The sequence below is a fragment of the Salvia hispanica genome, chromosome 1 (genome assembly GCF_029641045.1).
Source record: "Salvia hispanica isolate PSC_SH4W2 chromosome 1, Shi_PSC_v1, whole genome shotgun sequence".
NCBI lineage: Eukaryota > Viridiplantae > Streptophyta > Magnoliopsida > Lamiales > Lamiaceae > Salvia > Salvia hispanica.
In genome coordinates, this window is record NC_142692.1 from 5,490,174 (window position 1) to 5,562,262 (window position 72,089).

A 72,089-nucleotide genomic window follows, 5' to 3' on the forward strand; every position below is an offset into this window, starting at 1 on the left:
TTTTTGCCATTAAAAGGAACAATGCCAACTGGCTGGGACATTTTGAGAAAGATTTTAACACACACAAAAGTACCAGCAACCCAGAGAGCACAACAAGCAACTCTGCTTTCACAGAGAGTGGTCTTAAACACACAACAGTCAAAGAGACCACTTAAAACAGATATGCAGGGGTTTCTCATGCAAGAAACACAGAAGCACTTATACAACAAAGGCGCACACGCACAAGAGTCACCTCAAAGTGATCTCAGACTCAAGAATCAAGTCCAGAAGGAGTTCCTCCCTATCTGTCATGTGTACCCCGGCAAGAGGATTTCTCAGTTCACAATCACCCAATGTATGGGGGCACAGGGGGTCACTCAAGGCGGTTAAGGCACAGGGTGGATAGGCAATTCACTCAAGGACACAGAGTCAAGCTCTGGGATACACACTTTGAGATTAAAGAGACACTTAAAGAAAACAACAACGGAAGCAAGAAAGCTGTAAAGAGCAACTAGAACATGCAAGACAAACAGGAGAACAGAAAGCCTAAGCCATGGCCAGTGGCAACTGTTAGAGTTTGTATACTAGAAATCACGTTTCAAGTGATTGAATACTGTAAAACTCTTATTTTATTTTCCAATGAATAAAACAGACTATTTTTGTCATAATGTTGTTATGTTTTACATTTAATGGATGTTAATACATGTTTAAATGTATAAGTTAACTTAACAAAGTCTAAGTCTTTGTTTTAGTAGACCGGTTGTGGGCGTCGTCCACTTTAAGATAACACGGTCAGTTCTAAACAAAGAAAAAGATGAATTTCACAACCTAGTTGGAATTTGACTATCCATCGAGAAAGATTGCAATGTCAGTCCGCATATTTCTAAGCCTTACTGAAATAAGATGACATTAGTGTGGTATAGCACTGAACTGATCTAACAACAAGACTTGTCCTTAGGCTATCTACTGAAAGGCGAGGTCTTGATAAATATTTGTTTCTTAATCAATGTAGGTTAGCATTGAGCATACGGTATTGATTATGCACTACTTTGACTTATCAAATGGTGCGGGTTTTTCGTAACCCAATTATCCTGATATATTGGGTAGTGGTGATCAATATCTAGCGGTGCTAAGATTGCTATTATATTGAATCGTGCGCGAGCTGAGTCTCGTTGATAATGTCCTCAAGAGGAGCGCGAAACAAGGTTTTATTATTCGGAACCTAGCTAGTTGGAGTTTGATTACTCTATGAATAATAAATAAGCGTTTCATGCTAAGTCCACTCTTGGAATTAATAAGAAGTTAATTAATTAAGTCAATAGCAGACATTAATTAATTAATGGACATTTTAATCTTAAGCGCGGGAAATAAAAGTTAAACGGAAACCCGGATTTCTTGTAATTTCAGATTTGGATGGGGAGAGTTCAATATTACTTCTGTAGTGGCTGCTCGTAATATTCCAATTATAACTTATATTAAATTATGGGTTCAATTTAATTAGTAAAAAGTAAATTGGATGAGCCCATATCCAAAACCTTCCATAGATCCCTGTCTGGGCCCAAAAGGAACTTAATATAAATAGAAGAATAAAGGAGACAGAAATAACACATTTTCATTATTTGTAATTTTCGAAAATTTCAGCCTCCCCAGCTATAGGAATTTTCGAATTCCACTCCTATTCTCAAAAGGATTTCTCCTGTCTTCTTTAACTAAGTCCTAGTATTCTAGTAAGATCAGCTCACACTAATATTGGAGTACAGTTCGGGAACAAGAGAGAAGATTTTTGTTCTAGTACTCAAAGCATCACGTGGAAAAGAAGTTAGCCATCTTCAATTCTTTGGAGAATTAATTAGGTATTTTTCTGCTCCGTAGAAAAGCATGTTTTAGGTTTCAATATTCTTAAAGCATGATTAATTAAGTTATGAGCATGATACATGTGATAATTACGCGAATAGATTTTTTCTAAACAATCTGCTAAATAGATCTGATTATTATGTGATTTATTGGTGTGATTAATGATTGCTAAATTATGTTAATTCATGCAAATTAATTAGCGTCCACCAACGCTTCCGCTGCCGGTTCCTTCAGCAACTACCAGCAACAACTGCCCACACCTAAAACTAGAAAGCTGTAAAATTTTTAGGGTTTTAGCCAATTTACCAGAGCGGAAACCCTTTGTTAAGGAGAATCTGTCTTACCTCAGAGCCTGTACCGGAGGCTGAGCCTAACTCTGACGAGCCCACCTCCTTATATTTTTGCGACCCGGCGCGCACAAGTGATCCCCCCGTGGCTCTGATATATGTGAAGTATAATGGAGTCTAATATTGATTGGGCTTGATTAATTCGGCTGGGCTGATTTAATTCAGAGGCCCAAGTGTTTATTGGTGACCCATGTTGGTTTTGGCCCGATAACTTAGAGGGATACTCCGATGGCTGCCACGTGGCTATCTCACAAGGATCGTGGAGGTTGGCCGTTGATCCAGATTTTTGTTTGTTATGAGTCTTGAGACTCATCACAGTCTGATTCATTCGTTCTAGACTTCTCTCTCTCTTCTGTGAACTGCTCCTGCTTCTCTCTTCTCTCTCTCTAGATTCCGGCGCCGTTCGCCGGTTATCTTCTCCGATCTTCTATTTCCACTTTGGATTCTCGGTTCTAGAGAGACTCCTCCTCGGTTTGATTCTGTGTGAAGTGAGTGCTTGAGTTCCTTCTCAGATCTAGGGTTTGTCCAACTTCTCTGTTGGATTCGTGTGAGATTGGAGGTTCTTTGAGAGTTCTTGTGGTGTGTAACAGTGTTTGGAGGTTGCTGTGAGATTCTTGCAACAGAGATAGTCTCTGTGTTGTAGCAGTTGGAGTATCCCTAGGGTTAGGGTTTGGTTACTCCACGGTGCTCCCTTGAGACTTGTTGGTGAAGATTGAGGAGGTCCTTGGCCCTGTGAAGTCGTGTGTGTGGTACCTGAGCCATATCCTAAATCTTCTTAACCTTTGTTATTCTTTCAGATTAGATCCGAAAGGATCACTTTCTTGTATTACTGACTTGTGTATTCTAGTGTGCAGGGGTCCTCAATCAGTTGAAGCTTGGATTCCAGATCCGGTGAAGGATCTGAGTACAGCTAGGGTTTCTGATTAGGGTTCATACACTGTAATGGATACTTAGTATGTCTACTTGTAATCTTGTTGTGGATTGCGTTGTAATTGGCTTGTAACTTCTGAGATTAGCCATCTCAGAGATTAATAAATAAAAAGAGATCCTGGTAATTAGCGAATCCCGAGTGATCTGATCCCTACACCTATTTTATGCATGATGCCATCATCCTCTGGTCCGGAAACGCTTCTTCAAGAGCTTCGGGCTGCAGGGACAAAAAAGCGTCACTTAGTGGCTAAAGTGAGAGGATTATGAGATCTGTTATGTATTAGGCATGGAATAGATTGAGGAACAATTTATACCTAGAGAGCCGCTCCATTAATTCTGTATGCCTATTTGAAACTGTTAAGAAAAAAACAGGTTTATTTACACGTAATTCAGGTAACAAGAAGAGCTTGTGATAGTGTGCACGTTGTCTTATTTGTGAGGCTTCAAGATATCTGTCTAGCTCCGGATGTGTCCTGAATTCACATGGAGCAGCTGTAGAGAGTGTGCAGCCTTGGGAGATTTTTAATGCATATATATAATTACCAGTAGATAAGTGAATAGGGCTGCCTCGGCAAGGCTGCAATGTAGTTGCTCCATCTTGAATAGTTCATGAGACATGCCTCGCTGATCAAGTAGGTTGCAAGCAGTGTAACATCCTAAAAGTGGGCCTAAACGAAATTTGCTATTCCATTTAGAAAATCTGTGAATTTAAAGTTTTTGATAAATATCAAAAATGATAATAACTAAAAGTCTATATTTTAAATTATAATTTAGTAGGAAGTAAGTGATTAAATGGAAAGATGAATTAAGATGATGAAAATTTAGATATTTCAAAAATTAATGAAAATTTAATATTAAAAATATAATAGGAATGTAATATACATACGTATATGCGTGTGTTTGTTCACGTAGATGTCATATATATGAAATAACTAATTAATGAGTATGATATATTGATATGCATGAAAGTATATATTAATAAATAGATTTGGTATATGGAAAACACAAATATATGTGCATGATGTGTAGAATAAGGAATAAATAAATGGATTAAACTATATGTGCTGGCATGTGTTTACTTTGATCTAAAAGAAAATAAAAAAACAATCTTTTAGAAGTTTGAGAGCTAAACTTGAGATGATTTCTTTCAATTGGAATATCTAGAAGTATGGAGATAAATAAAAAATAAATAAATATAGGGAATGCATTAAATAAAAGAAAATTCTAGACAAATGGACATCACAATAAATAGTTTCGGTTCCTTATCTTAAACTGGAGAATAGTTTCTTTGATTCAAAGCTAACTGCGGCACTCTTTCCTAAAAAAGTGTGGTGTGCAAAGAAAATCATCTACATGCTCCACCATTTATTCTATGAGTTCGACCACGGTTGACAGTATTAAAATATCTCCACCGATTTAATTAGTGGTTTTTAGACCAATCAATATTAATAGGATGGGATAGAATTAAACAGATATTATTAATATTATAACTTATAGAATTGGTAACTAGAATTCTCTAGTCTAGTAATGTCGATTTTTAACTATAAATATTATAACCTATAGAATTAGGAACTAAATATCTTGTTCCCTTTAAATCCATTCCCTCTCTCTACTAGATTTTGAGAAAATCATTTTGGTAGAGAGACCTAATTGCTTGTATGGATATTTAATTTTTTTTTAACTCTGAGATTATTCTCTCTTGCTCCGCATGTGATCGGTCGCGGTCGCGGTGGGGAACCACATGGAGCAATGTCCCGCCCTCCTTTGCTCTGCAGCGCGACGAGTTCCGACCTGTCCCTTCCCTTAGAAGAAAAAATTCACTAGTCAAGACACCCAATATATCATTATGACATGGCATGTCTCCAATAATTATTTGACAAATGAAATAGATTTACACCTAAACTAATCTCACCCAATTGGACATTAACTTTATTTTGGAAAATACTTACATATGGCAGTATTTGTGGACTTCCTATATACTCCTGCAAATCTCAAATATGCATTTATATGCACACATATATATTTTTGAAAGACTTTTATCATGAGACGTAATCAATTGCTAACTAATTACCAATCTCAAATTGAGACCAATTTTTAATCATTAGATTAGAAGATCTTGTGGTTAATATAATGCCAAATGTAATACTCCCTCCGTCCCCGAATAAGAGTTACTAATTTCTATTTTGGTCCGTCCCCAATTAAGAGTAGCACTTCACTTTTACCATAAATGGTAAGTAGGTCCCACATTCCACTAACTCATTCCACTCACATTTTATTATAAAACCAATATAAAAAAGTGGGTCTCACATTCTACTAAATTTTTCAACCAACTTTTCTTTACATTTCTTAAAACTCGTGTCCGGTCAATGTGCTACTTCTAATGGGGACGGAGGGAGTATATTTTAAATTTAAATAATTATTAATTAAATTAAAAGGGTATTAATGTTAAATCCTATATCCAGTAATTATAACTAACTACTTTCTCTCTCCTCAAAATCATCTCAAATCTTTAAATTTACGTAACTCTCTCAATTTAGATTATTTTTTCGCAAAAAATATATCAAATTAAAGATAATTTAATAAGGATTCCAACGAGATCTCAATTGCATATGTTCCGATGATGTTCGGGTGATGAAATTTGATAAATTATATTTCAATTTTCATACATGTTGATAAGCAGCTTTTATCAACAAATGCAACCAAAAATCTCAATATATTGTAGGCAAAATCTCAATATTATGCGTGTCCAATCTCAATAAAAATGTGTTGATATTTTCTTGTCCTTGTATTGATATTCTAATGTCATATTGTTGATATTTGTAATACACAATGTTGATATAAAAAAACACCCACGAAAATTATCATATGATAACATAATGACGATATTACCCTTTTGTTGATATTTTGTCTACTATTTATTGAGATTTGTGAGCTTTAATCTCATCCAGTCATTTTAAAATACAAGAGTGGAGATTTAGTCTTAATTTTGGATTAGAGTGCTATAAACATTAGAATAAGACCCCTTTTATCGTAATTTAAAATTTGAGCTAGTAATATTTATTCATTTATGATGTACACATATATTTAATACTATATTAACTATTTATCTATTAATTGGGGCTCTTATTCCACTAATTTTTTTCCATCCACTTTTATTATCATATGAAAATTTACAATATATACAATTGGGATTTTCTTAAAATCCGTGCCGCCCATAAATGGGACTCCTAATGAAAGCGTATATCATATGAAAATTTAAAAATTAAGTTAATAACAGTAATATCATATGAAAATTAAGTTTTAACTAAAATATTTTACATCATGATTAATATTTAATATCATAAAGATTAACAAAAATTAAGTTAATTAAAATAATTTCAATGAATTTGTTCAGAAGACTAATCACGAAATTATGTGAATATACATGGATCCATATTTTGCATATATATAGGAAGTTCAAAAGGTGTTACCATATTTTGGCCATTTTCTAAAGTAGTGAATGACATATTTTATGTATGATTAGTTTGAGTATTAATCCCTTTTCATTTTGTCAAGTAATTATTGGGTAGACATATAATGCATAATAACAACCTGGTGTGTCTTGACTAGTGCATTTTTTCTCGTCCCGTAGACCATGATAGATCAAATAATACCAAAAATAAAAACAAAAAATTCCAAGTACTTTATTGTTGAATATTTGTGATTTAATTTCAAGAATTAGGATCCTCTACTATAATACACAGCAAAGACCGCAGACTCTCACAAAGAAATAAAATAATTAAATAAATTAAATAAATAAATTAAATTAATATAATATTATTTTAATGGTATGTGAGGAGCAGCAGTGCTCTCCCATAAGATTATTTATTTGGAATGGAGGGAGTACTATTTATTTGATTGAAGGAGTATATTAGTTTGACTGTGGTGTCAAGAAAGCCGGTTAACTGAGTTTGTATTCAAACTCCACCAACTCACACACTACACACAGTAAGCCACCCACCCCCCTCTCTATATATAGGCGACAACGACCTTTGCTGGAATTCCATTATCGCTTACACTCTTTTTTGGCTGCTCCATTCTTCAGGTAAATACTCATTTGTTTCCGTAAATGTGTAGTATGATTTTAGTGTTTTTTCTTATCTGGGAATTGTCACGACCGCACTCTGATAAGGATAGCAAACGCGGTTTATCGCGACTAGGTGAGGATTAAAGAAGCGGGGAAGAAAAGGAGAAACCTTGGCACAACTAAAATGAATGAAATCAAATTTGAATGACTGGAAAAATATATCGGAGTGCATGATACAAAAGAACATAAGCTCAACTTTAACATTGCAGCGGAAGAGTCAAGAGCAATGACGGACCCAGAAAATATAGCTCATGGGGTCGGACCGAAAATTTAATACAAATATATAATATTTAAATAATAATTATATAATATATACTCCCTCCGTCCCAGATTAAGAGTCACTTTTTGCCATAAAAGTTCGTCTCAGTTTAAGAGTCACTTTTAGAATTTTCCATATTTGGTCATACAATATTACCCCATTCTTCATAAAAATTACATAAAAATGTCATTATCTACATTAAAATAAATCAAAACAAAAATCAAAAGTCAAAAGGGACTCACCTTCAACCAACTCCACCATCTCATTCATTTATTACACACTCTATCATCTCACTTCATTTATTATACACTCCATCATCCCACTTCATTTATTACTTCACTTCAACTCTTTCTTAAAACTGGAGCCACAACAATAAGTGACTTCAAATGTGGGACGGAGGGAATATTAAATAATTATTTTTATCATTTTTGTTGTCCTTATTATGATTTTGTTACAATTGAATGCAAAATATATAAAACTTGAATTAAATCAATTAACTATGCTAGTTAAATTTTTTTAATATTTAACATAGGATCAACTAAAGCTAAATTAGTTACACAAAATAAATAAGTACGTAGTATTAAATATATTAATTACTACTGGTTTACAACATAAAACTAAAATATAATGAAATAAAAATCATAAATAAAAAAATATTCCTAGATACTAAATCGCCGCCCGGCCCCCTCTCTTCTTTCAAGCAACGTTTTTACAGTTTTCTTCAAATTCAAAATTCATCAATGGAACTTCATCTTCACTAAATTTTTGCAGTATCTTTAAATTCACTATTCTTCTCTAAATATCCTTCCTATTATGATCGACAACAATGGTTTGTCTATATTTCTCTACTCTCCTCTCATTTATTCTCAAATTTTCGGTAGAGGCGGAGTTGTCGTACGTGGGGTCGGAAGGCGGAGTTGCCGTGGGTCGGAGGGTGGATTATAGAGCTTCCCAAGCAGTACTCACGGACCAACGTGGGGTCGGCCGACCCCGCCCGACCCCACTTGGGTCCGTCGTTGGTCAAGAGAGAATGACACCGTGTATGGAGACACATTCATCCGAGTATTATAATACTGTAACACATTCGCCATCTTTGCTCAACATCACCCTTCGTCATCACCGCTTAACCTGCACATTTTAAAAACATATGCAGGGCTAAGTACTTGATGTACTCAGTGAACACAATGTCGGAATATTTTTCATAAAAACTGATTTTGTCAAGCCACACTAAGTGAACCCGGGGTTTTATTGAAAATGCCCGAGAACACTAAAATCATTTTCTCTTTAAAACTGTGATCGGCCGATCCATTTTCATGGAGCAATATACCATATCTGAACTTCATTCTGGTGCCGAGAATGTGGCCACATTCCACGGTCACAATGACCAGCCAACTCGAAAGAAGGCTCACGGTCCCTGGTGTACACTGGCCCGAGCAGAGAATCTTTCCCAAACTCAGACCCGAATTCGATTCACAACATAACCGGTCTAGTAGGGACGCTCCCCTTTCTAGACGAACAAATAGGTAATGCTCAAAAACAAAAACATGGTAAGACAAAACATATTTTGAATTTAAATAAATTTTCCCACATAATAATGTAGGGTAGAAAGCCCATAAAAATACTTTAGTTCGAAAGCCCACCTCGTTCGTTTTATTTTCCTTAACTTGAATTTCTTGCTCTGCCCTTAACTTGCGGAGATAACCTTTTTGAAAACATCACAACATAATAATATAACACACTAATTAGACTTCAAGAAAATCTTAAACTTTAATAGGAATTCATGCCTCATAATAAATTCTCTTTTCTTATTTCACTTATTTTTAAGAAATCTCTAAAACTCGCTTGCATACTATCTAATGCTCCTCTTTCACTATTCTCGACTTTGATTGAATTGAACTTTATACTTAACTTCAAAATTTACTCTTATGCAAAACTCTAAAATAAATTAAAAGAACAATTATTCTATCTTAGTTACGCCATTAGAAGAAAACATATAAAAATATTAATCGAACCTTAGTTTAAAACATAGGCTAAAATATAATTAAATTTTGGAAATGGGCCTTCCTACATTTATTTACTACAGCACCAAATTATTAAAAGATTGGGCCCATATTTTATTATTCTATTTGTTTAGCCCAAATAACTAAAGTGTTAGCCCAACAACAATTAAATAAACAACCCACATACTATCTTCTTCACCATTTACCCCAACTAGTGTCAACGCCCGTGCTATGCACGGGACATAAAATTTTAAAAATATGTGTAAATAAAGATAAAATTGTGTGATGTCCGATGAAAAAGAGGTTAGAAGTAAAAAGTAAATATATAAAACAGATAAGAATATAAACCATATGTAAACAAAGGCAAAAAAAGTTAATAACAGACTAAATAGAAAAAGACAAACAACTCAACAAAATATTATATACAAAACATTAATCGTTCATAAATTTTGGAAACCTTTTTGTAAACAACATTAACAGTCGAATCACCCCTTCTATCATCATCCTCGTCTTTACAGACCATAATCTTTAGACCTGCACGACTCGTGACTCGAGATATAGCAACATACAACTGTCCATGACTGAATACTGGTTTTCGTAGGAATAACCCAACATGAGCCAAAGATTGATCTTAACTTTTGTTAATGGTCATTGCATAAGGCACAACTACAGGGAATTGTCGTCGTTGTAATTTGAACGGCAACCTTGGATCAGAAGGAATTAAAGACATTCGAGGGATCAAAACTTTATGCCCAACATTATGACCAGCCAACACTTGAGCCTCCAGAATATAATCACCTAATCATGTAATCAGCAATCTTGTGCCATTACATAATCCGTTCGAGTGATCTATATTCCTTAAGAGCATAACAGGAGTACCAACTTTCAGCAACAATTCATGATTAGGTGTACCTGAACACTTCAAGTTGTTCAAAAACTCAACTGAATGTAGCGCAGCTAAACCACTCGATGTCAAATCTGAGTTAGCAATACTATCAAAGCTCAAATAAAGACGACCTTTAGACTGATCCAACGACATCATGAATCGATTAACCCGTTAACAATCTCCAACGTAGGAGCAAGTATAGCACGATCACGCAAACAACCGCTCAACTCTTCATGATTCATATAAGATGGATATATCTCGGAAACAATTGTTTTCAAATGATCACCAGAATCAGACAAAACAATGTCAGATGGAAGACCAATAGTCACTTCACCGTCATTTGATCCCCTATTGAAGCAACCCAAGAAGAAAATTCCTTCAAAAGTTCCGCTTCATCACATGATGCAGCACTCAACAGTCTCATATTTTTCGTAAGCCTCAATGTCTTGCAATAATTCCAAAGGTAAGAAGAGTTGATAACAGCATTCACAACATCTTGCCTACTACCCTTTGGAACAACAGGAAAGATTTGCCTAAAGTCACCACCAAAAACAATAGCTTTTCCACCAAATGGTTTCTGCATACTACCTTCATCACATACACGCATGATATATCTAAAAGTCCTATCGACAACTTCAATCGCATGTTTATGAACCATCGGAGTTTCATCCCATATGATAAGCTTAGCTCTAACAATGAGTTCAGCAAGCGCACTCCCAGGTTTTATGTTGCACATGGAATCTTCATCAACAATGATGGGAATCTTAAAGCGAGAATGAGTTGTTCTACCTCCAGACAACAACAAAGAATTATGCCACTGGATGCCACATTTAAAACAATTTCACCCCTCGAACGAATCCCGGCTGACAAAGACCTCCATATGAAAGTTTTACCAGTATCTCCATAACCATAGACAAAAAACATTCCTCCAGCATTTGAGTCAACGGATGACATAATAGTATCATGAACATGAAGTTGTTCATCAGTAAACTTAGAAAGAAAGTCCAAATGTTCTCTTCCCAAAGCTTCACAATCATAACACAACTCATCGCAAATTAATCTATTTTCAAACGTTTCAAAAAACTCAGATTTCGGATAAGGCATACCCTGGAAATCACGCAAACTTTTTCCAACATTTAACAACAACTTCTCAATCTCCGCCATAGCAAAATTTTGGACATCCTCGTCGCTCGGCAACAACCCTACAATAAATAGTAATTTATTATTTATTATTATACTAAACAAAATTATTTAAAATAGAATAAATTACAAAAAGTGAAATAACTTATATAAAAATTACCTGGAAGACTTCTCAATTTTCTTTGATTATACAAAACATCTTCAGATAAATATTTCCAACAACTTCGCCAAACAAAATCTGGTCTAGAACTAGATTCTGAAGTCAACAAACTAACAAATAGCAATCTTATGGAATGGGCAGAATGAAGGGACTGGCAGCGGAAGCGCGTGTCAATAAATCAATTACAAAATAATCAGATCTATTTAGCGGATTATTTAGACAAATTCTATTCGCGCAATTATCACACGTATCATGCTCATAACTCAAATAAATCATGCTTTGATTAATTGAAACCTAAAACATGCTTTTCTAAGGTTTAGCCATTATACCTTGATGATTCTCCAAACAATCGAAGATGGCTCGCGACTTCTCCACGTGAAGACTTTTAGTACAAAACCACAAATCTTATGTCTGGTTCCCGGACTGTAAACTGATATCAGGGTGGGCTGATCTCACCAGATTACTAGGACTTAAATAAAGAAGACATGAGAAATCCTTTTGCGAATTGGTGAAGAATTTGAAAAACTCCTCAGCTGGTGAGGGGAGGAATTTTCGAAAATTTGAGGGAAAAATAAGTGTTGTTTCTGTCTCCTTTATTCTCCTATTTATAATAAGTCACATATTGGGCCCAGACAGAGATCTATGGAAGGCTTTGGATATGGGCTCCTCCAATTAGCTTTTTGCTAATTAAATTAAACCCAATTTAATATAAGCTTAAAATTGGAATATTACGAGCAACCACTACAGAAGTAATACTGCACTCCCCATCCAAATCCGAAATTACAAGTACTTCGGGTTTCCAAAAATTAATATTTATTTCCCGCACTTAAGATAGAAACATCCATTAATTAATTATTGTCTGCTATGGACTTAATTAATTAATATCTTATTTATTCCAAGAGAGGACTCGGCAAGAAAATCTTATTTATTATTCACAGAGTAATTAAACTCCAACTAGCTAGGTTCCGAATAATAAAACCTTATTTCAAGCTTCTCTTGAGGATGTCATCAAACGAGACTCACCTCGCGCACGATTCAATATAATAGCAATCCTAGCACCGCTAGATATTAATCACCACTACCCAATATACGAGGCTTATTGGGTTGCGAAAAACCCGCACCATTTGGTAAGTCAAAGTAGTGCATAATCAATACCGTATGCTCAATGCTAACGTACATTGATTAAGAAATAATATACGAGACCTCGTCTTTCAGTAGATAGCATAAAGACTGTCTCGCTGTTAGATCCTTTCAGTGCTATACCACACCAACGTCATCTTATTTCAGTAAGGCTTAGAAATAATCGGACTGACATTGCAACCTTTCACGATAGGTAGTCTAAGCCTATCTAGGTTGTGAAATTATACTTTTTCTTTGTTTAGAACTGACCGTGTTACCTTAAAGTGAACGACGCCCACAACCGGTCTACTAAAACAAAGACTTAGACTTTGTTAAGTTACTTATACATTTAAACATGTTAATAAACATCCATTAAATGTAAAACATAACAACATTATAACAAAAATAATCTGTTTATTCCTTTGGAAAATAAAATAAGAGTTTCAACAGTATTCAATCACTCGAAAGGTGATTTCTAGTATACAAACTCTAACAATCTCCCACTTATACTCAAAACAGCTTTCGAGTATACAAAAAAATGTGCACTACGTCTAGTCTCCCACTTATACTGAAAGCGAGTTGAGGTCTCGAGCGAGTCGAACTCCCATCCTTTCTACATGGCGCTCGAACGGTTTTACCGCCAATGCCTTAGTAAAAGGATCTGCCAGGTTGTTCTCTGACGCAATCTTGACCACTTGTATGTCTCCTCTCTGCACTATATCTCTGATGATATGATATTTCCTTTCAATGTGTTTGCTCGCTTTGTGAGCTCTTGGTTCCTTCGAATTAGCCACAGCACCAGAATTGTCACAATAAATGGTAATGCTCTTGGGCAGATTCGTAACCACACCTAAGTCCATAAGGAAGTTCTTGAGCCATACAGCCTCTTTTGCAGCCTCCGAAGCGGCCACATATTCGGCTTCCATGGTAGAGTCCACAATGCATTTCTGCTTTACACTCTTCCAAATCACAGCTCCACCTCCTAAGGTGAACACATAACCTGAAGTAGATTTTCTCGAGTCTTGATCAGCTTGAAAGTCTGAATCAGTATACCCTATAGGACATAGCTCGCCTGCTTTGTAAACTAGAACATAGTCCTTAGTCCGTTTAAGGTACTTGAGTATGTTCTTTACTGCAGTCCAATGCCCTTGGCCAAGGTTTGATTGATATCTTGCTACCATGCCAACAGCAAAGCAAATATCAGGTCTTGTACAAAGCATAGCATACATGAGGCTACCAACTGCCGAAGCATATGGTATCCTTCTCATCTCAGCTATCTCAGTTGTCGTCTTAGGCGACATCTCTTGAGATAAATGAATGCCATGTCTAAAAGGCAAGAAACCTTTCTTGGCATCTTGCATGCTAAATCGGCTAAGTACAGTGTCGATGTAGGGTTCTTGGGATAAGCACAACATCCTTTTCTCACGATCCCTAAGGACCTTGATACCTAGGATGTGTCCCGCATCTCCCATATCCTTCATCTCGAACTGGTTTGATAACCAAGTTCGTACTGATGACAACATCTTTTTATTGTTTCCAATTAGAAGAATGTCATCTACATATAAAACTAAGAACACCACATTCCCTTTTTCTACCTTCTTGTACACGCAGCTCTCGTTAGGGCATTTATCGAATCCAAACTTATGAACAGTTTGATCGGAGCACTGATTCCATGATCTAGATGCTTGCTTGAGGCCATAAATGGCCCTCTTAAGCTTCCAAACCATGTGCTCTTTGCCCTTAACGGCATAACCCTCGGGTTGTTCCATGTAGATGGTCTCCTCAAGACTACCGTTCAAGAACGCAGTCTTAACGTCCATCTGCCACACATCCCAATCCATGTAAGCTGCTATAGACAAAAGAATCCGGATCGATTTGAGCATGGCCACTGGGGAGAAGGACTCATCGTAATCGACACCTTCCTTTTGGGTGTACTCCTTAGCCACTAGTCTTGCTTTAAAGACTTTAACTCGTCCATCGGGTCCACGTTTACGCTTATATATCCACTTGCTCCCAATGGCAGTACAACCTTCGGGTAGGATGGACAAATCGTAGACGTCTTTGTCTATCATAGATTGTAGTTCCGAGTCCATTGCTTTTACCCATTCGCAATGATCGGCATCCGCCTGCGCCTCTGCAAAGTTCCAGGGGTCTAGTACATTGCTATCCGAGGAGTGATCCATAGATTCTCCCAAACCAATGTACCTTTTGGGCTCATGAGAGACCCTCCCACTGCGGCGCGACACTACAACATTAGGTGTATGAGTTGAAGGTTCGGGAATAGGTTGTACGTTTGGTACTTGTTCTTGGTTAATGGAACTTGTGACTGAAGTGAGCTCTTCAAGAGCTACCTCACTGCTGGGTTTATGATTCATAACAAAGTCTTCCTCTAAGAATGTCGCGTGAGTACTCACAATGACTTTCTTGTCTCGGAGACTATAGAATTCGTAAGCTTTCGAACCTTTGGGGTACCCTATAAACAAACATACCTCTGTCCTTGAGCCCAGCTTAGTTGGATCCTTTTCCAAAACATGAGTTGGACACCCCCATATCTTGAGATGTTCTAGATTGGGCTTTCGCCCAGTCCACAACTCATATGGAGTGGCAGGAACAGATTTTGTTGGTAAATTGTCTAAAATATGACTTGCAGAAAGCAAGGCATGTCCCCAAAACGAAATGGGCAGTCGTGCATAACTCATCATCGATCGGACCATGTTTAACAAGGTCCTATTCCTTCTTTCAGCTACGCCATTCTGCTGGGGTGTGCCCGGCGCAGTCGTTTGGGATTCAATTCCCTCTACTGATAAGTAGTCCAAAAACTCGGCACTGAGGTATTCGCCTCCGCGATCAGATCGCAGGCTCTTGATACGTTTTCCATGATGCGTCTCCGCATAAGCCTTAAACTCCTTGAACTTGTCAAAAGCTTCAGACTTAAAGCGCATCAAATAAACATATCCGACTTTCGAGTAATCATCAATAAAAGTGATGAAATAGCGAAAGCCGCCTCTTGCCTCGGTTGACATTAGTCCACACACATCAGTATGAACGAGTTCTAGTGCTTCCTTGGCCCTATTACCTTTCACCCTAAAAGGTCTCTTAGTCATCTTGCCTTCCAAGCAGGATTCACACGTAGAAAAAGTCTCTGTGTCTAGACCTCTTAAGAGGTCTTGGTCCACAAGAGTTTGAATCCTTCTTTGGTTGGCATGACCAAGTCTTAGGTGCCATAAGTACGTTTCGTTCATTGAACTTGAAGGTTGTTTTCTTTTCTTTGAAACTTTCGATGCATTATTGAGTTCTAATTTGCGATTATTAAATTGTGTAGATATGATTGTGTACAGATTGTTTTCCATGATACCACGACAAATATAAGAACCATCTTTCTTAATAACACAACTGTCATTGAAAGAAATCGAATATCCATCAAAAACCAATTTAGAAACTGAAATTAAATTTCTTCTAAAAGAAGGTATCAACAAAACATTCTTCAAAACCAAAAATCTATCACTACTAAAACGCAAATCAACGTCTCCCACTGCAACGGCCGCCACTTTAGTAGCGTCGCCCAGCTGGACTTCAATCTCACCATCATATAGCCGTCTTGTCACCTGCATTAAGTCAGGATCAAAACAAATATGATCAGTTGCTCCAGTGTCAATAACCCAAGTATGAGATGAAGTCGAAGCTAAACAAGATTCAACAACAAAAGCTTGGTGCATACCTGTAGCCTTGCCCTTTTTAGGGCAGTCTGGCTTCCAATGCCCCTTCTCTCCACGCTTGAAACACTTTCCGGTTTGCTTCTTTCCCGACCTCCTCTTTTTCTTTCCCTTAGCCTCCTTAGGTGCGATCTGGTTTGTCACTTTCTTCTTTCCTGCGCCAGGCCTAGGGCCAGAGGAACGATGTGACGTACTAACCATCGCAGCCTTAGCTTGGTTCATGAGATCCTCTGCTGACTGAAGTTCAGTCAACAGCTCAGCCAAGGTGTAATTCCTTTTGTTCATCTCAAAGTTGAGCTTGAACTGCTGGAAGCTAGGGGGCAGACTCTGAAGGATGATAGTAACTTGGGACTCGGCATCAATGACGCCTCCCAAAACCTCAATTTGATTGAGGTGGCTCATCATCTCAAGGACATGGTCCCTTACAGACGAGCCTTCCTTCATAGTCTTGCACATGATACTCCGAAAGGCCTGAGACTTAGCCGTTTGATTCTGAGTACCAAAGAGATTTGTGAGATTTTCCATGATCTCGGTGGCAGTTGCCATGGCGGCATGCTGATGTCTAAGCACGGTTGACATGGAGGCCAACATATAACACTTAGCCATCTCATTCGCCTTATGCCACCGTCTATGGGAATCCCGCACTGCCTGCGCGGCGTTAGCCGCCGGCACACGTGGTCGAGGTGTTGTGAGCACAAACTTGTACTCATCAGCAGTGAGAACGATGTCCAAATTTTGTTTCCATTCTATGTAATTTTGGCCCTCGAGTTTGTTTTCCTTAAGTATTGCAGAAAGAGGATTGAGTGACATGTTGACGATTTAGTTTGCACTGCAAAACAGAATATTTACTATTTGTTATAAACTTATGTGATCAAATTGAGTAGATTAACCATAAAACTTTTCAAATTCTCACAACTGTAAAATTAAAATTTTGTACCCTCAAGCAGAGGTCAATACGCATTAAAATTTTAAAATTTTTACTGGTCACAACACCGACGAATAGTCCAGAGACCGCAGCACGGCATGGCCGCCAAATGTTGCCTAAGCACGACCATCAGATTTAGCATTACAGAATCTCGTTTCTACAACACACTCCCATAACAATGCTCATGCGTTGATAACAAGACCAAGCTATCTCCTAAATTCTGTTTGAACTTCTGAAACTTGTAATTTCTTAGGATTATTGTCCCCACAGCATGGGTGGCGATAATATTGGAAATCACTTTCTAGTTCACACTATTTATATTTGAGAAGTCCACCTATATGAACTCGCTATTTCTTAGGATTATTGTCCCCACAGCATGGGTGGCGATAAGATTCAGAAATTAGCTTCATAAGTTGCAGACCAATCGATTGAGACCATATACAAACTTAGTTCGTAATTATCGATTAGATATTTTAGTTATGGTTTTTCATTAATTATCCTTAGCTTTAGTGCAGATTAAAGGCCTAATTAAATTCTGTTGGTATTAAATTGACTGGATAATTAAATCTTTTATCAATCTCTTTATATCTTATTAAAGGATAATATATTAATTACTAAAGTTTAGATAAACTTAAATTAATTCCTTATCAAGATTAGGAAGAGAATAATATATTATTATTTAATGATATCCTACATATCTATCCTTATTAGGATTCTAGATATATATAATATAATTTAGGAAACTATTTAATTATTCTCATCTATATCATCTAGGATATAAAATATTCATAGATATAGAAAATAATCAAAATATTCCTAAAATCTAGAGAAATCTTCCCAAAATATTTTATTTCAATTAAATAATAATATTTTAATGATATCTTTTAATTTAGGAATTAAATAATCATTAAAATTATATTTCATCGTTATCCCGTCGCACGAGGTTTGCACGTACGACGAACGTCGAAATATTCCGAAGACAATCCGCCGGGACGGCGATTTCGCCGCCCAGCCTGCTCCGGCAGCCCGCGCGACGCGCGGCTGCTTCCAGTTCTCCCACTACGGCGCTTAACGCGCCGCCTATCTCCCTCTGTCGCCGTCGCCGATCGCGCGGCATGCACCGCGCTCCCCCGGCGTCGATTCTCCTCCGACGGCGCTGCATCCCAAGCCAGCGTCGATCGCGCAAGGCGGCGAAGCTCTCGGCTTAGCGTCGCTCATCCCGGATTCCGATTAGGGTTAGGCTAGGGTTAGGGTTTTAACGCGGCGGAGAGACAGCCGCTGCTCTCGGACGAGCAGCGAGCTCCGCCCCTCACCGCCGCCGTCGATCGCCGTTCGAACTTGGAGAGACCTGCGCGGTCTCGCCGGCGGCGCGGACGAGCCCTCGCTCGTTTTCGCGTCGCCGGGTGATCACGCCCTAGCTCCCACTCGATTGGTGCCCGTGCTCGGAGACTGCCGGAGCTGGTGGTCATGCCGGCGGCACACACGAGGCCTCTCTCGTTCGTGTGTCTCCGGTCGATCACCCTCCAATCTCCCACTCGCTCGACAACCCTGTTTTGGATCGCATGTCGCGCGAGCGCCGACGAATCGCACGTCTCGTGCGTTCCAATAATTTGAGTTCTTTGTTTCGATAGTTCTTGAGTTCATCATGCATAAAATATAACAACTAAAAACAAGAACATGCTTCGAACACAAATACGCATGCATACATGAATTTCTACGGTTTAGCCATTATACCTTGATGATTCTCCAAAGAATCGAAGATGGTTCGCGACTTCTCCACGTGAAGACTTTTAGTACAAAACCACAAATCTTCTGTCTGGTTCCCGGACTGTAAACTGATATCAGGGTGGGCTGATCTCACCAGATTACTAGGACTTAAATAAAGAAGACAGGAGAAATCCTTTTGCGAATTGGTGAAGAATTCGAAAAACTCCTCAGCTGGTGAGGGGGGGAATTTTCGAAAATTTGAGGGAAAAATAAGTGTTGTTTTTGTCTCCTTTATTCTGCTATTTATAATAAGTCACATATTGGGCCCAGACAGGTATCTATGGAAGGCTTTGGATATGGGCTCCTCCAATTAGCTTTTTACTAATTAAATTAAACCTAATTTAATATAAGCTTAAAATTGGAATATTACGAGCAGCCACTACAGAAGTAATACTGCACTCCCCATCCAAATCCGAAATTACAAGTACTTCGGGTTTCCAAAAATTAATATTTATTTCCCGCACTTAAGATAGAAACATCCATTAATTAATTATTGTCTGTTATGGACTTAATTAATTAATATCTTATTTATTCCAAGAGAGGACTCAGCAAGAAAATCTTATTTATTATTCATAGAGTAATTAAACTCCAACTAGCTAGGTTCCGAATAATAAAACCTTATTTCAAGCTTCTCTTGAGTATGTCATCAAACGAGACTCACCTCGCGCACGATTCAATATAATAGCAATCCTAGCACCGCTAGATATTAATCACCACTACCCAATATACCAGGCTTATTGGGTTGCGAAAAACCCGCACCATTTGGTAAGTCAAAGTAGTGCATAATCAATACCATATGCTCAATTCTAACGTACATTGATTAATAAATAATATACGAGACCTTTTCTTTCAGTAGATAGCATAAAGACTGTCTCGCTGTTAGATCCTTCCAGTGCTATACCACACCAACGTCATCTTATTTCAGTAAGGCTTAGAAATAATCGGACTGACATTGCAACCTTTCACGATAGGTAGTCTAAGCCTATCTAGGTTGTGAAATTATACTTTTTCTTTGTTTAGAACTGACCGTGTTACCTTAAAGTGAACGACGCCCACAACCGGTCTACTAAAACAAAGACTTAGACTTTGTTAAGTTACTTATACATTTAAACATGTTAATAAACATCCATTAAATGTAAAACATAACAACATTATAACAAAAATAATTTGTTTATTCCTTTGGAAAATAAAATAAGAGTTTCAACAGTATTCAATCACTCGAAAGGTGATTTCTAGTATACAAACTCTAACACAGAAAACCAAAATGATGCCTCAATAATGCCATCAACATATTCCTTATCATCGTCCAACAATCCTAAAGCAAAACAGGCATCTCGGAATGTATCATACTGAACAACATTCACCCAAATCCTAATGACTTCATACGATGTAGCTCCTCTAACAATGTTCAATAAACATCTCAAATAATAGATATCACTAGAACCAGGAGGAACATAAAACAACCTCCCAATGGAGAAACGTTGCTTTCTAGGTTGCCAATGATATGTTTTCCAAACAAATTTGGTAGGAAATTCACCATAAGTGAGATCACGACCCTCGGAATAAATCTTATTTGCATCCATCCAACCCAAAAACTTACTCTAATGAATTGTATTCTGGTTCAAAACATTATCCAATCGGTCTCTCTCATCAAATAAAATGCTCTGCTCATTAGGAAGGTGAAAACTTAGTCTTTCAACAGACGGATCCTTATACTGAACCTCAAATCCCAAAATTCTCTAAGCAGATTCACATGACGAAATATATCTGCAATCATAGTACAAACTAATTTCATCCTGTACTTTATTAGAAACCATTTGGGCCAGACTGGAAAAAAGATGTAGTCACGCGATCATGACCTTTATTTATGTACTTAAACAAATACTTGATGGATCGCGATTGATTGCACCACTCGACATTTACGTGGCCACCATATTTCATAAGTAGTGCACGATTGTGTGGAACAATGTATCTATTATCCAAGGGAACCCCATCTTTCATAATAACATGACCACTGTCTCTACGTCCGTAAACAGGATAACCTTCATCATCAAACGTTGTAGCAACTACAAATTTTTTCGGAAAGTATTTTGAACATCTTCCATTCCGCATGCAAGGAGAAGATTTTCGAACAACACCACATGGACCATGCACCATATAATTTTGCACATTCTTAAAATAGCCCGGATCAGATACTGGATCATGAATCTTAGCAGAAATAATCTTATCAATACGTTGGGCCCGAGGTTGTTTATCCTCATTGCTTAAAAAAAGCAAAATGTGTGAATGAGGCAAACCACGCTTCTGAAACTCAATTGTATACACCACTGCAAAAAATTTACACAAAACATTTATCAAAATACTAAACTATAAACTTAAAATATAGACCTAAAAAATATTCAATAAATGTTATCAAACATGCTTTCATATCTCTGAAATTTTTTTGGTTTTAAGATCTCTAACAAAACTATCCAACTTTACTTTAAAAATCTTACACACAATATCAGGACGATCATCTGATTTTAAGCCCCTGGCTGAAAGAAATCTAACAATCTCTGGCCACTTTGGATTACTCGTAAAGGTGATAAACAAAGATGGGTAACCAACCCATCTACATATGGCCATGACATCTTGGTAATTCTGGATCATATATCTTGCACCACCTACAAAACTGGATGGCAAAATGATTCGTTTGCCATGCATAGAACCATCTGTATCACCTCGAAGTACAGCCTCTGCCAAACCACTATACATTTCAGCACGCAATTTTTTCTGCTGTGTTCTGACAAACAATAAGCGTCCAGTCTCAACCATGGTATAAGCATCAACAACAAATTGTTGGAATAATCGCCGACCGTACAAAATAACAGAACACTCATCCAGCCTATCATGCAATCGGTATGAAAAAAAACTCTTTTGGGCTAACTCTCTTTCTATTGCCCGAAGAAGTGCCAGATCCTGATAAACCAATCTTTTCACTATATTGATCCTCGCCGTAAGCAAAAAGCAAAGGATAATGTAGTGCAAGATAAGAAGGATGCAATTCATCAATACGCTGCAATCGACCAGATCTATTTTCAACAATAATATCCCTATCACCCAAGGCTTCATCAAAATCACCAACCACAAGAACAGCAATCTCAGAAACAGTAGGTAGGTTATAAGTCATACCATCCCTACCTCTCTTGCCAAGCAACCTTAAACTCACATTCAGGAGATTTTCTTGATTAAGTTTTTCCTTTACCATTCGGAATGTTTTGACTAAAACATTTTCTTCATCCAACATTTTTTGCAGATCAAACACTATTTCCGTATGAAGATTATTGACCACACTATTCCCCCTGAAAAATTATATTCAAATCAAAACAAATTTTAAAAAATTTAAACAATATAATCTATACAAATTAGGTCCCAAAAAAATTAACAATGCATCACCGACTTTATTCTATTGTTTATCTCATTTTCCGTATCATAAATGTACAGCTGAGCAAACTTCGGGTCGCAGCCAACTTCTGGCAGTAAACTACCCATTAAATGGTAATTTTGCCCATGCAAACGAAATACAGGTGGAGAATTACCAGTATTCACGCTATTATCAACCTTACCACCCAATGACGTAAATCCAAACATCGAATTATATGACCGAATATTTTTCAAATAGTGAGAACTCTTTGAGTTATTAGAGAACATCAAAAGAGACAACACTTGAGGCGGAGGTAACATATTAGGAATCTTGATGTTCCCATTCATACAACAACCTGAATATCTTGGATTATGCACATTACTTGGTTTGCCAATACGTTCCTCAAACCCAAAAAAAGCACCACAAACACCATCATCAATGTCTCAATATTCTACAAAATAAAAAATCTTCTTTTAATAAAATAGAAATATATTAAAAATTAGAACTAAAGAGAATTTAAAAATAATTTTCAAAAATAAACCATCAGCGATAAATATTAAATATTTTTTTTCAGGAGTTACAAATTTAATACCTCCGTCATGATTTACAACAGACAAACAAATGATACTTTCAGATCCCGTGAGCAAAGAAGCTTGATCAACCTCAATACCACTCATAGCTATAGAACTTTGAATAGATTCACCAACATTGGCTACAAATAATGAGAGCAAAAAAAATGATTAGCTACGTTATAACAACGTAGTGTAAATAATTAAATTTATGATGGACTAAACTAACATAATATTTTAAAAAATAAAGAAAAAGACTAATTTCCACAAATATAATAAGACAACTAAAATATAGAACCCTGTAGATAACAAATAATACCATTCAATAATGGCAAAAAATTCGTAAATAAATGTTAAAATATTGAAAAAATAATTTTACAATTTTAATCCTGATAATGATACGAATAACACTAAGGACCCGTTTGATAAGCTAGTAATGTCTAGATATAGATATTTATATGGACATTCCAAGTGTTTGATATCATATTTAAGTTACCATCTCGGCCCTTGTTTTATCTCCATGGCCCATCCGAGCCCGCAGATTTGCCCTCAAAATATAGTGATATGTATCTCACAAATTTGGTTGGATAGCATATCTCCCTCATTTTGTTTACCTAGAAAAGAAAAAATTTCTCTTTCGTACCCTTGCGTCAATATTCAACCTATACTCCAAGAAATTTTACGTCAATTCTTCCTCCAAGTAAAATCTGTATCAACTCTTCCTCCAAGTAATTCTGTGTCAAAATAATGAACAAGCAAATCCAAAATCAATTGCCAAAATTTCCATTCGGTGCTCATTCATCACCAAATCTTTCTCTCTTTTTTTTATAATAGTGAAATTCTCTGTAACTTATTCAATTTGTTGCCTTCTTGTGATGATATTATTTTTATAATAGTGAAATTATCTGTGAGTTATTTTGGAACAATTTTTTTCTCATGGGTTTTTGAAGAGTTCTGTTTGTGGTTTATAAACCCAATTGTGTTGTGTTTAAGAGTTTCTCACAAGTGAAGTGAACTCATTATCTTCCTCCCACAGTTGTGTTGTGCACTACTCTATTTCTTTGTGCAAATATTAAGCATTACTTATTCAATAATTTTGTTATCTCGTTTGTTTTTGTATTCACCAACAATCTATTGTGCGTAATTCAGGAATATGATGATTGCCATTTAAAAACTTATCATAGTAAATTTTTGTAATTTTGTATAGATCTACCTTATATGTTTGAGAAGTTAAATCATTTAAAAGAGAATTTCTGTCCAATATATAGGCGGATTATGGAAATAAGATTTAATTAGGTCAATGCTCACATGCGAGGACAATTTAGAAAATAATTGAATTTAACTAGGAAAAATTTGTCCTTGCATATTTATTTCTGATTTCATAACTTTCCTATCAAACAAAGTGGGCTTATTAGAAAAAAATTAAATAGGATATCAAACGTGTGTTATTAAAATCATATCTTTCCCTAACTTGGTCCTAAATCTTGGTCACTAACTAATCTAGGCATATCTATAGTTGGACAAAATTGATGTCCAAATAATTCAAAAAAAAAAAAAACTTAGGCAACCGATTGCAACACAACACATTTCAAAAATCTTTATCCCAATCTAAATTAAATAACAACCCAATTATTAATAGAGAAAAGCCCAAAACAAATAAAAAGGCCCAAAAATTTTACCTCTAAATTTAATACAAATACTTTATCGATATCAATTCATGTTAATATTTATATTAATAATCTTAATAGATAATTGAAATTTAATTAAACATAACATTTTACTTAATAAAATAATGAGTAAAGGCCAAATGTGATCCCTAACATATGGCCGTTTTATCAATTTGGTCCTTAACATTATCTTTTTGATTATTTGGTCCCTCACAAATAAACTCGGATCCGAATCGGTCCTCACTTAACAGAACCGTCAAAAAATAGACGGTGATTGCAATTTGACTATATTAAATTACTAATGGTGATTAATTATACCTAATTATAATTCTTAATTCCTATTAAATTACAAATTATTCATTTCATTTTGCAACTGATTCTATCTTTTTTCCAATTTTGCTAATAGGAAAATAGGAAAAGAATTATAATTAGGTATAATTAATTACCATTAGTAATTTAATATAGTCAAATTGCGGTCATCGTCTATTTTTTGACGGTTCTGTTAAGTGTGGACCGATTCGGGTCCAAGTTTATTTGTGAGGGACCAAATAATCAAAAAGATAATGTTAAGGACCAAATTGATAAAACGGCCATATGTTAGGGACCACATTTGGCCTTTACTCTAAAATAAATCTTTTCATTTATGTTCGCTCTCTCTCTCCCTCTCGACGGAAACCCTACATCGCCGCCTCCATCTTCGTCCGCCAATGCGACCCCGACCACCTCCGCCACAGCAAAATTCCGACAAACAGAAACCCAAATCCCTACAACATAATCCCCAACCATATAAATTCTAGATAGCACAGATATTTACCCCAATCGCAGAGAATGAACATACCAAATCTGAAAATTATGAAGAACGAAGATCGGCGGAAATGAAGCTAATATGATATCGATCGAGGATAGAGAAGCAAGAACTTAGGCACAATCGACGGAATCTACAATGAAATCGCTGAAAGACCGATGGATATCAACGATTCAAGGTAATTCAAAATTAAGCAAAAACCCTTAGATAGTAGATTTCTCTACACGTTCTCACAAGTTAGACAAAATTTATGCAGCAATTACGCAGATTAGATTCCAATTTTGAACGGTATTGAGGTTTCTGAGGAAGAAAAGAAGAAGGGTGATGTGGTTTTAGCTCAATCTTAGCTGAAACTCACAATATCACCGATCGGCACCGATCAAACAATGCGCAATAGATCAACTTCACACGAAATAGAACTCACAATAACGAATGATAGGAATAGAAGAGGATTTTGATTGAATATAAGAAGTAACAATACAATGGGAAAGAGAATTGAACGAGAGAACTGCTTCGGATCTACGATCCTTGGCCTATGACAATCACACAAATAACATGCCTAGAAAGGTGATGACCCGATCCTTTTATAGTTGCCAACGTGTTTCTCGCCACCTCACGCGTCCATGCTATTCACGTGCACTTAGCCACCTCATCATAACCGCCTTGCCAGCTCATTCCAACCGTCTGCCACCTCACACCACCAACCGCCTTGCCAGCTCATCACCACCAACGGCCTTATTCCATCCTTGCCTCGTTTATTAAGTACTCAACTTCTTACTCTTACGTTGCATGCCGTGTTAGCTTTGGTATACTGAAAAGCATGTTTCGAGCAAGTTTCGCTCGAATAGAATCTTGCTTGTATACGTAAAACTCTACAATTCACTTTTAACCCGATTCAGTATTATTCGAGCAGTTTCGCACGAATAGAATCAGTATCTTTGCAAGTGTAAATGTGGATCTCAAATGGCTAGACAATGACAATGGGTTATGCCCAAAGAGAATTATCTTCTCGCTATCGTTGTGCCAGGATTTATTCGATCATATTGTCTATTAGAACTTACATAAATTAGAATGTATGTATTATGATTGTCAAGACAGCCTTCTATAAATAGAAGTCTTGAGGAAATCATCTACTAGAACATTCTAATGGATATGTAATTAAGGGCAAGAAACGCATGATTGGAAGCTAATATAGACCTTCGTGGTCTTAGGCTAGCATCTAAATTGGTTTAAGAGAAACTAAATACATTCTTAGCATCTAAGTCCTTTTAAGATTGCTAGAAAGAATGTTGAGATTCTCTTAGGAATCCTATATCTACACATTGCTTGGAACATTTTAGCATTAGAAATTCCATGAAAAGGTTTATACCTTTCAAGATGGAATTGTCTTGTCTCTAGTCAAGTGTCGTTTGACGCTTGGTGAGATCAAGGATAATGAGACTAGTTTCGGAGATAGTTGTCTCATGTATGCTATAATGTGTACTAAGTTTGATATTAGTTGTGCTTATGCATGAAAAGTATATATCATATTAACCATGGCAAAGGACTTTGATTGAGGTAAAGCGTATACCATAGTGCTTGAGAAAGACTAATTGTTATATTCTAGTTTACCAGTCATTCATGTAATGTCCTTGGGGTTACACTGACTTAGTTTTATGACTAATCAGTGATCGAGTAAGTCATCCTCTGAAAATGTGTTTACCTTAGGAGTATCTTCCTAATAGCTTTAATCGTAAGTTTGAGTATGCCTATGAGTATTACGTTTGGTTGTGATTACTCTAGTGAAGGCTAACTCAAGGGACACACGAGCTAATAAAGCTAAGCAATCAAATAGAGAGATGAAATTAATTAAAAGATCAAGTACTCAGCAAAGACATTATGGTGGAAAAGATATGATCAGAGAACAACCAAGCAGATTATTCACATAAAATGCCTTTGTGGCAGCATGTTCAAACATGATGTGAAATGAATGGTGGTTCGATGTATCTAGTACCAATACCTGCTTTGTGTATAAGTGGGAGAGTTTTTGGCAGTGGGTATACTTGAAAGCATGTTTTGAGTATAAGTGGGAGATTGGTAGGTTTGGTATACTGAAAAGCATGTTTCGAGCAAGTTTCGCTCGAATAGAATCTTGCTTGTATACGTAAAACTCTACAATTCACTTTTAACCCGATTCCGTATTATTCGAGCAGTTTCGCACGAATAGAATCAGTATATTATTACATTGTGTTTGCTTGTGCATTTATAAGATGTTTTATAAACATTTAAATGTATAAGAAGCAAACAAAGTCTAAGTCTTTTGCTTAGTAGACTGGTTGTGGGCGTCGTCCATTTTAAGGTAACACAGTCGGTTCTATGCAATGCTTTGCAAAAGAAAAAGAAGAATTTCACAACCCAGATAGGCTTAGATTACCTATCGTGAAAGGTTGCAATGTCAGTCCGATTATTTCTAAGCCTTATTGAAATAAGATGACGTTGGTGTGGTATAGCACTGAATGGATCTAACAGCAAGACGTGTCTTTATGCTATCTACTGAAATACTAAGTTTTGATAAATACTATTTCTTAATCTACATACGTTAGAATTGAGCATACGGTATTGATTATGCACTACTTTGACTTACCAAATGGTGCGGGTTTTTTGCAACCCAATAATCCTGATATATTGGGTAGTGGTGATTCATATCTAGCGGTGCTAGGATTGCTATTATGTTGAATCGTGCGCGAGGTGAGTCTCGTTTGATAATGTCCCCAAGAGGAGCTTGAACAAGGTTTTATTATTCGGAAAACTGGCCAGTTGGAGTTTTATTACTCTATGAATAATAAATAAGTGTTTTTGCTAAGTCCACTCTTGGAATTAATAAGATTTTAATTAATTAAGTCCATACCAGACATTAATTAATTAATGAATATTTATATCTTAAGCGCGGAAAATAAATAATATAAATAATGGAAACCCGGATTACTTGTAATTTTGGATTTGGATGGGGAGTGCAATATTACTTCAGTAGTGGCTGCTCGTAATATTCCAATATAAGCTTTTATTAAATTGTGGGTTCAATTTAATTAGTAAAAAGCTAATTGGGCGAGCCCATATCCAAAACCTTCCATAGATCCCTGTCTGGGCCCAAAAGGAACTTGCACCACACCGCATGCAAAGAAAGCTGCAGGTTATAGCTTCCTCAGATTCCTCATCTAGCTGTTCCTCCATACCTTCCTCTATACCCTCTGTTTCACCACCCTTCATGTGCATCACATACGATCTACGTTTGCTACAATGGTGATTTGGAGTAAACTTTTCCTTACACCAGAAACACTCCCCCTTAGCCCTCTTTTCATCCATCTCTTCAGGAGTAAGGTTGTGATGATTCCTAGCTCCCCCAAACCTAGTGTTCCCTCGATTTCCTCTAGAATTTCCACCACCACTCGGTTTATAGTTAGTGGAGGTTACCACCAACGTTTTGGAATTAGAGTAATAGCTGCTAGAATTCTGATTATTACTATAAACCCTAAACCCTAAACCCTAAACCCTAGAATTCTGATTATTACTATAATTCCCCTTAGATTTGCCTCCTAGAGCCTTAACTGTTATCTCTTGCAACTTAGCTAGAGAAAAAGCTTCAGCTAAGCATTTCGGTTTAAACATGCGTACAGGCATTTGAAGCTCATCAAGTAATCCAGATAGAAAGAAGCTAAGTGCTTGATCCTCACGAATTCCAGTTCTAGGATAAATTTCATCAAATTGATCCATATAAGATTGGAGAGTACCTGTTTGTTTCAGATTTCGAAGATCAGCCAGAGGATCTTTGTATGCATGCGCTCCAAACCTTGCTCCTAGCGCAGCAACATAGCACTTCCAATCCGCATACGCCGCATCACCTTGTAGGCTAGCAAAACCACGATGCCACTGTAATGCTTTTCCTTCGAAGTGAATAGCGGCTACTCTCACCCGATCCTTGATCGGTACCTTCGCCACTTCAAAGAAGAACTCGGATCTCATCACCCAGCCTTCAAAGCCTTCTCCATCGAATTTAGGGAATTCGTACCGTGTTGATCTCCATAAATCCTCCTTCGTTTCACCTAGATCCACCACAACTTCCTTCGATTTTCCACTACCTTCTCCTTCTTCCTTTTTCAGCGTATTTGCTGATTTTGTATGTTGATCGCAGCAATAGCTTCCATAATTCCTTCCAATTGTTAGAAAATAAAAAATATATTAGCTTGGAGATCAAGAAATGTATTAGCTTGGAGGAGAAGAAACATATTAGCTTAGAGGCTAAGAAATACATTAGCTTGGTGCCCAAGAATACTTGGAGCACAAGTTTTGTAATACCCTATATAAGGGTGCCATATTATTGAAGAAATCAATCAAGCCATACACAAATATTCTAGTCTATGCCATTTAACATAGCATCAGAGCCAACGATTCTGAGAGCTCAGAAACCAAATCATCATCGTTCATAAACCTTTCCCGAACCTTTCAGCCAAAACTTTAAAAAAAAAAAAAAACCATCTCAGATCCGGAAAAAGAAATCACCGGCGGCCATAACACATCCGAAGCAGATGAGTTTGCACGCCTCTTTTCAAATTTTATGCGCAACAGCTTTGCGAATAACCAACCCCAACCAAACCAATTGATTGAAGCCAACAAACCAGAAAACACCACACCATACAGAGTTGATTCTCATCCTCTGATAGTAGGGATGAAACTCAACGGAGAAAATTATCCGGTATGGTCGGTCCTTATGAGAAACTCCATCAGTGGACGCGGGATGATATCCCACATCACCGGAGTTCCACCCCCACCGGCGAGGACAGATCCGATGTTTGCACAGTGGCAGCAAGCCGATCACTGTGTATTCACTTGGTTAGTCCAAAACCTCGAGACAAAGCTGATCAGCCGAGTCACGCAACAGCCGACGGCGAAGCACATATGGGATAGCTTAGCCGTGACATACGCAAGTGGCGGAGATGCAATCCAAATCTACGATTTGTATCGTAGAGCGAGCACCCTGAAACAAGGAAACGACACATTAGAGGATGTGTGGAATTCTCTAAATGAGATATGGACTGCAGTTGATCTCAAAAAGCCGAATAGGATGGAGTATCCGCCAGACATTGATCGACACAATGAAGACACCCAAAACATGAGGTTATACCAATTCCTCACTACCATAAGTGAGAAATATGAACATACAAAGATGGAGATTTTGAAGACAAAACCACTTCCCTCGCCCAATCAGGCATACAACATGGTGAAACGGGAAGACATTCGAACCAGCGTCCTTCGCGCCTCGGAGGATAAAACACAGGGAGATGGAATTGGAGTAGGGTTGTTCACGGCGAGAGACCGAGGGAGGCCAAACTCCAACTCCTCACGCGGCGGCGGCGGATGGAACCAGAGGCGATACAACGAACGACAAACAGAGGAGGATAAATCAAAACTCGTCTGTTCGAATTGTGGAAAGAAAAAGCACACCTGGTAGGATACTCGGAGTGGTGGGAGTCCAAACAAAAACCGTCGAATCGCCCTCCATGGAGTAAAGGAGGACACGCCGCAGCGGCCGTCGGAGGAGAAGGGCCTGCAGTGGTCGCCACTGTCGAGGGCAACCGCGAAATCCCGGCTACTTACGCCCGAGGCAACGAGCCACCGGCTGTCGGAGGAACTAAGGTGGCCGGAGCCGCCCAATTTGCAGCCGGCGCCGTCAAGATGGGAGAAGAAGGGGAGAATACGAAGGCGGCGGGAGGTAACAGTGGGCTTGGGTTAGGGTTTCATCCCTTTATACCCAGCCCCACAACTTCCCTAAATGCCATTTTTTACCCCATTTTAATAATATTCCACAATCTACCCCTAAATTGTCTAGAAACTATAGGGAAACCCGGAAAATCTTAGAAAATTCAACAAATGCCCCAATTGAGTGCAAAAATCATTTTCAAGTCTTGGAAAATTTCAGGACTACATGTGTTGCATCTGCAGAGTTCGAAAAAAATGATAGGTGGATTTTTGATTGCGGGGCAACTGATACCATGACGTACGATGAATCGGATATAATTGAACCACATAAACCACACCTGTCGCATATCGAAACTGCTAGTGGGGAATTTACTCTGGTTAAGGGGGCAGGGACTGTAAAAATTTCTCCCACGTTAGAATTATCGAACTGTTTGCATGTTCCCTCACTATCTCACAAGCTTCTGTCAATTAGTCATGTGACCCGAGAATTGAATTGCACGTTACTAATGCAACCCAATTTTTGCCTATTATAGGATATCAGGACCGGAGAGATTATTGGGTGTGGCACTGAAAACAACGAGCTATACTACGTGGATGAGATAGCTCAAAAGGGGATGCCATGCTGACTCACGGGACTGCTGATAGGGAAGCTTGGCTTTGGCACCGACGCTTAGGACATCCATCCACGGGTTATTTACAAATGTTATTTCCTAATATTGTTTTAAAATCTAGCATGTACTGTGAGACTTGTGTTTTTCCTAAGAACCATCGGAACACTTATCATTTGAGTAATTCTCGTACTGAAACTTTATTTGCCTTAGTACATTCTGATGTATGGGGGCCCGCACCAGTAACTGGGGGGCAAGGTTTTAAATATTTTCTCCTATTCGTTGATGACTGTACTCCTATGACGTGGGTGTACTTTATGAAACAAAAATCTGAAGTCTTCGAACACTTTATCCATTTTTATAATCTTGTCCAAACCCAAATTCAGAAACCCATTCAAATCCTTCGTTCAGATAATGGGGGGGGGGGGGGGGAATTTGTCAACTCAAAAATGAAGCAGTTTGCCTTAGAAAAAGGAATGATACACCAAACAACTTGTGCTCATACCCCCGAACAGAACGGAGTAGCTGAAAGGAAAAACTTCATCCTACTAGAAATGACCCGAGCCATCCTCATCGAGTCACAAGTACCAAAAAAATTCTAGCCAGAAGCCCTTGCCACTTCCGCTTACCTTTTGAATAGATTACCCACTCACATACTAAAATTCCAAACACCCTTCGATGCCCTAGCCCTGCATACCAATGTTCCACAACACCTATCCTTAGAACCTCGCGTCTTTGGTTGTTCAGTCTTTGTTCATATACCAAAACATGAGCGAACAAAATTATCCCCGTGTGCCATTAAATGTGTCTTTGTAGGCTATGGAGTGAACCAAAAGGGGTACCGTTGTTTTGATCCAAAGTCTAATCGCATGTATACCACGATGAATTGTGACTTCCTTGAGTCTGAGTATTTCTATACCCAACTTAGCGGTCAGGGGAGAGTGAAAATGATATTAGGAGTAATATTAGTGACCCACTAAGCTGGGTGTCAATGCCAAGTGTATCAAAAGCGGACCTACCAGAAGAAGCAGTACGCAGTTCCGCTGAACAAGTCTCTGATGTAGTGCAGTCCGAAGCTACAAGTGACACATCTCCTAATATCCCTCCGCTTCTGATATCTGATGTAAGTGCTCCTTCCCCTGTGGATATAGTTATGGTACCTAACTCAAATGATGAAAGTCAGGAAACCAGTCCTAAAGAAGAAGGATGTGAAACGGCAGTTGAGATAGAAGGAATCGATCCCGATACTGGGGGATATATATTGCCTTCAAGGATGAATCGAGGGGTCCCACCCAAAAGATACACTCCGGAGAGAATCAACCGAAAAGCCCGATATTCTGTCGTAAACTTAGTGAAAGGCCATCTAACAAAAATGGCTCAGGCTTTTGAGGAAGCACTATAATGAAGAAGAGATTCCACACACAGCAGATGAGGCCATGAAACACAAGCATTGGAAGGAAGCTATGAAAAAGGAGATTGATGCGCTGGTTCGAAACCAAACATGGGAAAAGTGTGTGCTACCCGAAGGGAAGAAGCTAGTTGGGTGTAGATGGTCTTCACTCTCAAACGAAGACCAGATGGATCAATTGAGCGGTACAAGGCTCGACTCGTGGAAAAAGGATATACTCAAACATATGGAGTTGACTACTCAGAGACATTCTCCCTAGTAGCCAAGATGGATACTTTTGGGGTACTTCTATCGATTGCAGCCAACCGAGACTGGCCATTATATCAGTTTGACGTTACAAATGCATTCCTTCATGGTGAACTGAAGAAGGAAATATACATGGAGGCACCGCCTGGTTTCTCAGGTGACTTCAAGACGGGAGAAGGATGTAGATTGAAGAAAACTGTGTACGGACTAAAGCAATCTCCGAGAGTCTGGTTCGGAATTTTTCCGATGCAATGAAAAGTTATGGGTATAGGCAGAGTAATTCAAATCACACCTTGTTTTTGAAGAAAATTGAAGAGAAACCTACTTGCCTAATAGTGTACGTCGATGACATGATTATTACAGGAGATGATGAGGAGGAAATCAAGCAGTTGAAGGAGAATCTCTTCAAAGAATTTGAGATGAAAGACTTGGGTGACTTGAAATATTTTTGGGAATAGAGGTTCTTCGATCTCCACGAGGGATATTTCTGAGGCAAAAGAAGTGTATTTTGGACATCCTAGCATAGACAGGACTACTCGAGTGTAAGCCAGCTGATACACCAATCATGTTGAATCATGGGTTGCAAATACGAGATGGAGTTGAGCCGGGAGACCGTGGGCGATACCAACGCCTAGTTGGGAAACTTATCTACCTTTCTCATACTAGACCTGATATTGCCTACGCCGTAGGAGTCGTAAGTCAATTATGCATCAACCTCAGGCAGAACATTTGGAAGCTGCGCTGCGAATAGTCCGATATTTGAAGGGAACAGTTGGACATGGAGTAGTGTTCAAGAAGAATGGAAATCTAGAAGTCCATGGATACACTGATGCTGACTGGGCAGGCAATCCAGTGGACAGAAGATCGACCTCGGGATATTTCACATTCGTTGGGGGAAACCTGGTGACATGGAAAAGCAAGAAAAGAGTGGTTGCGCTGTCAAGTGCAGAAGCAGAATTTAGAGGGATTAAAAGTGGGTTGACTGAGATTTTGTGGTTGAAAAAATTATTGACAGAGATTGATTTCCCTCCCGGAAAATGCCAACTATATTGTGATAACAAGGCGGCAATAAGTATCTCAGAAAATCCAGTACAACACGACAGAACAAAAGCATGTGGAGGTAGATAGACACTTCATCAAGGAGAAGATTGAGACTGGCATTGTCGAGTTGCCATTTGTATGGTCTGAAGATCAGTTGGCCGATATATTGACAAAAGCTGTTAACTCAAGAAGCTTTTAAGATGTTCTCGGCAAATTGAGTATCGGCGACCCCACTACTCAATTTGAGGGGGAGTGTTAGAAAATAGATAATATATTAGCTTGGAGATCAAGAAATGTATTAGCTTGGAGGAGAAGAAACATATTAGCTTAGAGGCTAAGAAATACATTAGCTTGGTGCCCAAGAATACTTGGAGCACAAGTTTTGTAATACCCTATATAAGGGTGTCATATTATTGAAGAAATCAATCAAGCCATATACAAATATTCTAGTCTATGCCATTTAACACCAATTTCCCTTCTAACTTCCCATCCTGCCTCCTCGCGAACTGATCCATCATTTCATGCATCCGTTTCTCCATCGCCTCCATCATCGACTTCCTCTCCGACTCTGCACCTCGCGTCGCCAAATTCATGTCCGGAGATCGAAAGCTTTGAATACCACTTGATGTGGTTTTAGCTCAATCTTAGCTGAAACTCACAATCTCATCGATCGGCACCGATCAAACAATGCGCAATAGATCAAATTCACACAAAATAGAACTCACAATAACGAATGATAGGAATAGAAGAGGATTTTGATTGAATATAAGAAGTAACAATACAATGGGAAAGAGAATTGAACGAGAGAACTGCTTTGGATCTACGATCCTTGGCCTATGACAATCACACAAATAACATGCCTAGAAAGGTGATGACCCGATCCTTTTATAGTTTCCAACGTGTGTCTCGCCACCTCACGCGTCCATGCTATTCACGTGCACTTAGCCACCTCATCATAACCGCCTTGCCAGCTCATTCCAACCGTCTGCCACCTCACACCACCAACCGCCTTGCCAGCTCATCACCACCAACGGCCTTATTCCATCCTTGCCTCGTTTATTAAGTACTCAACTTCCTACTCTTACGTTGCATGCCGCACCGAACCCTCCACGGCCGTCATAGTCGTGAATTTCTTATGGATCTTTTTTCCAGCTATCATGCTGATTTTGGTCTTAAATTTGTCTGGCTTAACAATTTCTGCCCTCATCTGCATGACTAAACACTTGCTACTGTCATATTTGTCCACTGGGTCATGACATTCTCATGGCTACAATGCTTAATGGAGCAGCAATTATGGATGGAGCATTACTGTTGATAGCTGCCAATGAAAGTTGTCCTCAACCTCGACATCAGAACATTTAGCTGCTGTGGAAATCATGCGTCTCCAACATATTTCCCACCTTTGGTCATTTTTTTCTCTATTCTAGTTGCATGTACATCTTTCTGTAACAGCGCATATGCACTGATTTACCCTAGTTGCATAACATTGTTTTCTCCTGTATCTTAAGTGAACAGTTTCTATATGCAACCTAGTCATCTATGGTGCTAATGTAATGGAGCCATTGCATTGTACTTGCAGGGTGTGTTGAAAGTAAATCAGTTTATTGAGGTCCGTCCTGGTATTGTTGTCAAAGATGAGAACGATAACATCAGGTGTACACCTATATACTCCAGGATAGTATCCTAGTATGCTGAGCAGAATGAATTGCAATTTGCTGTTCCTGGAGGCCTTATTGGAGTTTGAACAACAATGGACCCCTCACTTACTCGTGCTGATAGGTTGGTCGGCCAGGTTCTTGGAGAAGTTGGTTTACCTGAAGTGTATGTGGAGCTAGAGGTAAGGGCATCTCCTGGTAGAAGTTGTCCTTGGGTTCATATTTAGTGCTAGTGATTTTTTCTGTTATGGGATGATTTGGTAAAGGTTCTAAAACTAATCTGTTCAAACCCCAAGTTAATTTCTTTCTGCTGAGGCGGCTGCTGGGTGTCAGGACAAAGGACACAGAGAGGCAGGGTAAGGTGACAAAGCTGACAAAGGGAGAGATGCTAATGTTGAACATAGGATCTATGTAGACTGGAGCTCGTGTTGTTGCTGTCAAGAATGTGTTTGCAAAGCTGCAGCTCACTTCACCTGTGTGCACCAGTAAAGGAGAAAAAATTGCTTTGAGCAGAAGAATTGATAGGCATTGGCGTCTGGTTGGCTGGGGTCAAATTCAAGCTGGTATCACTCTTGATGTTCCGCCCTGCCCCATCTAAAATGTCACCAGTAAGCAAGGTATTGGGATGTGGGAGGGCTGACAATTGCTGGGAACAATTTTTGTTCATCGTAGGAGAAAAGATTGCCTATTGTCTTGGATACTTTTGTTGTGATGATTTTCATTACTTTTTGGAGTTCATATTGTTATCTCAGCTGTTTTCTATGCATTATAGGTGCTCAGTTACTAACTACTAAATCAATGCGTTTTTAAGCAAATCCTCTTCAATGGGGCGAGTTAATTCATCTTATTATGATACGTTGGCTCACATTTTGCTTCAAGACTTTGATTATTCATTTTGTTCCATCTTAATTGTTTATAGATGTATCGCACTATTTCTGAGAACACAAGATTAATTTGTTCTTGAACTCGAGCAATCTTCTATACGTGAAATAACATAGTCGATACATACTAGAAAATCATGATTACATTTACAATCCAGCCAATGTCGAGTAATCTCTCCTCTTGCCGACTTCCACTGCGTCTTTTATCACCATCTACCAAATCTCTGGACTCTCCGCTGTCGTAGTTCCTCAAGCGAAATGGATTCACTTGTGGGTGTGGGTGCAAATCCATCGCCATTACTTTCTGTCCCACACATCTCGCAGACACTTGACAAGCTTGGGTATGTACATGCTCCACAACTCCATACACCCGGTGTCTCGCCTCCTTGGAGAGTTCCCCTTCTAAACACACGGCCAGATGAAGGCCGCAAGCACATACTGTTGAGAAATCTTAACGGCCAACCTAACAGATGGGTGACACCCCTCATTATCTTCACACACGGGTTAACACCGGATCGTGCCCCCTTGAGGTATACATAGGTGATTCCAGCAAGAATTCCTCCAAGATGACCCAGAAATGAGACTCCAGGTACTAACATTTGAATGAGAACAAGTTCTGCCCATGCAGCATAACGTGCAGGGACAATGAGTCCGTGCACATATGTATAGCTGTCCGACTGAGAGTAGAGAACAACTTTCATGGCAAAAAGCACACCAGAGAATCCCACGGCATATTCATTGTAGTAGGGTCTGTCATAGTGAAGGAGCAAAAGAAATTTGGCTAGCAGTAACGTAGACATACCAAGTAGAGCTGGGGTCAAATTCATTGATGCAAATTCCACACTACCCATTGCACTCTCCAACTGTATTCCCTTCCACAGTAGGGATAACATATTGTATATACAACATGCGGTTCACCTGTGTGGTACAATGCAGATAAAATAAGGCGCTTCAAATCCTTGTTCTGCTCAAACCAATTCAATAACCAAATTAGAAATCTACGTGCCCTATACTTTGAATTCTAAGCAAAACATACATCTGAAGTAAGTATTCTCTTTAAGATGAAATTTGAGTGGGACAGTAAGGCATAAATAATTGTTAAAATAGTCAAAACAGATAAATCATTTATAAGCTGGAATGCTGGATACGCCAGTGTCCATTCCCGAATCATCTCTGTTCATGATCGTAACCACCTTCAAAAAAAGGGTATTTCTCTCTGTTTCCATTTTCTCATTTCTGAAGCACATTTCACTCTTAATCTGAATCAAGCTTGGTTTTCAGCGTTAACATGAACGCAACGACGATGGTCAAATTTCTGGGCCAGTTAATTTTGTCAGCAAAATTGCAAATGATCATCGTCTCCAGCCACGAAACCCTAATCATGGCTTCAAGAGACCGAGGCCGAGAACTCCCCTCACAGTAAACAGGTCAAAGCTCTCGATTCCTTACAAATCAGAAATGTGCAATCTGTTACAAATGGGCAAGTATTACTACGGCGAAAACTGCCATTTTGCTCACAATCTGCGTCAAATCAGAGGGTTGGAGCCATTTAGTAAGAGAAGTCGTTTATTTTCTGGTGAAAGGGGTTGCAACTATCATCCTCATCAGAGTGTTGGGAGAGATGAGGGTGGCTTGAACAGAGTGAGTGCTAGAGGCGGAGGAGAATCGATTGAGTGCAGACGTTTGAGTCGGAGAGAAGGATACAAGACGAAGCTTTGTGCCAGGTGGGAGGAGAGGTTTGGCAGCTGCCCTTATGGGGACAAATGTAACTTTGCTCATGGGAAAGAAGGTGGGTTGTTTAATCAGTTCTTGTCTCCAGCCTCCTTATGTAACCATTTCCTTACTTGAATCTATATGTTTTTCTTAGTTGGAGAAGTTGAATGGCTGCATATGCTAACACATTCATTACTTTGATGGACATAACTTCAACTGCCTGGTTACTATGCAGAGCTGAAAAGGAGGCCTGATTCCAGGTCGATGCTTGATTCACCACCCACCTTTGCAGGATCGTGTAAGATGGGAATCGAGACTGCTAAGGAGGAAGACGGATTCCATATCATGAAGTGGAACATTGAAAAGATCATTGAAAAGACGGATTCCAGGTCGATGCTTGATTCACCACCCACCTTTGCAGGATCGTGTAAGAAAGACGGATTCCATATCATGAAGTGGAACATTAAAAAGATCAGTGAAGTCTATGCCGATTGGGTGGTCCCATTGAGTGCAGTTGGGAGATAGCTGCATGCCTGCACACATCCCTTGTTAATGTGCCATGTTAAAAATAGAAAAAGCCTCATTTTGTTAGCCCAGATACTTGAAGCAAAATGTTTGTCGCAGCCTTGTCTAATAGATGCCTTTTACTTTCAGTTTTTGTAGTAGCTCTTGTAATTCTGATAGCATTTTGCAATGGGAGAAATGCATTGCATTTTGCAGAGTTTAAACATATGTTGGAGATTTACAAATAGATAATAATCAGTTCGCAAACAAAATTATAAGCACGAGCAAGCAACCTGGTCCCAGCCTCTAAGTGAGATAGTATCAGCATCAGCAGCAAACCAGCCTTCCATTCTGCAGAGGTACCACAGTAACACCTTATGATCAACTCCTTCCAACCTACAAATGCACCAACCTCTTAACAAATGTCACAATATCAGAATCAAATATAAGGTTCCAAGATTTGATGAATGCAGTACCTTAGGTCCAGCCTCCTGTCAAAAACAATTGAGATTGCACGTTGGATAGACATGTCTTCTCTGAATTCCTGTCTGATAACATCAGTCTGAAAAAAAGAAAATTTATACCAAATAAGAAATCAGAACAACCAATATCTAGGGAAAAGGCTCTCTGTGGTATGGGAATGTAAAAAAAATTGAAGCGGTTAGAGAAAAGAAGGACGTTACGTGCCTCTTTCAAGATGGCCTCAAATGTTTCACCAACCTTTGCGACCAAGTCTTGAGGGACTTGATTACCATCCATGTCATAGAGAGCATAGCTGATAGAACAAATGGAAACCAATTACTATATCATTAAGGTAAATAATACAAGAAAGATGTTCAAATGGTCCAAATCATAGAACATTAACAGTAATTGAATCAACATGCAAAATAAATACAAACAATCAATGGCTTCAAAAGGCATACAGTAAAGTCTTTATTGAATCAAAGAACAAGAGTCGCATAACGCTGAAATAAGAAAAACTTATGATTGAGCGTTACTCCTTTCCAAGTTCTCAAATAACAAAGGAAGGAGATTAAACAAGAAATGTACGAATATATTCTTGAATGGCCACACTGCAGTTGCAAGGGGCAAAAGGGTACCTTTCTAAATTGTGGTCATACAAAACTGAGTTGTCCCCACTTGTCCAGTAAAGGGGTAGTCCCAATCTCCCAATGAGCGAAGCCAATGGGTTCTCATTGCCAACACCACGTAGCCTAAAGAAGAGTGCAGACAATAGTTAGCAAATGTAGCATACAATAACTGAAACACGAAGATGCTGTAGGAGAAAAGATTAATTACCATGATTAACCACTTTGTTCAGGACCCAAATCCACGGTTGTGAACACAGTAGCCGAAGGTCTGCATAAAGTGTACACATATACCTGAAACGAGGCATCATGAAGAGTCCGTGCAGCTGTAATTCCAGCAAAACCAGCACCTATGACGATAACTGATGGAGAGTTTGTGGATTTCCTCTCCAAGCTTGAATCGCAAAGATCTACAAAGTAAAATTCACTCAAGTTAACACTTTTAAAAGAGTACAGATATCTAAATAGATTGAATTGTTTCAGTTCCTATACAAGACTGCATGTCTCAAGACTCAACGCTAACAAGTGGCTCGAATAACTTATGTTCCATTCATATCCAATACTGGGTCTATTGCACCATCAAAGGTAATTAGCTTGATTTGATGAGATAAAATTGTATATTTTCCTTTAAATTTTAATCAGAGATGAAACCTAAAGCTCGATGATTTTGGCCTTCCGTTTCTTTGATTCCCGACATGAAGAATCTCCTGCCTTCAACCTTTCTGAGCCAGCTTCAGAATCTGATTTGTGATTCCTGTCTTTTTCGCCATCACTGCAATCTTCGTCTTCTGATCCACTGCTGCTCTCCTCCAGACGAGCTGGTGGCTGATAACCGGCCATTGCAGACTCGGCTGCAGCAACTGCCTCCGGGGTGTGAAGATCAGCAATACCCAACATCAGATCCTGTCAACAAGAATAAATAACCATAAAGTCTCAAACTTTAACACAGTAGTACTATTTACCAATTACCATCTCGATGTATTTAGACTCATCTCCGCTGATCACTTCAATGTCATAGTTATCGGGGCGTTCCTGCATTTAGTAGGAACCACAGTCAGATATCGTGTTTGAGAAACTAACAATCAAATACTATAAAAGGTAGAAACTAGAAAGGGAAGCAAGATCATTCCTTTGCATCCTCCATCAGTTTCTTGTTCGATTCTGATAAAACTCCTAAGAAGTCTTTCACCTTTCCCAGAACTGCAAGTAGCAAGAGACTTTCCCCCATTACTATCGAACCAGATTTCACCCAAGGACACACAAGTTCAGTTATTGAAACCACATGCTGCACAATTAGCATACAAAACATATACAAAGAGTAGTCAAGAATGTAATCATCTAATGGTAGAACCACTTAAGAAACAAGAACCCCGACCAGATAACTGCTATGACAAATCAAACCTCATACGATACGACACGTTTATACATGCAAAAAAATGCTGGTTTCCAGCACCCGGTGAACATAATAGACCCCTCGTCTCAAAACTAACAACTTCAGCAAATCACTTCATCACATGCAATTGGTTGGATCAACAGCCTCTTCCTTTCAAATCTATACATCTCCAAGCATAAAAGCGTTGCCGGTTTTTCAGCCCCACATGTTATAATAGGTACCTTACCTCAAGGCTCAAACAGATCAAATTCATCATCATATGCAACTGATTTGGATTAATTGCCTATTACATGAAGTCTACATATCCAGCAATGCCACTCTTTTGCAGCACCAGGATCACACAACTAACGGTGGAGCATTAAACTAACAATCTGAGGATAAGTTGTCAAGAAACTTAAGATCAAACCTAAAGCAGTTACCATAACCCTAAACAGCTTGTCTAAGTTCTTGTGTTCGGTATAATCAGAGTAAAAACATGACTCAACCTATCCTACCAAAACATGAGCTTGCTTTATTAAACAATGTTAAAAATCCACAACAGAAGCAAAGACACCATTTTTGCAATGAGATTTTCTACAAGCATCACAGTAGACCAACAACCTGAAGTAAATTATTGATTAAAGACATCAATTAACTTATTTTCCCAAAACATGAGCTTGATTTCTGAATGTTAAAAGTCCACAACTAAAGCAAAGGCAGCAATTTTGCAATGATATTTTCTACTACAATTTTGGGCAATACACCAACAATCTGAAGTGAATTATTGATTAAAAAACAAGAGAGCCGATAATTTTGAAGAAAACACAAAGGGCTTATCATTCAATACATTGGCTCTTGGGCAGAGGTACCATGGTGGGCTTCTGACGAGAAGCATCAGAAGGAGTAAAGGTGGGATCTTTCTTGCATACAAAGAGTGATTCTGCAAAATTGGCGCACGCAAATCTTGGCTGAGCATTAAGAAGAAGGCAAAACAAAAAAGCTGAAGAGAGAGAAAGGAGTATAAATAGAGACATGGATTCTGGTACCTAAGCTTGAGGTGGAAGAGACGCCGCCTTGCTTGGCCTCCAGCTCCAAGAGGTCTTTATTACTACTGTGTTCCGCCATTGAAACTGTGCAGAGGAGAGAAAGAGAGGGAGAGTAGGCGATGGAGAGACCGAGAGAGAAAGTGGGTAGATATTATTTGGGCTTTATGCTATTCGTTTAACATAATATGGGCTAATAATGTTCTTCTACTATTGGGCTTAACATTGCTATTTTTTAAATTAAAATAAGTTGTACATAAAATTTCTTGATGTGGAAATCTTGAACTTTTGGATCAATTTTGTAGGAGCATGTGAGATTGGTGTAAATCTTGAGATTAGGGATGGCCATTCGACTTTTCTCTTCGTTGTTTTTTTTCTCAAATTGGATCGAACCGAAAAATTATTTTTTAAAGATTTAAAGCATAATCAAATAAAATAATAAATAGTTTATATTATAGTTTATTTTATCTATATTATATATAAAAAATATACTCCCTCCGTTTCACCATAGTTGAGTCATTTTACCATTTCGGGAAGTTTCTTCATAGTTGAGTCGTTTCCAAATATAGTAATTATTTTCTCTTTCTCACGTTACTCTCTCCTACTTTTTTCTCTCTACTTTATTCACTTTCTACTTTATTCTCTCCACCTTTTTCTCTCTCATACTTATTTTATCTATTTATTCAACACACTCAACGTCCCTTCTTAAACTCCGTGCCGAAAAGTTCCGCCTCAACTATGGTGAAACGGAGGGAGTATTAAATTTCACGATCTTTATATATCAAATTTTCCAAATGTTAAAATTGAACCAAACCGAAATAAAAATTTAATTTTTGAGTATTTTGCTCACCTCTACTCCCATTGTTGATGAACGAAACACAAATCGAAAAAGAAAACGCCCCGAAGGGCTATAGCAAATACGAACAAAAGGATCCCTCAAAACAACCAGTCATCATCTAAGCCTACCAAATTTTCACACACCAGATAGTGAAATTAAGAAATCTAATTACAAGAACCATGGGTGTAAGGTTCCATCAAACGCTAGGAGTGAAGAAGAAGATATCGTCAAGCCGGTCGTTGCTTGGCGAATTGCCACCATACACCAGCAACCCTGGGTGCCCATCGCACCAGCCACCGGAAAAGGCACACCAACCTTGTTCCCCGGGAGCCAAACCAGGCTCGTCGTTGTCCCAACGCTTCCATTCCTTTGTCTCAGTGTCCAAAGCATACACCTCTTTGGAGAATTTACATGCTCCAAGATGACCTAAATCACTTCCCTACACCTACACTTGAAAACATGCTCCGAGGAGTCGGTTTCTCGCCCGACGTCTCCACGCAGCTCATCTCCCTACTCCTCGCCAGAGAACCCATACACAATCCAAATCTTCCCTTGAATCGAAGCCAGCCCCAGGCCGCCCCTCGGCTTGCAATTCTACCCAGGCAGGGGAAACCTGATCCACTTCCTATCCACAACATCATAGGCCCACAGATCGTTCAGCCTTCCCGCATCCCTGCACCCTCCAAAAACGTACACGCGTCTCCCATCAGCCATCATCGAGTGGTAGCTACGGTGAGGAGGGCCGGACAAGAGGAGAGTCCACGTGTCCGTGGCTGTGTCGAAGGAGTAGAACTCGTTTAGCTCCTTATGTGTGGCGTCCCTACCTCCGAAGACGTAGCTGGTCTCACCAATGGAGGCCATTGTCACGCCAACGCAAGGGGGAGGGATGTCACCCTTGGCATCGGCCACCTTCCATGTCCGGGTAGTGAGATCGAACACGTAGAGGTGGTTGTCCACGGGGACTCGGGGCGAGAACTCACCCCCGAATGCATACGCCTTATGATTTCCAGGCTCTACACACCACATCCTATAACCCTTCACACCTGGCTGATACCCCAACATAACACACCTTAGTGCCCTTGCATCAAGCTTAGATTGCTTCAGATGTGCATAGGCCTTAGAGCCAAAAATTCTGAGATGGGAATAATCACCAAATTCTCCATACCATCTGAAATTTGGAGTATCACCTCCTATGCTGGAAGATGGGCACATATTCATTAACTTTACTGCTGTAGCAGCAGCTTCAGCCCAAAATTTCTTCTCCATTCCAGATGCCAGCAACATAGACCTCACCCTCTCAAGGATTGTCCTATTGGCTCTCTCTGCAACTCCATTCTATTGAGGATTTAGAGGCACGGTCCTATGCCTTTTAATTCCCTTCTCAAGACAAAAATTTTCAAATTCCTTTGATAGAAATTCCAGGCCATTGTCTATTCTTAAGCATTTCAAACAACCCCTCTTTTCAGTTTCCATCATTTTGCACCAATCTCTGAATTTCCCAAAGGCCTCACTCTTCTCCTTCAACACATACAACCAAATTTTCCTAGAATAGTAATATCTCCCTCCTCCCACAGAATTTACAGGAGCAGGACCCCAAAGGTCACTGTGAGCATAATCTAAAGGAGCTGATGAAGTATACTTACCTTTAGGATAAGATAGTTTCTTAGATTTTTCCAAAATACACTCCTCACAGGTTTGATCATTCTTCTTCCCCTCACTGCTGATCACCTTCCTTTTCACCAGTTGATCAATACTCCCGAAGGCAGGATGGCCTAGCCTTTGATGCCAGCACTTTACTGATTCAACTTTTACAGAGTTTAGTTCACCATATTTGACTACAGTGGCATTCAAGTAATACAGACTGCCCTTCCTCTCAGCCTGCAATATCATTTCTCCACCTAGCCCTACAACCATCACACCCTTTGAGGAGCAGAAGGAATACCCTTTTCTTTCAAGTGCACCAAGTGAAATCAAGTTTCTTTTGACTTCAGGGATATATCTCACTTCAGTAAGAATTTTGATTGGTCTATCAGCAAGCCTCAGCCTAATATTTCCAATCCCATCAACTTTACACACCTGATTATTTCCAAGAACCACCGAGCCATCTGCCTCAGTAATAGAATCAAACCAACATATCTTTGAACATATATGGAAGCTGCATCCTGAGTCAAGAATCCAGGAGCTCTCTTCTACCTCCTCCATTATGTTAAGAGCATGAGCATTCTCCACTTCTTGCACACAATCAGAGGTCTGCTTATTTCCAACAGCTTCTTCGGCTTGCTTCTTCTTCCACGCGAAGCAGTCTCGTTTCAAATGCCCTGGCTTCTTGCACCAGTGGCAGGATCTTGTCTCCTTTTGATCCTTAGAATTAGGCTTAGTAGAGTCCTTCTTGCCTCCTTTCTTGGACTTGAATTTCTTGATATTCAGGCTCTCTGGGATTTGAGATTCTTGCCCTTTCACATCTTGATGTCTGCCCATACCCTTCTGCAGTTCTTTTGCCATCAAAGCTGAGTGAACTTCAGCCAGAGTTATTAGCTTATCTCTTCCATATAGTATAGCATCTCGCATCTGGTCATATGACTTCGGCAAGGCATTCAACACAAGAATCGCCTTGTCTTCATCGCTCATCTTAACATCCACGGCCTCTAGGTCATCTACTGATTCTGTGAAGTCGTCGTATTGTTCCATAATCGACTTATCCTCCACAAAACAATAGGAATATAGCCTTCTCTTAAGGTAAAGTCGATTAGCTAAAGACTTACCCAGATATAATTCATCTAGTTTCTTGAGAATTCCAACTGTGGTGGTTTCATCTTGCACTTCCCGCAGCACTTTATCCCCAAGACAGAGGATCACCGCACTATGCGCCTTCATCGACACCTCTTCCTGTCGTTGCTTCGCTTTCTCGTCGAGCGATTCTTTCCCCTTCTCCTCTGGATCTTTGGCCTGTAACGCATTCGCTAATCCTTGCTGGATTAATAGAGCTTTCATCTTCATCTTCCAGAGCCCATAGTCATTCTTGCCATTGAATTTCACTGCTTCAAATCGCGAAGCCATTCTCGACCAATCTCTGAACTTCTCCGAACAAAACTCTTCCCACAGACGGCGCCACTTGTTGGCGAGAACGTCCGGAATCGATTGAGCAACAAGTGTAAAAACAAGAACAAGAATTGAATGGAACAGAAGAGGAATCTTGAATATATTCTGTGAATCAAAACTTGTGTACCAGTACAAATTGAATTAGAGAATTGGGGATTAAAAACCCTTACTCTTCGACTAAGTAAGAAAAGGAAAAACAAAAGAAGGAAAAATAAACGGTCCAGATTCAATCTATCTATCTGAAACTGATCTGACGGCTGACATTAAAAAATCCACAGCTGAACTAAAAAAACGTGCTCCAGCTTGAGCAACTTTCCCTCTCATGACTGAGCTCAAGTCAGCAGCCAACCATCTTCACAATACAGGTACAATAATTTTGATTTTATTAACTTTGCCTTTTTTTTTTGTTTACAATAATGTTTTTGTGTAACTGTAGAATTTGATAGTGGGGTCCATGGATACGTCTGCCACAACGATCGAATTGTCTATACACGAAATTCTCAGGCAACCACGGATAATTGAGAAGGCAAAAGCAGAGCTGGACAAAGTGATCGGAAGAGAGCGATATCTCTCAATTGCCCTATTTGGATGCCATTGTGACAGAGACATTTCGGCTCCACCCGGTGGGCACGATGTTAGCCCCCCATAATGCGATGCAAGACTGTAACGTTGCAGGCTACGACATATCAAAGGGGACGACTATCTTTGTCAACGTGTGCATGGAGCATAGGCAGGGACCCTGGGGTGTGGGACTCCCCTGATGAGTTCCTGCCTGAGAGGTTTCTAGGAAAGGAAACAAATGCGCGGGGGAGCAACTTTGCATTGCTCCCATTTGGCTCGGGTAGGCGGGTATGTCGGACTTAAGGTCGTTCGCATGATGCTGACTAATTTGTTGCATGGATTTAACCTAAAATTTGTCGATGACATGAGGCCAGAAGATGTGTTTCTCGAAGAGTGCATGGATTTAACCTAAAATTTCCCTACTCATGGAACCTACTCTGCCATCACGTCTTTACGAATTACTATATGTTATTTCTCGATGAGTGTATTAAATGGTCTAGTTGGTGGAATGGACAAGTTGACAATTAATTTATAAAATTTAATATGCGCTAGCTATTTTTGTAGTATATTTCATGAGTTAAAATGCTTGATATACTTTGTAGTATATTTCATGAGTTAAAATGCTTGATATACGTCTTACATCCTTCGGTCTTCATTAATTGGCACCGTTTTATTTTACTCAAGTTTTAAAAAATGTAGTGAAAAGTGGATGAAAAAAATTAGTGGAACGTGAATCCTAATTTTATATATTAATTTTATAATAACATGTGAGTGGAATGTACAGTCCATAACCAAAAGTAGTAAAAAAATGGGTGTCAATTAATTAAAGACGAAAGAAAAAGAAAACTAAAATCAATTAACGAGGGATGGAAGGAGTATTTAATATTATTATGTGTGTATACCACATTTCTTTTAAGTACATATATTTTGAATGGTTAAAAACAAGTACTAGTATAATATGTTATGTGAATTATTAAAAATTATGGGATTAATTGATGTATCCTAAAACAAATACTACCCCGTCTCACAGTATGAGTCATATTTGATGTGCACAAGTTTTAAGAAATGTAAAGAATAGTGAATTGAAAAAGTTAGTGTAATATGAGATCCATTTTTTTACATTGGTTTTACATTAGAGTGTGAGTGAGATGAATAGTGGAATGTGAGACATACCTACCATTTACAGTAAAAGTGAAATATGACAAAATGTGACTCTTATTGTGAGACGAACCGAAATGACAAAATGTGACTCTTATTATAGGACGCAGGGAGCAAATCCTACATTACATGGGACGTCGGGAGTAAATCCTACTCCGTATATTATATGGGAAATAAAACTATAAATAAATACATTAAATTCATTTTACGAAAGCTCAATTTCGATGGTCAATAAATTTATGGGCCATATTCGGCCTATAGTTTTGGGCATAAAATGCAGCTTTAGTGGCCCAAAATACAAAATGAACCTAAACAAATACTACCTCCATCCCACATAATTTTACCAAGTATTCCATTTTAATCCGTCCCACATAATTTTACCCATTTCACTTTTAGCATTTTTGGTAGTGGGCCTACATTCCACTAACTCATTCCTACTCACATTTTATTATAAAACCAATACTTTAAAACTAGGACCCAAATCCCACCAACTTTTTCAACTCACTTTCTATTATATTTCTTAAAACCCGTGCCAAGTCAAACTGTGTAAAATTATGTGGGACGGAGGGAGTATACACTATTTTTCTTTGTCTATAAGTAGGGGTGGTTCGGTAAGATATATCGTACCGTGAGTGTTATACCGCATACCGTACCGAAAGTTACGATGTAACAAAACACCATACTGATATCATACCGAATTTTTCGGTATACGAAAATTCGATAAGGTATTTTTTAATACCGTCACAATACCGTATTTTCGGTATACTGAACTGTGATACGACATACCGTTATACCTGTTATACTAGAAAAAAAAATTATTATACCCAAAATATTTTAAAAAAACAATTCTAGTGTTTAACTACCTCAAAAAGTCCAACATAATTAAACTTCATCACAATCAAATCTTGTTCATACAGTCATTCCTAAAGTTAGTATAAATATGTATATCGGTATACCGAAGCGTCGGTATATATCGACGATTCGATGTGCCTATATATACCGGTATACCGAAGATCCGTTATACCGCGGTATAGGAACTCTAATACTGTTACCGTACCGAATCTTTCGATACGGTTTCAAACCATACCGAAAATTGGTATTTTTGGTATTTATTCAATACATTAAATCTGGTATTTCGGTATAATTTCCCGTCCCTGGGTTTTATCATATGCATCATTTCTCAAAGGGAAAAAAACCAAAGAATTTAGAACCAAACTAAGTTTGAAATAGATGGAATAATCAAATATAAGAACTAGAATAACTATCCCAACTCTTTCGATATAAGAATGACAAATAATAGATCATTACTCATTACTTAAGGTGAACATCAGATTTCATTACTCATTACTTAAGGTGAACATCAGATTCTCAATGCTAAGATCTGCTACAGATGGATTAATGTATCCATTGTTGTACCCTGAGATTTGTTTTATGCAGCTAAAGGTTTACATAAACCAAACATTTGTAAACAACATCCACGAAGCATTTTCTTTGCAGAGAGACACGAATAAATGCCCAAGATGCTACCAAAATTCTACTAACATTTTACCATTTCAGCACAAAAATTAAAAATTCAAACTTGTAAAACAACAAATTCCGTGATTTAGTCACACATCCAAACCATTGCAATTATACGATGCAAAACATATTTGTTCGGATGGCATCAACGCCAATGATCACTACAAGAAAAACAGGCATTCCCGAGCACCAAGTGCTCGGAAATATAAGGCAAAATGCTCGGAAAATCGAGATATACCGAGCACTTTCCTAGCACCGCGAGTGCTCGGCTTTCGCTTCGTCGGAATTTTTATACGAGCACCTTAGAGTGCTCGGACATCCGAGCACCCGATTGTGCTCGAAAAATGCCGAGCACATTTGTAGGTGCTCGAAATATTCCGAGCACTTACGTGATTTTCAGATTTTGGAACATGGCGAGCACATACTCAGGTGCTCGGAATTTCCAAGCACCAATTTGTGGTCGAAAATTTCCGAGCACCGGTATGTGCTTGCAATTTTCCGAGCACTTAGGGGGAATGGAATATTTCCGAGCACTTTGGGGCAATGGAATAGTTCCAAGCACCTTGGTGCTCGGATATCTGGTTTATAAAAGTATTCTATTTTTTTTTAATTATTAATAAATTATATTTCAATTTATTGTATTTTCCTAAATCAGGAGTAATAATTAAATATGTAAAATAAACCAACTCAAAATGATATTATATTGAATTAAATTAAATTGGTTTACAGTCATTTGAATTTGAAATGCAAAAAATTTATGAATTTGAATACAAAGCATGATCTCGGGGACGTGGACGAGCACTGAGCCCGGGTCAAGACCTAGAATCCAAGCCTATGCATCTCGAACGGTAGCGCTACAACATCCCTAGTCCCAGCCATACATGATGAAGAGGAAGCCAACTAAATGAAGCAAGCAACCTAAATGAGAGAAATAAGAAGTGCAAACACATTAATATCTCACATCTCACCACTAAACATGACATAGAACAAACAATCTCAGGTTAAAACTGCTTCTTAAAGGGGGAAAGAGATCCCATGTATAAGCCGAATTGCAGTTGCATTACTTCTTATATATATTTTGCTATTGTATCAACCTCGAATGAAATAAATCCAAATACAAGGAGAACACAAAGAATAGATGATAAGAACAACTTTCATGTTATGCAACAGAAACAGTTAATCGACAGCAGCAAAAACCAAATATGAAGAACACAATTTCACAGTAAACTAAATTTCTGCATATGTTGCACAGTAAATACAAAGATTGGGGTATTGAGAAGGAAAATAAAGACGGGGCTAAAGCAAATAAGGATTCGTACATGCAGGGCGGCATTGGTGGAGGCCGCAGCCGTCAGGCCAGGCCTATTCAGAGCCAGTTTGAATGGTAGGCCTCTTCCTCACCGGTCGACGGCGAAAACGTTGGAGCTGCAGCACCTGGAGTTGTTAGCACGCACGATGAGGAGCTTTCACACAAAACAGACTCATACAAAAGCAGGTAAGAAGAAATAGTTATGGCAAACAGAAAGAGGTATCATGTGTAACAGTGTAAGACATGGAAGCTGGAAAGTACAACTTACAATAAAGATATCACACCATGGATGGAAGCATACTGCAACATCAAAGAGAATAGCATTACACTCAGGTAAATTCAATCTGAATAAATAGTAAAACTCACTGATTATGGAACTTATCAGAGATGCAGCAGTCTCTCATGATCATTGTTTTCAAGAATAAGGCGCACACTCAACAACCAAATAATAGTATACCTCCACTATAGTTAAGTAAGTTTCTCACACATAGCAAAATTAAAAGTTGTATAAGCTACAAGAATACATCTTAACATATATTTTCATGCCCAAACTAAGAAACAATGTTTAAATCCCCTAAATGCTTCATGTAAAACTGAACTGATTGAGTGTACTCTATAGAGTGAATTTGTGGATGCAGTGAAATGTTGTGAGGAAAATAATGAATGAAACTGATTAATAACTTTTTTCAGAAAGAGGATAGACTCACTTACCGACCCTAATCAAGTGGAGGCAGAGGAAACTCCCAACCCTTATGCCACAGAACTGCACTTGTAAATTTACAGAGCATCACAAAAATTCACTATTTCATTTATTCAAGCAATAAAAACTTCAATATCTTTATCATCTCAATGTTTTCCTTAATCTAACATATGTCATTGCTCAAAGTTTGCAAGAAAAGCTATGAGTCACAGATAGTCACATTTGTTTATTCACACGATCACATCACAAAACTCAAAAATGTTTTCCTTAATCAAGCATACATGTTCATTGCTCAAAGAATGCAAGGAAATCTATATGAGTCACAGTTAGTTACATTTGTTTATTACCAATAGACACGTTTGGAGCATTTATTTAGTCCATTCACACGATCAGATCACAAAACTCAACACTATACGAACATATTGCTTAGACAAATGAACCTAAGTAGCTGCCTCAATAGGAATACATTACACAAGAAAAAAAATTACAACTAATAGGAATACATTACACAGAGGCAAAAAATTCAAACAATTGATCTTAAGCGATGACAGAAATTGAAAACTTCGAATGACCTCGACCTCGACCTCGACTCCACCAGCTTAACAATTTAATTTACAATTAATATACTCTCAATCAATCCATAGAATGACATCACAATCAATCAATCAAAGGAAAAATCAACGCGATCGAAACAGACTATGGTCTAATTGAATAAACTACCGAAAATTGATCTTTGAGCGGAAGCAACCTGAATATCGGACCGAACGAAGAAGACTCCGTCGGGAGGAAACGTGATGACGTTGTTGAGAGTCTTCTTCTCTACATCGATCACCTGCAACACGTTGCCGGCGGCGGTTCCGAAAACCTGTGCGATTTTATGATGAATAGATGCTCCTTCTCGGTGGGAGTGGCGGGAAGGAAATGCAGGGTTTCTCAATCTCAATTTGCTGCATTGCTTTAGAAATATCTTTATTTACCCAAACTCAGAGTATATATGCGAGCAATTTTAAGGTGCTAGGCTTTATGCGAGCACATTTTAAGTAATGCTTGGATATAAATGTAGAAATATGATTTAATATATAAAATTTATTTAAAACTAAATCGTCTATATACGAGCACATTTAAGATGCTCGGCCTTTTCCGAGACACTCCCTGTGCTCGCCAAACGCCATTTCGAGACATTTTCTATTTTTAATTTTAATAAATTTTCTATCTTTAATGCCTCCATTCTTTTTGTACTTGTAGTTTTTAAAATCATATTTTATACTACTATTTTATTCTATGTTACATATATCCGAGCACAAGTATACGTGCTTCGGAGTTTTCCGACCACTAGTAATGGTACTCGGTATTTTCCAAGCACCAGTAAGTGTGCTCGGTATTTTATATACATGATTTATAATTGTCGGTATAGTTGATACGATTGTGTTCGATACTAAGATCAACTTTGTCAGTTAAACTAAATATTCTCACAAAAACTCGAACCAAATAATTGGTTTATAATCAGTATTAGCCATGCGGGCCCACGATCGAGGAGTTTCGCGGTGCTATTGCACGACATTTCAGAAGTGCGACTTTTTTTTTATAATTTTGATACATTTTCCATATTTAAGGACATCTATTCTTTTTATACTTGTAGTTTTTTAAATCATGTTTATAGTTTAATCTATGTCACATAATTCCGAGCACAAGTACTAGTGCTCGGTACTTTCCATCCACAAGTAACGGTACTCGGTATTTTCCGAGCACGAGTAAGAGTGCTCGGCTTTTCCAAGCACACGTATGGTGGTCGGAATTATTGCTTAAAAATATTTATATTATATGTTTAAAATAAATTTTAAACATATATTTTTTTAACGAAATATTTGTTTAACGAAACTAATCGTTCTCACAAAAACTTGAATCAAATAATTGGTTTATAATCTGTATCAACCGTTCAGACCGGCCACGAGCGGGCGGTTTCGTTGCGCTATTACACGCTATTTTAGCATGTTTTTTTTTAATAATAATTTTAATACATTTGTCTTTGTTTAATATCTCCATTCTTCTTCTATACTTGTAGATTTTGAAATAGTATTGCCATTTTATTCTATGTTACACATTTCCGAGCACAATTAAATGTGCTTGCTTTTTGCCGAGCACAAGTAGAAGTGCTCGGTATATTCCGAGCACAATTAAAGGTGGTCGGCATTTTCCGAGCACAAGTAAAGGTGCTCGCTGATTTTATAGATGATTTAATAGGTGATACGATTGCGTTCGATACCACGACCAATATTTTTTTAACGAAACTAATCGTTCTCACAAAAACTTGAATCAAATAATTAGTTTATAATCCGTATCAACCGTTCAGACCGGCCACGAGTGAGCGGTTTCGTTGCGCTATTACACGCTATTTTAGCATGTTTTTTTTTAAATAATAATTTTAATACATATATCTGTGTTTAATATTTCCATTCTTCTTCTATACTTGTAGTTTTTGAAATAGTATTGTCATTTTATTCTATGTTACACATTTCCGAGCACAATTAAATGTGCTTGCTTTTTGCCAAGCACAAGTGGAAGTGCTCGGTATATGCCGAGCACAATTAAAGATGGTCGGCATTTTCCGAGCACAAGTAGAGCTGCTCGCTGGTTTTTTAGACGATTTAATAGATGATACGATTGCGTTCGATACCACGACCAATATTTTTTTAACGAAACTAATCGTTCTCACAAAAACTTGTATCAAATAATTGGTTTATAATCCGTATCAACCGTTCAGACCGGCCATGAGCGGGTGGTTTCGTTGCGCTATTGCACGCTCTTTCAGGCATGGCGTTTTTTTAATAATAATTTTAATATCTCCATTCTTCTTCTATACTTGTAGTTTTTGAAATAGTATTGTCATTGTATTCTATGTTACACATTTCCGAGCACACTAAAATGTGCTTGCTCATTGCCGAGCACAGGTAGAAAGTACTCGGTATATTCCGAGCACAATTAAAGGTGGTCGGCGTTTTCCGAGCACAAGTAAAAGCTAATAGTTGGTTTTCCGAGCACAAGTAAATATGCTCGGTAGTTTTGCGAGCAAAGGTAAAAGTGCTCGTAATATTCCGAGCAAAGGTAAAAGTGCTCGGCAGTTTCCGAGCATAAGTAAGGTGCATGGGAATTGTTGGTCGGGAAACAGTGGTTTTTTTGTAGTGGATTTAGCCTTTTGTCCTTTGAATGGTTACCGAATATCAAGTTTTTTTTATAAAAAGAACGGATCGAAAAAAAACTATAACAACATCCCAACTCTTCCACTGTTAGATCTACTTGCACACCTGCAAAAGAAACAAGAAAATAAGAAATTTTAAATATAAAGGAAGTATATTTTAAATCACATGACAAGAAAATTTTAGATATTTTAATAACCTATTTTAAATCTTGAATTTTCCCCGCCAAGAAGCCATAAAACACACCCTTATGAAGTATACTATTCATCCACGGCAAGTTTAACTGCTTTGAAACAACATCATACAATAGATACAAATGCGTTTAAAATGCCTAAATTTTTAATACGCTTAGTAAATCTATTAAGAAGCCTTTACAAAAGTACCTAATTCAGAAGCAAGAAGCCTTTAAAGAATTACCTAATTCACAATGAAGAAACCTTCAAAGAAATTAACTAATTTAGAGTGGATTTGCCGGCTGAGGGATTAGATCGCACTGCAAGTCATTCTTCATCACTGATTCAAGTATATCCTGGCGATCTGTGAGAACTTGCACGTGAAGATCCAACCCTTCAGTAGCAAGAAGGTCAATGTCCGCTTGCTCTGTCATAAAAATCGTCTCTCCCTCCAAATTTTTCAACACACAACCAGACGTTTTTCCAAATCTTTTTGCTTCTTCCGCTCCTGTAGCCGAATCTCGTCTAGAATCTCGTTCCACGCTAGACGCTCTTGGAGTTTTGCAGTTGAGTTTGCGAGCCTCTTCATCTCTCGACTGCATCAATCTTCGCATCGACTCGAATAAGAGCTTCCAACAAGTCCATGACGGCAAGTAGGGTGAAATTCAGAGATGCAAAGAAATTGAAAGATGCAAAATTGTGTTTTTGGGTTTGTTGGAAGAGGGGAAAAATTCAGACATGGATATTTGCTAAATAGACAATACACACATTACAAACTCATTATACACAAAGTACACACTGCACACAAAATACACACAATCAACACTCTACACAAAATACACACTGCACATAATATACGCACACTACGCACGTTGCATACACTATAAACAAAATACACATTGTTCACGCACTATACCAAAAAAAAAACACTTTACACATTGTATATTCTACACACACGCTATGTATAAAATAAACACACTACATGCACTATACACAAAATTAGGGGTGGTTTGGTACGGTATATCGTACCGTGAGTGTCATGCCGTATACCATACCGTGTTTACAGATTTGGATTTGAAAACTGAAAAAACTAAACTTGTGAAACTTAACATCTACAATATATTTACAATAGGCATATATATAGACCACATTTGTATTTGTTCTAAAGTTTTGCATCCTAGTTTTTCTCTACTAGAATTTTCTACTCATTTCTTATATATTCTATTTATTTCTATATAATTCTATTATAAATTATATGCAAATTTTAATTACAAAAATTAGGTAATTGTTTATTGAAACACATTTTGTACAGTAAAATACTTAAATAAGAAGAAGATGAATAACCGTTCAGTTGATAAAACATTTATTCTCAATCCAATAGGTTAGCACAACTTAGGTCATCACGATTCACGAGAATAAATAGGGAATCTTTATTAATATTTTTTTCAAAATAAAAATAAAAATTGTCGATTAAGTAGGTTTAAGATGATTTTCTCAATCTCATATACAATTGTACTTTCGCAAGTTACAATTTGTATATTTAATACTCCTAATAATTTTTTATTAAATAGATATATGAATATAGCTATAATTATGTACTCCCTTCATGCCAAGATAAGTGAGCACAAACTTTTCGGCATGAGATTTAAGAAAATGAGGTTTATGTTAAGTAGAGATACCAAAAAAGTGAATAAAGTAGAGAGAAAAAGTAAGAGAGAGGATACCAAAAAAGGAAATGACGCACTTATCTTGGGACGTCCCAAAAAAGAATGTGAGTCACTTATCTTGGGACGAAGGGAGTGTAAAAATAAAATTATACTCCATCGTTCCGTAGTAATGGATGCGTTTTTTTTCGGCACGGAGATTAAGAAAAATTATTTTAGGTGAGTTAAGTAAAGAGAGAATAAAGTGGAAAATTAAAAAAGGTAGAGAGATGAAGAGAGAGAGAAAAGTAGGAGTGGAAAAATGTGTTGACTTTTACTAAAAAGGAAAATGAGTCAATGACTCTATTACTATAAAACGTACCAAAATAACTCTATTACTATAGAACGGAGAGAGTAATATAGTAAAATTAATCACAACTAATAACTATAATCTCAATCTAGAGTAATATAAGTAATATATTAATATAGTAAAATTAATCACAGCTAATAACTGTAATCTCAATCTAGAGTAATATTAGTAAATATTAAAACCAATTATGCGATTAGTGTAATATTTAAAATAATATTAAAACAACAAAAACACATATATTGATTAAAAAAATTTTATATATAAAAAGAACATTCTTATTTAAAGATACATGGTAAAATTTAATGTCAACACCATCAATATGAAATTATTAATATACAATTTATAATGTTCAAAATATGGAATCTGATACTCTCGGATTTTGCACTATTTTAAAGCCGTTATTTAGTCCGTTTTTTATGTCAAAGTCACTCTACACGTCCATTATTTGCATATTTTGTCTATTTTGGTATTTTGACGTGTTTTGTGAGAAATGTGCATAATTGAGCCGAAAAGGGGAGCCAAAACGCAAAATCTGGAAATCTGGAGTCAGACGGCGACCGGCGACCGCCGCGGATGTGTGCGGCAACCGCTGGCGTCTGGCGGGCAAATTAATGCAGCAGTCCGCCTCGGAAAAATACGCTTGGAAGAGAAGTCTAGCCCGGCGACCGCCGGAAGTCGTGGGCGGTCCGCCGCCGGAGAAACAGACTCACTGGACTCCAACGCGGTGACAGCCGGCCAAGGTGCGGCGGCCCGCCGGAGAAACGCAGTGAATCCGAGATGTCCTAGATTTGCTCCAAGATTTACCATATTTTGAAGATCTTTTCCTTCTACAACAAGGATTGGCTTTCCCCTATAAATAAGACCCCAAGCTTCATCAAAAAAGGAGAGAGAGCTTCTACTTGCAAAATAAATCATAGAGATCAAGAGCTAGAATACCTCACTTGTGCAAGGAGTTGGAGAAGAATTTCAAGAACATCAAGAACGAAAATGATCAACCTACGGGTTTTATTTGCTTTAGTTTTACGTTCAAATTGTCTTCCCTTCAATCTATGTGTTTAGCTTATTCCATTATGTGTAACTAAACTCATAGGATTATAGGGATGTGTTAGTAACTACTTTGGTTATACAATTTCATTTTCTGTTTAATATTCGTTTGTTTTTATTTTGTTTCTTCCCTAAGTAATTTTGATGCTGCATGATTGAGTGACACAATCTTGTATGATTTAATATAGCTTGCTTCATAAGTTCTAGCGAGTTAGATTCACTTAGTAGACGTTACTGTTATCTTCCCTTAAAACGGCACTGTTAATTGAGAGTGGGGACTTTTCAAGGGTCTTAGGAGCTATTCGGAGTTACGTGTTAGGATTGACAACCCTAATCTTGTAATCAACATTTGCATTGCATGAGCATAAACTAGGTGACTCGTCCTATCAAAGTAATAACTGTGCTAGGGTATTGTAGTTTGGAATTTGTATAACCATAACTGTGAACGCACATCCCTGGGATTCCCTTATCTCTATCGATTGTCTCTGTGTTTTACTCGCATTTAGTTGTTAATTGCCTTCTATTGTTTTCTGTTTTCAAAGTTATCCAAAACCTTCTGTTCTTCCAAATAGTAATTGAGTCTTAGTAGAGGATAGACACTTTGTGTTTGCTTTCCCCATGTTCGATATCTCAGTACTGACCTTTGACTATACTATATATACTCTGTATACTTGCAGGTTTATTTAGTGCTAAAAAATAGTGCATCAGAACCCTTTATCATAAATAAAATAAAATAATAAACTCTCCAATAAATAAAAAATAAGTATAACCTACCTTCATATTTTATCAATATCAAAAATCTAATTTATTAAATTAAGCAAATAAATTCATCACATTAATCCAAGTCATCCAATAAATGCGTAAGAATTTGCTATATCACATAAAAAAAATTTATGTGAACTCTTCACTTATATAATTGGCTCAACTAATTAAAAAGTATATGATTAACAAACAATTTATTAGATAGTCAATTCTTATTGAGTATAAACAAGTGATTAGTTCAATTCTAATGTCTCCTCTTGGTTTTACTTTGGATATTGTTTGTGGGATTTATGGTTGCAAGAAAGATGGCGCCAAACACCAGAAATGTGGCTGCTATTTTTCTTTCTTCTGAAGTATTCCTTTCGTTCTATAGTAATAGAGTCATTTTGTCATTTTAGTACGTTCCATAATAATAGAGTCATTTCCCTTTTTAGTAAAAGTCAACACATTTTTTCAAACTTACTTTATTCTCTTTTACTTTTTTCTTTCTTCATCTCTCTTCCTTTATCATTTTTCACTTTATTCTCTCTTTACTTAACTCGCCTAACATAATTTTCTTAATCTTCGTACCAAAAAGAAACGTTTTCGTTACTATAGAACGGAGGGAGTACTATAAAAATGTGTAGATGGTAGTTTGATGTCCCAACACAAGGATTATCATCGTCATTTCTATATTAACCACATGTGGGTAAATTGCCAACATTTTTCTACCAAACAACCTGTAATATGGTTTCATGATTATACTCCCTCCGTTTCCTCATAGTTGAGGCAGAACTTTTCGGTACGGAATCTAAAAAAGGGATGTTGGGTGTGTTAAATAAATAGATAAAAAAGTAAGAAAGAGGAAAAGGTAGAGAGAATAAAGTACTCCCTCCGTCTCACTTTAGGAGTCCCGGTTGAGTTCGGCACGGGTATTAAGAAATATAAAGGAAATTTGGTGAAAAAAGATAGTGGGATGTGGGTCCTATTTTTATATATTAGTTTTATAATAAAATGTGAGTGGGAAAAGGTGAGTGGAATGTGGGACCTATTACCAATAATGGAATATTCCAATCGGGACTCCTAAAATGGGACACCCAAAAGTAGTAAACCGGGACTCCTAAAGTGGGACGGAGAGAGTATAAAGTGAATAAAGTAGAGAGAAAAAGTAAGAGAGAGTAAAGTAAGAAAGAGAAAAAAGTTACTATATATGGAAATGACTCAACTATGAGGGAACTTCCCGAAATGGAAAAATGACTCAACTATGAAGGAACGGAGGGAGTACAAAATACCACTCCCTTCGTCCCTGAAGATTTGTCACTTATTTCCATTTTTGTCTGTCCCTAAAAATTTGTCACCTTTCACTTTTACCATTTTTGGTAGTAGACCTCACATTCCACTAATTCATCTCACTCACATTTTATTATAAAACTAATATATAAAAGTAGGATCCACATGCCACTAACTTTTTCAACACACTTTGTATTACTACCTCCGTCCCCCAAAATTCGATACACTTTGACTCGGCACGGGTTTTAAGAAATGTAATGGAAAGTGAGTTGAAAAAGTTGGTGGGATGTGGGTCCTACTTTTAAAGTATTAGTTTTATAATAAAATGTGAGTAGGAATGAGTTAGTGGAATATGGGGTCCACTACCAAAAATGGTAAAAGTGAAGTGTATCAAATTTTCAGGGGTGGACCGAAATGGTAATATGTATCAAAATTTGGGGGATAGAGGTAGTAAATTTTTTAAAACTCGTGTCGGATCAAATGGTTACGAATTTTGGAGGACGGAGATAATACTACCAAACGCAACAAAATACTTTCCGCCAACATGTGAAAAACTTTCTAATTTTTAAAACCCATGAAAAGATTTTCAATGAACCAAGAGAAAAGAAAGCATAAATAAATTCCCTAAACTACATAGATCTGAGAAGAACACAGAACAACTTCACCAAAACCTTAAAACATTCAAAGCCAAGTCAAAAAGAGCTCCAAACAGAGTTGGGATCTACCATGGCAAGCTTTTGCAGCAAAAACATAAGAAAAAATCCCATGTTCCAAAAGCCAAGAATCTTAAACAGAAAAACACAACATTCTCAGCAACAAAAAGCAATATCAAGATTTCCCACAAACCTAAGCTAGAGAGAGAAGATTTTGCAAGGTTTCAGCTTTTCTCTGAGAAAGGTGAAGGTGAAGTGATGTTAAAATAACAAGGCCCAGATAAAAGTCAGAGGAGAAAACATTAATAACAAAGCAAGAGAGCCATTTCCCCACACACAAATATACAAATATACTCTCTCCGTCTCTCTCCACTATGGAATTTCTACTAACCAAGAGTAAAGGAGCCACCTTTTACCATGAGTCCATGACCAAGGAGAAAGAGACAGAGATGAAACGATTAGAATATGGAGAGAGGGGGGCAGCAAATAAGAATGAGATCTTTAGAGCATCCGCAGTGCGGGTCGTCGCCGTCTCCATCACGTCTCGGAGAGACGAGACGGCATCGAGACGGCGATGCGGCCTCCCGTCTCGTCTCCATCTCGTCGCCTATCTCTTCCGGGAGAGGCGTCGCGCGAGCTGTCTCGCCATGCGCCTTGGACACGTGGCGCTCTCCCGTTGGTGCGTGACGCTCACTCGCTGTGGTTTATATCGTTGAAATTGATTTCTTTTTTGTTTTTTTTTTAATTCAGGAAAAATTCAAAAAATAAAATAAAAATTAGTATTTTTTTTCTCCCAAAAATACTAGCCATTTTTCCCCAATATTTTGATTTTTTTTTCTATTTTTTTAAGCCCCCAATCACTTCTATAAATATTAGGATTTCAATTACCCCCTCCGTCCCAGATAATTTAACCTAGTATTTCATTTCGGGTTGTCCCACATAATTTGTCCCATTTCATTTTTACTATTTTTGGTAGTGGACCCTAGAGGTCCCCAAAAAACCGAACCGGCCCGGCTGAACCGGCCCGGAACTGTCACCGGCGGTTCGGAAACCTGAACCGGAACCGGGACAAGGTTTAACGGTTCGGAACCGGGACAAGGTTCGGCGGTTCCAACGGGCCGGTTCAGGTCTTCAAAACATGACGAACCGTAACCGGTGGTTCGAAACCGCCGGTTCGCCAGAAACCAGCGGTTCAAAACCGGCAGTTTGCCGGTTCCGATAGGGTATAGGGTAGGGCCTAGGGTTGCAGGAACCAGTATGAAACCGGAACAAAAACCGGCAGTTTTCGCTGGAAACCGCCGGTTCCGGCAGCTTTTTCAGTTGGCAGGCCGCGCAGGCGTAGGGGTGCAGGCCTACCCTGCAGAAAACGGTCACAAAACCGGCGGTTTACCGGCTGAAAATCGGCGGTTCTAGCGGTAAACCGGCCAATTTCAAATTCAAATTCAATTGTTTTTTAAGAAATTAAATCTGATTTTTTCTCCTATAAATACCCCCTCTCCCCTTCACTTCTACTCACCCTATTATTGTGTTAACAATGATTTCTCTTCTCAATCTCACAATTTCTCTCATCTCTATCTCCATTTTCTCTAATTTGCTCAAGTTGTTTACTATAATATTTGTGCAAATTGTTTTTATAATTTACTTCAATTGTCTATCATAATATCATATACGTCCCTCACTACTCTAGTTAGTATACTAGTATACTCTCTACTTTTCAATTTGCAAAATGTCTTTATCTCGTCGTGGTGGTGACGGGGGCAAGGGAATTGCCCAAGACCAAGATCAAAGTGGTCGTCGGAAATCAAAGCGCCCTACTTGTCATGAGGTTATGGATGAGGTTTTCCGACAAGCCGCTTTGCGTTTTCAAGTAAGTTGTTCGAATATTAATTTTACAAATTCTTTTAAATTCACAACTATATATAATATATAAATATATTCTTGTTTTTGGTACTATAAATTAATTATACCGTTTGTATATAATATTTGTAGGCGAAGAAGATCATAGGATCGCCATGCTACTTAACCATTCCGGTGGCAAAGGTTACGAGTCTTATCACTCTTATGGCGGCGGCGTGAATTTATCATCCGATGACAACGATGGTGGAACTGAAGGTGAAGGATCTGAACAATATCCTCCGACGAGCGCCGGACTAGTTGGTGAAAATGATGAAGCGCTTTCTCCTTCTCCTCCTCCTCAAACTCAAACAGGGCGGGGTAAGACTAAGAAGACGTTGAAATCAGATATTTTTGTTAAACATTATAAAAAGTCCCGGTAGTAGTTCCAAACCCTAACGATCCAAACTCTCAAGAAGAGACCAATGAATTTATCGCATATTCTAACTATTGCGAAAAATTCTACCCCTTTAGTCCCGGTGGGGGCTATGGTACTCTCAATCGTCATTTAAAGACAAAGCATCCGATCGAATATGGGACTGCCAAATCCCAAACCCAACTAAACTTCCTGGTCGGTGCGTCTGATACAACAGGTACACCTCTTTTTAAATATGATCATAAATTTGCTCAAGATGCTATGGTTAGATGGGTTGCAATGAAGCATCTGCCTTTCAATTTTTTTGATGACAAAAAATATGAAGTCACTATGAAAACCGCTTTTAATGTCGCTGCTAAAAGAATACCCGCAACTTCACATCAAAGATCTAACAACAAACAATTTTTTGATAAACAAAGAGAAGTAACACGTTTTTTGTCCACCTTGGGACACAAAGTAAACATTTGCTTTGATGTGTGGACTGATGTTTATCAAAGAAATTCTTATATGGGCATTACATGTCATTTTTTGGACAATAGTTGGACGTTGGACAAGCGTTTGATTGGTTTTAGACAATTTCCTAAACCACACACCGCACCCTCAATTGCTGCTTTAATTATTCAAGTTTTGAATGATATAAATTGTGCAATAAGGTCTTTTATGTTGGTTTTGATAATGCAACCGCTAACACTGCAAGTATTGCCAACTTAATTGCGGCTTGTGCCCCGTTTATAAATGGTAAGTATTTTCATCAAAGATGCATTTGTCATATTTTAAATTTATGTGTACAAGATGCTCTTTCTTTGTGGAAAAAGCATGTTGATCCTATTAGAACTGCCGTAAATTTGATCCATTGGAAGCCTCATATTGGTAAAGCTTGGAAGAAGTATTGTCATCAAAAGAAAATAAGGTACACAAATTTTTCAATTGATGTGTCTACTAGATGGAACTCCACATATGATTGTTGGAACTCTACTTTTGAGCATATAGATTTTTTGATTGATTTTTTTAGGACTTATCCCGTTCCTGATTTATATCTATCGCATGCATGTTGAGATCAAAGCATGAGTTTGTTTAAATTGTTCAAAGGTTTCAAAAATGCGACTGTTGAGTTAACGGGTTTTTATTATTGCACATCTGTTCGTGTTTTAGAGCATTGCATGTATATATCACTTGGTTTTAAGACGGCTATGAAAAATTCTGCCGCAAATCCTGATTTGATGTGTGTTTTATATTATATGATTGACAAATGGCTTAAGTATTTCAATGAGATTCGAACGGTGTTTTTGATTGCAAAGGTTTTGGATCCGAAATAGAAATTAGTCGGTACCTTGAGGATTTTAGAATTTTATTACAACAATTTGAGTTCTATTGATCTTCAACCACTTCGGTCTTTGCAATCGGACACCAATGAGGACTACAACATAAATTTGTCCGAAACATTCCAAATAAACCTCCCCAATCTCTCCGTCATCAACCATGCATTTGAGTTTGAGTTGCGAACTCTCTTTGTCGAATACGAAGCCAAGTACAACAATACCCACCAAGTGAGACAACGACCCACCCCTCAACAACCACAGAATTTTGGGTTCTTTCAAGTTGATGACCCCGACGCACAATCCCAATTGGCCGACCTATATTTTGACAGTTCGTCGGCAAGGACGGTAAGTGAGTTAGATTTATATTTTGTCTCACGCTTTTCTTTGAATGAAGATGAAGGTCCCACTCCCAACCAAATCGGCGTCCTCGATTGGTGGGGAACACATGCGAAAGATTTTCTCATACTTGCATCAATGCCCAAGGAGATTTTTTCAATTCCGGCTTCCACTGTCGTCGTCGAGTCCGCTTTTAGTATTGGAGGCAACGTCTTGGACGATAGAAGAAGTAGATTATCCGGCCATAATATGGAAGCCACCATGACGATTGGTGTCCGGCTGACATTAGAGACCAGGAGCTAGATTGGAACACCCAAGTACAAACCGACCAAGACTACTACCCCAATGAAGAAGAACAACAACAACAACAACAAGAATGAGGTGGAGTGGGAGGTCAACCTCCGATTGCCGAATAGATAAGTAAGGTAAGAGAACTACGTGGACTTTGATTCCATAATGTAATTGAGCATTAAGGATACGTAGGCAACCCAACTTAAATTTGGGCTCAAGTCTTTTTCCTTTATTTCTTTTTTTTTTCAATTGTTTCAACATTAAAATATACAAATACAATTATACAATTGTATTTGTATATATTCTAATCGGTGAAGAAGACTTCTCTATAAGACTAAATTTGGGGACTTTTGACAATTCTACTATAATTGTTGATGGTTAAATTAAACTCAACAATTAAGGTTGAATTGCTGAATGTAACGACCCAAAATTAGATTTGTAGAATTTAGTATTCCAATAAAAGAAATGCTTGGTTTATGATTAAGCAGCATATATAATTAAATAAATATAGAACCTACTTAGATCATGGTAGGTACGATAAAAATAATAAATTAGTACTTTCTCTGTCTCATTGAAGATGACTCACTTTCCTCCCAATCAAGATGATTCATTACTTAAAATGGAAATATCTTTATCACTACTTTATTCTCTCACTACTTTATTCCTTATCTCTTACTTTACTCTCTCCATTTAACACACAAAATAAAATTATATAAAATTCCGTGCCGTCCAAAGAAGGAATCATCTTTCTTTGAGACGGAGGGAGTACTAAACTACATCTTACCTAGAATGTGGTGAAATTTTCTTATATAGAAGTGGAATTTTGCTTTTAAGTTTACGGAAAATTACAAAATATAGATGTTTACTACATAAGTAAATTAAAATTAGTATACTATTTGTCTATATATTGACCACTCAACAAAATAGTATATATATGAAGAAATAAATGTAAACTAATCATGTGTACCGTTCCATAAAGGACAAAGAGTTAGTAAATTAAAAATAAATAAATGTAAATATCTTATACTAGCCGACATACTATTTAAAATATTTAATCATTTGTGGAAACATTCTAGAACAATAAAGAATAAACTACTCAAGCATATATATAGATATGCATATCTTTTGAGAGGGGGGAGGAAGATTCATCACCGATATTCTCTCTCTTTTAGCTAAAGACGTTTGGTCTCCCTCTCCAAATGTCAGTATAATTCTTAGGCCATATTTCAGGGAGAATTTGCTAAGAGATCGTGTAATTGGAAGCAAATCGCAAGTGGAAGAACATCATCCACCGATTCGTCAATATCTAATCTAGGCTGCTTCGCCAGTGCCCAAAAATCAATAATGTATCGCATTAATGCACAATACTAACTGTATAGTGTACAAAAGTAAGCAAATAATGCACCAATGAATATTATATTCTATCAACCATTGACCTTTTATAAAACCGATGCATTTAAAGTAAAACAAAAAACATAATGTACACCACACCATACAATAATTTACACCACTCCATACAATAATTTACACCACTCCATACAATAATGTACAAATGGCAACAAATAATGCAAATATGAATACAAATTTAACTCAATTTTAAGGCATTTTATCAAACCGACTGATGTAGATTCAAACCAAAAAGTAATGCCCACCACTACCTACAATAATGTACACATTTCATCAAATAATGCACAAATGAATATAAAGGCAAATGCAAGACAAACCAAAAATCAACCCAGATACGATTTCATCTACCAAATCGCTCAATACACAATTGGAAACCAGTCATTCACTACAAACTTCAATAATGGACAGAACCCTATAAAAATGAACACGATTTTACGGTTTCCGAAAATCTCGACCAAAACAAGTGTGGAAAAACGTGATATTGTTTAGGAGAAAACATTAAATCGACGATTAGGTGGTGTGTCGGTGGTGAAAATAGGCGATTAACAATTGGTATTGCGAAAAATTGAATCATTAAATGTGTCGACCAAATGTGTGAAAAAATCGTCACTGTTTTAATGACGAAAATTGACGATTAGAAGTGTCTCTTACCAAAAATCGGAACTTTTGAAACCCGTCTTGTTGTCGACTGTAAATCTATCATCGCGCGGCTAAGGAATCACATTAAAACTATGAATCGTCGACCGGCGGTGCTTTTCACGGTGAAAAATCGGCGGGAGTGGTGGTGTCTCTTCAATTTGAGTAGCGGCTAGGGTTTTTCTTAGTTTGAATTGGGGGAGACGATTGGGGAATCGTGGGCTGATGGGAAGAGACGTTTGGAGTGAGAGAGAGAGTGAGCATATGGAAGGATTGCTTAAATCTCGCTCCTGCCGTTTTAATTCATGGCTGTTTTACAATTTTACCCATATAATGCACAGAATGAACCTAATAATGCAACACGGGATAATTTTGTGAGGCTTCATCTAGTCCGTCCATCATACTAATCTAATGGATGTGATTAAGAAGGAAATAGTATCTAAAGGGGTAAAAGGAGTTTAATGCTCCCCTATATATATATATATATATATATATATATCCATTGTACTCTCAGCATCATTTGAAATCTTCTACACTATTGATATTTTCTACGATCCTTGTTCTGATGCTGAGATTTCTTTTGTAGATGCCTGATCACTACTATGCACCGATGCGCGACCGTTACGCAAAGAATAAGATTTTTCCCGTCGAGACCTACCAGGATTTCGAATGGGATGGAAAGACTTTTCTCTTGACCTTCGTCACCGAGTTCTACGACCGCTGGATGGATGCATACGCGTATGGTGGGGCTACCCATCATGCGGGGATCTCGAAACTGATCCACAGCCTACCGAGTCCTTGGAGCGAGTGGACTGCCCAAGCTGCGTTACCATATACGTGGTTCAGTCCGCCGGATGATACGCTCGGATTTTGCACTATTTTAAGGTCATTATTTGGTTCGTTCTTAATATCAAAATCGCTCTACATGTCTATTATTTGCATATTTTATACATTTTGGTATTTTGACGTGTTTTGTGAGAAATGTGCATATTTGAGTCGAAAAGGGGAGTAAAAACGCATAGTCTGGAAATCTGGAGTCAGACGGCGACCGGCGACCGCCGCGTAGTTGTACGGCGACCGCCGGAGCACGGCGGATAGAGCCATGTAGCGGTCCGCCTCGGAAATCTACGCTAGGAGAAGAGTCTCGACCGGCGACCGCCGGAGTACATGTGGCGGTCCGCCACCGAAGGGTCAGAGTCTCTGGACTCCAACACGGCGACCGCCGGCCAAGGTGCGGTGGCCCGCCGGAGAAAGGCGGCGAATCCGACCAGCTCTAGATTTGATCCAAGATTTACCAAATTTTGAAGATCTTTTCCTTCTATGACGAGGAATACTTCTCCCCTATAAATAGGACCTCAAGCTTCATTAAAAGAGAACACATTAATTCATCAAGAGAGATTCATCAAGATACATACAGAGAGAGTTACTGCTTGCAACATTCACAGAGATCAAAAGCCAGAGTACTTCGATTGTGCAAGGAGTTGGAGAAGGACTTCAAGAACATCAAGAACGACAAGGATTCAACCTAAGGGTTTTATTTGCTTTAGTTTTATGTTCAAATTGTTTTCCTTTCAATCTATGTTTTTAGTTTATTCAATTATGTGTAACTAAACTCATAGGATTCTAGGGATGTGTTAGTAGCAACTTTGGTTATACAATTCCGTTTTCTATTTAATATCCGTTTTGTTTTTACTTTGTTTCTTCCCTAAGTTAATCATGATGCTTCGTAATTGAGTGACACAATTATGTATGATTTAATATAACTTGCTTCATAACTGTGACAGAGTTCTAGCGAGTTAGATCCACTTAGTAGACACTACAGTTAGCTTCCTTTAAAACGGCACTGTTAATTGAGAGTGAGGACTTTTCAAGGGTCTTAGGAGCTTTTTGGAGTTACGTGTTAGGATTGACAACCCTAATGTTAGTAATCAACGTTTGTATCGCATGAGCATAAGCTAGGCGACTCGTCCTTTCAAAGTATGAACTGTGTTAGGGTATTGTAGTTTGGAATCTGTATAACCATAAAAGTGAAAGCACATCCCTGGAATTCCCCTTATCTCTATATTTTACCTATGTGATTTGCTTGCGTTTCGTTATTTACCGCTTTAATATTTTCTGTTTTCCAAAACTTTCAAAAATTCTTGTTTCTCCAAATAGTAATTGAGTTCTAGTAGGAGATAGACACTTTGTGTAACATCTTCCCCGTGTTCGATATCCGGTACTAACCTTTTGCTATACTATACCTACTCTGTATACTTGCAGGTAATTATAGTGCAAATAAATAGTGCATCACCGGAGTATACGCCTCGAGGTGATATGATCGGTCTGATCGGAGTACTACTTCCAGCCATGGCGATGGCGAGGGACGGACCGCCGCTTGGTCCCCCGCCGCACAAGTATTCACCGAATCAAGCTCGTCGATGGAGATATCGCCGTGATAGGGAGCCACACGTGGATCGCGTTCCTACCAAGCCCAGGCTTAGGACTCATACGTCTAACCCGTTGGCTATCCAGGGGAATGTGGAGGACATGCGTGCGATAACTCCGCCGCCCCCGGATGTTGGCGAATCTAGCGGGAATGAGGGGCCTTACGAGGAAGGACCTGCTTTGGAGATGGACGAGGACGAGGACCCCGAGGAGGATGTGAACGATATCGACTAGGAGTGATAGTCGTAGAATGCGTTGTTTGATTTCCCCATGTTTTTGAATACTTTGCTTGACATTTTGCCGTACCATTTTACTTCTGCTTTTTGAAATTCCGTTGATACTAAGTCCTCGTTGAGGCAACGTTTTTGTTATGGGGAAAGTTTTTTTTATTTATTTTCTCCGATCTCACTACCTTATGATGCAACGTATCTTCATATTGTCTTCCATGCCGTTGTGAAAATTTCCTATCACTAAGTTTTCACGCCATCACATCATCGCACCACTATCTTGGAAATACCTTATTGCGTCCTATATTTGCCACTTGAATTTCAAAACTGCTTCTTAATTTCAACTACCTTGACGTTATGAAATATTGATCTTTTGATGACCGTAGGATGCAACCGATTTTTGCAAAAGATGATTTGACGCTACTTCTTACGATCCGTCAAAGTGACGAACTTTTGATATCTTGTGATTGGCCATATACTCTCAAACAATTGTCCCATGAACCTTATTATTCGACTATACCATGTAATTGTTGTTGGAACCTTGTGAATAACCCGTGTATTGATAAATCAGAATGCCGCCGAGACGCAATAACCGTCAGCCAACACCTCAGCCCACGAGCGAGGATAGTGTATCGCAACCCATGCCGCCGCCGCCTCCGCCACCTCCGGTGAATCGTAAGATAGTGAAGCTGTTCTTGGAACAGAAACCACCCATGTTCGATGGACTTGGAGAGCCGGACAAGGCTGAATCGTGGATCCGCGCAATAGAGCGTATCTTCTCAATCTTGGGTTGCAACGACCGGGAAAGGATGAGCTGCGTTACTCACCAACTAACTGACGCAGCCGACTTTTGGTGGGATACTAGAGTAAAGACCTTGCGGCGAGAACAAGTGAAAGCAATGACGTGGGAAGCATTCAAGGCGAAGCTCTACAACAAGTACGTGCCTAAGAGCTACCGGAAAGCGAAGGCATCCGAGTTCTTCAATTTGACCCAAGGACGCATGACCGTGACCGAGTACGATCGTGCGCTCAATAGCATGACTCGATATGCACCCGATCAGGTGGACACCGACGCGAAGCTGTCCGACAAGTTCCGAGAGGAACTAAGGCATGAGATTGGAATGTCATTGGCTAGTAGAGGGAGACTTCCCTACGCCGAAGCATTGGCACTTGCGTTGGATATAGAGGCTGCAATGCCTAAAGAGAGAGCCAAGGAGAACACTACACTATCTCTGCCGCCATCGCATAACTCCCGGGAGAAGAGGAAATGGGAGGACTCTAGGACTTCCTATGACGGAAAACGGTATCAGGAAAGTCGACATCGACCCCATTATGGAGGAAGGCAACGTACGTTCACCCCGAGAAGAGACTACGGATCCAAAGCGCCGCAGTGCAATGTGTGCACTAAGTACCATTTCGGTGAATGTCGACAACCGAACGTCCTCAAATGCTACAATTGCGGAGGAAATGGCCACTACTTAAGGGAGTGCCCGAGTAGGACAAGAGGATCGGGATCGAGGCGAAATGATTCGGGATTCCGCCAGCCAGCAAGGGGATCGCAGAACGAACCACGAGGAAATCGTGACCCATCGTCGCGACAGCAACAACCTCCCCACCAAAGACTTCCTCCTCCAGCAAGAGCGTACGCGTTGGAGCAAAAGAAACCGAATAATGAGGAAGGTGAACGTGAGAAGAAGAATCTGACAGGTATGGGCGAAATTCTCAACACCCCTGTTGTTGTGTTGTTTGATACGGGCGCGTCGCACTCGTTTATATCTGATTTATGTGTGCGCACTTTGGGCTTACCTGTTAGAGTAACTGAACATAAAATGATAGTGTCTTCACCAGTGGCTGGGACAGTAGAATTATCTCGAACGTGCTCGAACGTAGAAATCGTTTTAGGAGAACTTAAGCTAGTTGCTCGCGACCTACGAATTTTACCGAT

The 72,089-nt window shown here is 38.3% G+C and overlaps 6 protein-coding genes and 3 pseudogenes across 6 annotated transcripts in view; 2 read left to right on the forward strand and 7 right to left on the reverse strand.

Annotated features, from left to right (window-relative positions):
• Positions 1-10,706: 10,706 nt before the first annotated feature.
• On the reverse strand, positions 10,707-22,019 carry LOC148933151 (uncharacterized; annotated as a pseudogene).
• A 73-nt stretch (positions 22,020-22,092) lies between these two features.
• LOC148933152 (uncharacterized) lies at positions 22,093-22,895 on the reverse strand. The gene is made up of 2 exons (XM_089059273.1): positions 22,636-22,895; positions 22,093-22,546 (listed from the first exon to the last, which is right to left on the reverse strand). Exons 1-2 carry the CDS (start codon positions 22,893-22,895, stop codon positions 22,093-22,095), a joined length of 714 nt encoding a protein of 237 aa, XP_088915399.1.
• Positions 22,896-29,171: 6,276 nt separating this feature from the next.
• LOC148933153 (uncharacterized) lies at positions 29,172-29,648 on the reverse strand. Its single transcript, XM_089059278.1, has one exon. It carries the CDS (start codon positions 29,646-29,648, stop codon positions 29,172-29,174), a length of 477 nt encoding a protein of 158 aa, XP_088915404.1.
• Positions 29,649-37,306: 7,658 nt separating this feature from the next.
• On the reverse strand, positions 37,307-38,509 carry LOC125198893 (rhomboid-like protein 14, mitochondrial pseudogene; annotated as a pseudogene).
• On the forward strand, positions 38,509-39,069 carry LOC125198891 (uncharacterized; the record flags this gene model as incomplete). The annotated part of the gene is made up of 1 exon (XM_048097139.2): positions 38,509-39,069. A coding segment is annotated over one exon (561 nt), but the record flags the coding sequence as incomplete, so codon positions are not given.
• Positions 39,070-39,615: 546 nt separating this feature from the next.
• LOC125198894 (uncharacterized) lies at positions 39,616-43,093 on the reverse strand. The gene is made up of 10 exons (XM_089063241.1): positions 42,945-43,093; positions 42,746-42,838; positions 41,653-41,726; positions 41,496-41,555; positions 41,178-41,429; positions 40,738-40,936; positions 40,539-40,652; positions 40,126-40,213; positions 39,915-40,000; positions 39,616-39,834 (listed from the first exon to the last, which is right to left on the reverse strand). The coding sequence occupies exons 1-5, from the start codon at positions 43,021-43,023 to the stop codon at positions 41,178-41,180; spliced, it is 558 nt and encodes a 185-aa protein (XP_088919367.1). The 5' UTR covers positions 43,024-43,093; the 3' UTR covers positions 39,616-39,834; positions 39,915-40,000; positions 40,126-40,213; positions 40,539-40,652; positions 40,738-40,936.
• LOC125198890 (polyamine oxidase 2-like) lies at positions 39,711-41,028 on the reverse strand. The gene is made up of 7 exons (XM_048097138.1): positions 41,019-41,028; positions 40,821-40,936; positions 40,694-40,698; positions 40,539-40,652; positions 40,126-40,213; positions 39,915-40,000; positions 39,711-39,834 (listed from the first exon to the last, which is right to left on the reverse strand). The coding sequence occupies exons 1-7, from the start codon at positions 41,026-41,028 to the stop codon at positions 39,711-39,713; spliced, it is 543 nt and encodes a 180-aa protein (XP_047953095.1).
• Positions 43,094-43,975: 882 nt separating the features above from the next.
• Positions 43,976-45,063, reverse strand: LOC148933154 (thiohydroximate-O-sulfate sulfur/sulfate-lyase (nitrile-forming) NSP5 pseudogene; annotated as a pseudogene).
• A 25,722-nt stretch (positions 45,064-70,785) lies between these two features.
• The window catches only part of LOC125198889 (uncharacterized), a 6,883-nt gene continuing 5,579 nt past the window's right edge, over positions 70,786-72,089 (forward strand). Inside the window, exons 1-2 of the mRNA XM_089059294.1 lie at positions 70,786-71,851; positions 71,993-72,089. The exon at positions 71,993-72,089 is cut by the window's right edge and continues 472 nt beyond it. Coding sequence (XP_088915420.1) covers positions 70,786-71,851; positions 71,993-72,089 — 1,163 coding nt within the window. The remainder of the gene's footprint in view (positions 71,852-71,992) is intronic.

Coding starts and splice junctions, on each gene's coding strand:
- LOC125198894 (XM_089063241.1), bottom strand. CDS start 43,023: ATGGCGGAACACAGTAGTAATAAAGACCTCTTGGAGCTGGAGGCCAAG. Junction 41,556..41,652: donor TGATGGAGGATGCAAAGGAA/TGATCTTGCTTC, acceptor TAAATGCAGGAA/CGCCCCGATAACTATGACAT. Junction 41,430..41,495: donor AGTCTAAATACATCGAGATG/GTAATTGGTAAA, acceptor TCTTGTTGACAG/GATCTGATGTTGGGTATTGC.
- LOC125198890 (XM_048097138.1), bottom strand. Junction 40,214..40,538: donor TATGACCACAATTTAGAAAG/GTACCCTTTTGC, acceptor TTGTTCTATCAG/CTATGCTCTCTATGACATGG. Junction 39,835..39,914: donor GACAGGAGGCTGGACCTAAG/GTACTGCATTCA, acceptor GTGCATTTGTAG/GTTGGAAGGAGTTGATCATA.
- LOC148933153 (XM_089059278.1), bottom strand. CDS start 29,648: ATGAGATCCGAGTTCTTCTTTGAAGTGGCGAAGGTACCGATCAAGGAT.
- LOC148933152 (XM_089059273.1), bottom strand. CDS start 22,895: ATGTTCTCTAATAACTCAAAGAGTTCTCACTATTTGAAAAATATTCGG. Junction 22,547..22,635: donor AATAGAATAAAGTCGGTGAT/GCATTGTTAATT, acceptor ATAATTTTTCAG/GGGGAATAGTGTGGTCAATA.